The 72,089-nt window shown below is 35.8% G+C and overlaps 5 protein-coding genes across 9 annotated transcripts in view; 1 reads left to right on the top strand and 4 right to left on the bottom strand.

The window, feature by feature from the left end:
- LOC111891928 (uncharacterized) overlaps positions 1 to 1,121 on the bottom strand; it is a 2,175-nt gene extending 1,054 nt beyond the window's left edge. Inside the window, exons 1-3 of the mRNA XM_023887992.2 lie at positions 965 to 1,121; positions 626 to 802; positions 1 to 74 (exon numbers count right to left, since the gene is read on the bottom strand). The exon at positions 1 to 74 is cut by the window's left edge and continues 682 nt beyond it. Of these exons, the coding sequence (XP_023743760.1) occupies positions 1 to 74; positions 626 to 802; positions 965 to 982 (269 nt within the window). The 5' untranslated portion in view covers positions 983 to 1,121. The remainder of the gene's footprint in view (positions 75 to 625; positions 803 to 964) is intronic.
- Positions 1,122 to 30,744: 29,623 nt separating this feature from the next.
- Positions 30,745 to 33,237, bottom strand: LOC111891925 (probable prolyl 4-hydroxylase 6). The gene is made up of 7 exons (XM_023887990.3): positions 32,875 to 33,237; positions 32,696 to 32,785; positions 32,541 to 32,598; positions 32,340 to 32,444; positions 31,878 to 32,111; positions 31,730 to 31,793; positions 30,745 to 31,612 (listed from the first exon to the last, which is right to left on the bottom strand). Exons 1-7 carry the CDS (start codon positions 32,964 to 32,966, stop codon positions 31,308 to 31,310), a joined length of 948 nt encoding a protein of 315 aa, XP_023743758.1. The 5' UTR covers positions 32,967 to 33,237; the 3' UTR covers positions 30,745 to 31,307.
- Positions 33,238 to 35,270: 2,033 nt separating this feature from the next.
- LOC111891918 (uncharacterized) lies at positions 35,271 to 40,357 on the bottom strand. 5 transcript variants are annotated; one of them, XM_042899320.2, is made up of 16 exons: positions 40,186 to 40,357; positions 39,832 to 40,037; positions 39,056 to 39,113; positions 38,784 to 38,914; positions 38,615 to 38,684; positions 38,348 to 38,423; positions 38,045 to 38,234; positions 37,888 to 37,962; positions 37,595 to 37,701; positions 37,395 to 37,455; positions 36,835 to 36,894; positions 36,651 to 36,725; positions 36,372 to 36,500; positions 36,021 to 36,075; positions 35,779 to 35,907; positions 35,271 to 35,680 (listed from the first exon to the last, which is right to left on the bottom strand). In XM_042899320.2, the coding sequence occupies exons 6-16, from the start codon at positions 38,377 to 38,379 to the stop codon at positions 35,406 to 35,408; spliced, it is 1,188 nt and encodes a 395-aa protein (XP_042755254.1). In that variant the 5' UTR covers positions 38,380 to 38,423; positions 38,615 to 38,684; positions 38,784 to 38,914; positions 39,056 to 39,113; positions 39,832 to 40,037; positions 40,186 to 40,357; the 3' UTR covers positions 35,271 to 35,405. The 5 variants fall into 5 exon arrangements, with proteins under 5 accessions (XP_042755254.1, XP_023743747.1, XP_023743745.1 ...); XM_023887979.3 differs by having other exon boundaries at positions 38,632 to 38,705; positions 40,186 to 40,356; XM_023887977.3 differs by having other exon boundaries at positions 38,632 to 38,684; positions 40,186 to 40,356.
- Positions 40,358 to 46,890: 6,533 nt separating this feature from the next.
- On the top strand, positions 46,891 to 48,048 carry LOC111891923 (thioredoxin H2). The gene is made up of 2 exons (XM_023887988.3): positions 46,891 to 47,257; positions 47,698 to 48,048. The coding sequence occupies exons 1-2, from the start codon at positions 46,985 to 46,987 to the stop codon at positions 47,845 to 47,847; spliced, it is 423 nt and encodes a 140-aa protein (XP_023743756.1). The 5' UTR covers positions 46,891 to 46,984; the 3' UTR covers positions 47,848 to 48,048.
- A 4,374-nt stretch (positions 48,049 to 52,422) lies between these two features.
- On the bottom strand, positions 52,423 to 54,730 carry LOC111891922 (pentatricopeptide repeat-containing protein At5g39980, chloroplastic). The gene has a single exon (XM_023887987.3). The coding sequence runs from the start codon at positions 54,656 to 54,658 to the stop codon at positions 52,655 to 52,657; it is 2,004 nt and encodes a 667-aa protein (XP_023743755.1). The 5' UTR covers positions 54,659 to 54,730; the 3' UTR covers positions 52,423 to 52,654.
- Between the last annotated feature and the right edge of the window lie 17,359 nt (positions 54,731 to 72,089).

The following is a 72,089-nucleotide window of genomic DNA, read 5'->3' as shown; positions in this document are numbered from 1 at the left end:
GTTTCATTAAGTTGGGCATCCAACTCATCAATTCTTTTTTTCTGATTCACAGATGACTTTTCTGCTTCAGTTGTCTGTATCAAGTAAAGTTTGGACGTATAAATTCCAGTTTTATTGAAGATGTAAGAACTAATGAGGAAATAACATGTGTGATATTCCTTAATAGTATTCTTGTATGCTATTAAGTGTTTGCAAGTTCTAGGCATGTTGTTTCAACATTTTGAAACAAGCACAAGAGATCCACTATGATGATAACAATTTAACAATTGAACAATTCTTGATATTTCTTGAAGGCTGAACAAAAGAGAAACTAGAAAAAAATATAATGATATTAACCTACATCATGTTTGTACTCCACTTCAGAATGGACGACTAGCCATACTATGTGAAGCAACTTCTGCACCCTAATATTTAGAAGATACAATCACAGAGAGTTTTCTACTTTCTGTTATCTACTTGAAAACACAGAAAATCATTAAATTTTTAGATTTAATAAGGTTATCGTTTAGTGAAAACCATACAATCATAGTCATGATTAAAAGTCTAAGGATAAATCATAATTCATAAACAAAGAAATTTGACTTCGAAGCTCTGAAATTTAATCCAGGGTATAGAAAGCGATTACCTTGGAGTCGATCATGTGTTTGAATCGAAGAAGCATCTGAAGCGCCTCGTCTTTAGTGTGACGCAGATCGTGATGAAAGCGAAGTGCTTTACACTCCGACGCCATTGTTCGAGCAGCTGCCTCTTTCGCTGTATTCAGTATGATCTCCGCGTAAGCCTTCTTCAAAGCCTCCATTTTCTAGGAAAAAATCAAATAAAATGAAACCAGAAATCAAGTTCTATTGATAACAATTAAATTACAGAGAGATGGAGATACATATATATACAGCATATGTAAAACTGTGCGTAATGTGTGTGCATTCGAAAAGTGGAGATTAACATTGTGAGATTAAGAGATTACTTTGGCTTGATCTTCCATTGAAACACTGCGCGGAATCAGGAGAAAGAGATGGGGACAAGTAAAAGGGGGCAAAGGGGAGGGAAAATTGGGGTTCCTCGATGAGAAGACTATAGTCGTCTAACTGAAAAGTTGTCGTTTATGTTCTCAACTGTATACGAAATTGCGTTCAAACCCCTCGTACGATTATTACCCAAACACCCCTCCAAAAATGGGATATTCACCCTGATAACCACTTTTCAATCACAAAATGTCCCCCCTACGAAACTGCCCATGGAATTTGAATATTTTACAATTTCGAAAAGTATGTCCTAAAATTCATTTTTCTGATAAGATCCAGGATTTTCGAACTCCATTATTAGTTTCAATTTTCAAACTTATTTTTCATATACGTGAATTGAGTTTCCAACTTGTTGTTTTATGTATGTAGGTTAAGCCTCAAACTTGTTCATGAGTTTCGAACTTTTTATTTTTTATTTTTTTTATGTTAGATATCTATTGAAACAATGATATAATAGATAGGGATGGACATTTGGATCGGAGAACCGGCCGGAACCGGTACCGGAACCGAATAGACCCGATCAAGCCGGGACCGAGACGAGATTCTTATGGATTTTTGGAACCGGTAGAATCGTCAAAAACCGGAACCGTATGTTGCTATTTCTCGAGGACCGGTTCCAACATTGAAGACACGGTAAGAACCGGAACCGGTAGAACTAGCGGTTCGTTTCGGTTCCTATTTTCCACCAAGTTCAGTTCCCGGGTCAGTTCCAATTCGGGCAAGTTCCGATGCTCATCCCTAATAATAGATAGTAGAGACAAGAAAAAAAAAACATATTTTATTCGATACAAAATGAAGATTTGGAAAAAAAAAGGTAAAAAGATGAGAAAAAACAGGAGAAAAAAACATATGCACAAAAAAAGTTCAAAAGTTCATAATTTGCAACATTTTAACTCCATGGTCATTTTGGTTATAAAAAGTGGTGATTGTGGTTAAGATCTAAAAAAATCTGAACACAAAATTAAATTTTAAGGAGTTGTAGAAATTTTAATAAGTTTAGGAATATTAGAAAATGTTACTGTAGCTCATTAAAGTTTCGTCAATTATCTTATTTGATCACTAAACATTTTTTGTGCAATAGACCATTAAACTTGTTTTTTTACCGGTTAATTAAACCACTTTACCTGAATTTAATAAGTTATCAGGTTACAATGTTGATGTGTCATTTGTAATTATTTTATCTTTATTTTTTTGTGAGTCACATCATATAATCCACGTAGATAAATAAAATTATACTTTTAACTTTTTAAAATTTAGAGAAACAACCACTATGAGTGTTATTGTTTTTACCCACATAACAAAAACCACCTTCGTGAAACATAAATCAATTTCGGTGGCTCCTCAATTAAAACTGTAACATCCGATTTTCAGATATTTTTATCTTAGTCCTTGGCCTAATTAAAGTTTGCATTATTGGTCCTTCATTGTTAAAAGACTTGCATTTCAGCCCGTACGTTGGGCGTACGAGAGGTACACGCAACATACTTGTGAGAGACCTAGATCGCAGAAGTCATGCTAGTACGTTGGGCGTACATGTGGTACATGGGGCGTACTAGCTCAGCCTCCAAACCCTAATTTTAAGGGTTTGCTCCCTATTTAATCCACATTATGCCTCCTTGGGCATTCCTCGTCAACCTCCACACCTTTCAAAACCCTAATCTCGAGCCTAAGCCTTGTGTGTAAGGATTTTGAAGCTTGTTAGTGATTTTGGTGCTCTTTTATTCAAGAAGAAGGTTATTGAAGAAGGTGGTGTTGGTTGTAAGCTTGTAGATCCAGAATCTACCTCACTTTTGTGCATCTTTTGTAGGTATAAAGTTTATACCTTGATGTGTTTCTTTCTATATCTCCATAGATGAGTTTTTATGAACTTTTGTCCTAAAGCTTAGACCTTTGTGAGTATGGAGTACTCCAGAGCATATTGGATATCCTTTTAGATGTGTTAAGGTACTTAGAGTCATAAAAATGGTTGCTTGATGATTTCCCTTGGCCCATGTACGAGTTAAGTGTCTTAGAGTGTGATGGCAGTTAGAATTTTGGTCATTGAGCCATTTCTAGCCATGCAAAGGCTTAAATTCGATGAATTTAAGGGTTAAGTCATTCTATAATGGTTAGATCTGAAGTTGGGATAGGTGTCTTAAAGGATTATGACATAAAAGTTTTTAAGTATGGACCAAGTAGAGTACGTCGTGTTTACTCCTGGCTACGCCCCACATAGCCAAGCCCGTTCCCGTTGGTCGTTGATTTGAGTTGTACACCCAGCGTAAGAAGGAGTATGTCTAACATACGTGCTAGGTAGTTGACTTTTGCTGACTTTTGACTTTTGGTCAAGATTTAGGGTTTTGGACCATGGAAGGGTAAAATGGTCTTTTTGCCCTTAAAGAGCCTTATTGAGGGTTTTGGGCTATTAATTAAGATTTTATCTGGTTCTGGTGTTTGTGGAGTCGCGGGTGCAAGCAGTGCAGAAAAAGGATCGTATTGTAGTGTTTTAGAGTTCTTCGATTCAAGTGAGTCTTCACCCTGTGCTTGTGAGTCGAACGCACCAATGTCGACTCACTAAATTGTGTATGTAGGATGCTAGCTGTCTTTGCGACTCTTGCATGCTTGTATGAGCCTGTGTGGTAATATATATATATATATATATATATATATATATATATATATATATATATATATATATATATGTGTGTGTGTGTGTGTGTGTGTGTGTATGTATGTGTGCGCTAACCAACTGGGTCTTGCTTGTTGTTACTATTATATGTGATATTGTATACTGAGACTACTGATAGTCTCTAGGGTTGTTGATAACCCATCGGGCATGCTGTTTGCCCACTAAGACTATTGATAGTCTCCAGGGTTGCTGATAACCCACCGGGCTTGCTGTTTGCCCATGGGGGCTGGTGATAGTCCCCAAGGTTGTTGATAACTTATAGTTGTTTATTTGTGTTGTGTTGTATGTGGTATTTTGGGGAACTCACTAAGCTTTGTTCTTACAATTTATGGTTTACATGTTGCAGGTTTTCTTATATTAACGGATGGGCACAGCTTGATTGCGTCGCATCAATGGGGGACTTGTGAACATGATAACTTTTATTGATACTCTGATAAATGTTTTAAGATCTTGTAGTTGTGATTTAAATAAACACTTAAGGTTTTAATTGAAAATTTTGGGTTGAGGTTTAGGGTGTTACAAGTTGGTATTAGAGCCTTGGTTTGAGGGATTCAGGCATCCTCTCGGGTGTGGTTGAACTCAAACTAAGGATTTGGTAAATTTTTCTAAAAGAAAATGATTTTCTAAGAAAGTTATTTTTTAAAAATAAAATGGGGGTGCGATGCATGCAATCAGCCAAGCTCAAGTAAGTATTTCCCAGAATACCCATGCATGATATATGATTGATGTTTGATGTGAGTATATGAGAATTGCATGCTAGATTAGGGCTAAGGATCTGCTCTGTGATGCATGGTAAGATACCTGATTAGGAGAAATGGCTTTATGTATGTTGTGTGAGCTGGTAGTGATGCATGTTAGTAATTAGAGGTCTTCAGGAGCTTCTGAGGTAGGTCTGCATGTTTATGCGATGCTTTAGTACTAGATGCTCGAATGTTGCTTGCTTTGTGCTTTGTAGGACACATATTGATGTAAGTTAGCTATCGCATGAATATGTTAAGTTACATGTAGTAAGGGTTAAATATTCCTAGAGTGGTTGACTTGGCCTTATTGTGCAGCTCTTGTTTGAGTCTAACCGTTGTAGGGTTGAGTCTTTTAGTCTAAGGATTATCTAATCTTTGTTGCATGTAATTGTATTCGTAAAGTAGTTAACTGACATTAGTAGATATCCTTCAGCAGCTGATGGCAGGGTGAGGTGGTAATCCTAGGAGAGCCTAGGAAGCGCTTTAGTGCGAGTGATACGCTGTTTAGCAGATTTTGGAGGGTATCATTATGAAGAATGCACTTAGAGGATTCAGGATGATTCTGAGGAAAGTATGGATATGTGTGGAGGGTAGTATTGGGCCCATACCACTGGAAGCACAAGATCCATACTCGAATCAAGGAAAGTCCCGAAAATTCTAAGGAGCTGGTTGAGGGTAGGAACATGTTTTGGCACCATGAATCTGTTGCAACATTTTGGGTATTATCAGCTTTTCAGTTATGGTTGTCCGGGAAGAAGACGGGTCGGGTGATTGTTTGGGCCTTAGTGGGCATGCCAATTGGGGTTGAATAGTGAAAAACTGGATGAGTAGGTAATTTCAAGGTCTTGGGGGCGGTGCTTGATGAAGTTCCAGTCTGAGTCGCGGGAATCAAGGAGAGAGCTATTGGGATGAGCGGCTTGAGGATTGTAGCCTTGAGGTTGAGTGATCAGCCGATGGCTTATGATGTCATTCTCTATGACAAGGATTCTATTCTTCTAGTTTTCTGTGTTGGGGAAAAAAGAGACCGAGTATATAATTTCAGAGAGTGGAGGACGACCCAGTGGGGAAAACGGATGGTTACGGTATCTACAAAAAAGGTGGAAATACACGATAGGATTCTTGTGGTTTGATCGCCTCGAGAAAATTTCATACGTTAGAAGAGAGTCATTTTCATGGAGACTGTACAAGATGGGGACAAGGGTATGCCTCCTTTGAGTTCAGTTAGAGTGTGTTTTAGCAGGTGGTTTCAGGCGATCAAAAGAAGTGAATTGGGAATGACAACTTTCGTTGTCTATGTTCTACCTCGACTGTAAGGATGATGCCTATTGTTTTATGATGTATTCTCACTATGATGTGATGGTTAGGGATTCAGAGGCGAAGTGTGTGGTAACATATTTGTTCCCAGATAGTGAGTCGGTGCTATGAATGGGCAATCAGAGTTATTGCTTGTGCATTTGCATGGGATTCTTGATGATAGAGGCGGTTATGACTGGGAAGTTTATGAGGTCTCCATCTGATATTCAGAATGTATTTAAGTTGTTGGGCCTTTACATGGGATATTATCTTGTGTTGTGTTATACACTCCAAGATTCAAGGATGGTATGTATCTGGCTGAGTCGTTTTGAAGTGTGGTTTGTCTGCAACGTCAATTGGTGATAGTTCAAACCTAAATGGGGGAGAACTGAGCATGCTACTTGAAAGATCATCGATCTATTCGAGTTCATGGTTCTAGAGGAATGGGTTGCAGTGACCGCCAGTTCGGGTATGCTTTGGTTCGAGTCGAGGATGCAGAGCAAGTTGCCATCAAATATATGTGCTCAGAAATTCATGAGTTGTTTTCACAACAGAAAGTTGTTGGTCAAGGAGCTCGTTGTAGCCAGTGGTCCCTTTCAGGAAGGTCGATTAACTATTCAAGAGGTGGTTAGGTCGCTCGGGTTGAGCATCAGTTTTTGAAGGATTTGTCAGCTCGATGTATAAATTTCCACCTATAGTCTAATATAAGCAATGGTTGATCTGTCAAGCTACTTCAGGGTTGGTTATATGTAGTTCTACATGTGTTTAGTTCGGTGGAAAACTTTGGATTATCAGGTTAAGTTGTTGCCAATGCATTCTCGATCGCTGGTTGTTCTCGTTTATCGTCAATGGGCGTGGATGCTTCGAAGGTTTTGAGTTTTATAATTAGAGGTCAATAATCGTGAGAACCTATTGTCATGTTCTATTTATGGTATATCATAACTTTTAGGTACATTGCCTTGAATTGCTGGATTGTGAAAATATGGTCCATAACAGACTCGGGCTTGTTTCGATGGTAGGTAGAACATTGAATTGATTATCTATATGTTCCAATTATGGGTCTTTTGGGTTCCTTGTCGTCAGTCGAGATTGTAGAAGGATGTGGAATTGTATCAACGAATCGTACCTTGGATACGACAATCTTTGTTGATAATAGTAAAGTGCCTCATCCGGTTTGGGGTGTGAGCACCCGATATCGATTGATCATGGGATCTTAGTTTAACAAGCTCAATATGGTAGTGGTTAGATAGAGAGAGTGTGGGAAGGCTTGGTAATCCAATAATCAAGAGTTTATCAAGAATGTAGACAAATGCAAGTGAAGGATGGTCGCTTGGGACCATCGAGGATAGTTCCAAGTGCGAGTTATTTTAGAATTTGTATCCATATAAGGGATTTGGATCATGAGTGCGGAGCAGACTACCGTTTGGCCGGTGGGACCTTTAACGGCTAATCGGGTGGTGTGGATAAGATATTGTTTGATTAAGGATTAATTGGGAAGGCCGGTCAGCATGGTATCATCCTAAGGCAACTAAGGAGCCAGTTCTGGTTGGGAGAGGGTTCAGGATTAAGCAAGGAATTGTGTTCTTTGGTCAGCGATAAGCATCGAAGCAAATGATATGGATTCATGGCTAGGTTCAGGTCGATGGTTGTGTTAGGACCTCTCTGCCTGTTCTTGTCCGATAAAGGCTTTGGGGTCTGAAGGACGACCCGAAAACCTGATAAAGTCTGATAGGCGGGGTTTTGACTCACAATGTTTTTGGTTGGTGTGCGGCTGTGGAAGTGAGGCAAGACTGTGGAGTATCCATAGCATTCACTAGGTTAGTATACGGTTGTAGGAGTGATGTAAGACTGTGGAGCAGCTGTAGCATTCACCAAGTTAGTGTGTGGTTGTGGAAGTGATGTAAGACTACGGAGCAGCCGAAGCACTCACTAGGTTAGTGTGTGGTTGTGGAAGTGATGTAAGACTGTGACATAGCTATATCATTCACTAGGTTAATGTGTGGTTGTAGGAGTGATGTAGGATTGTGAGCAACCGTAGCATTCACCAGGACAGGATGCAGTTGTGGAAGTGTTATAAGACCGCGGAGCAGCCGTAGCATTCACTAGCTTGGTAGGCAGTTGTGTCAGTAATCGAAGTCTATGAATTGGCTCATGGCATTCTCTAGGATGATTTAGATCATCGCAGGTTTGGTTGAAGGTTTGTGAATGGGCCTCAACATCTGTAATGCTTGGGAAATCGTAGGTTGGGTTAAGGCCAATTGTGATGTTATGTGACTACCTGTATCTGTTCAGTTTTTTAATATGGAGCTGATTGTTTTCGATGAGGATTTTTCGGTACTGGTAAGTGGTCGGGGCGTATAGGTTTCGAGTATCTATGAATTGATCAGGATGTATAGATTTGTGCAGTTTGGCTTGTGAAGTCAAGTCTTTGTATGAACGGTTTGGAATGGTTCTATTTGTCTGGGAGTCGGACATTGATCAGGGTTTTTCAGTTTCAGGCATTACGGTTGGACACTCGTTGGAATTACCACCCTAATTCTTAGGAAGCGAGGCAAGCTAGGCCCCATGTTTATTGGCCCGTATGGGCAAGGTGGCTTACCGGTTGGAGCTACCAGAGGATTTGAGACAGATTCACGATACCTTCCATGTTTTCCAGTTAAGGAAGTGTATAACTGACAAGACAATTTTGATTCCTTTAGAGGACATTCAGGTCGATGATCGTCTGAATTATGTAAAGACGCCTTTGGAAATTCTCGATCAGAAAGTGAAGACTTTGAGGAACAAAGTAGCGAACTTGGTCAAAGGTCATTAGCAACACCGGAAAGGCTCAAAGTGGACTTGGGAGCCCGATTCTAGGTTATGCGAGCACTACCCTGATTTGTTTTCTGAGGTTGACTTAGAGGGCGAAGTTTGATTCTAGTGGAGGAGAATTGTAACATTTGATTTTCAGGTATTTTCATTTTAGTCCTTGGCCTAATTAAATTTTGCATTATTGGTCCATCGTTGTTGAAAGAGTTGCATTTCAGCCCGTATGTTAGGTGTACGAGAGGTACGTGCAGTGTACTTGTGAGAGACCTGAATTGCAGAAGCCATGCTAGTACGTTGGGCATACATGTGGTACGCGGGGCGTACTAGCTCATCTTTCAAACCCTAATTTTAAGGGTTTGCTCCCTATTTAATCCACCTTAAGCCTCCCTTGGACATTCCTCATCAGCCTTTACTCCTTTCAAAACCCTAATCTCGAGCCTAAGCCTTGTTTGTAAGGATTTTGAAGCTTGTTAGTGATTTTGGTGCTCTTTTGTTGAAGAAGAAGGATATTGAAGAAGGTGGTGTTGCTTTCAAGCTTGTAGATCCATAAACAACCTCACTTTGTGTATCTTTTACAAGTATAAAGTTTATACCTTGATGTGTTTCTTTCTAGATCTCCATAGATGACTTTTTATGAACTATTGTCCCAAAGCTTGGACCTTTGTGAGTATGGAGTACTCTAGAGCATATTGGTTGTCCTTGTAGATGTGTTAAGGTACTTAGAGTCATAAAAATGGTTGCTTTATCATTTCCCTTGGCCCGTACATGAGTTAATTGACTTAGAGTGTGATGTAAGTTAGAGTTTTGGGTGTTGAGCCCTTTCTAGCCATGCAAAGGCTTAAAGTCGATGACTCTATGGGTTAAGACATTCTATAATGGTCACATCTGAATTTGGGATAAGTGTCTCAAAGGATTATGACATAAAAGTTGTTAAGTATGGACCAAGCAGAGTACGTCGTGCGTACTCCTGGCTACGCCCCGTGTAGCCAGGCCCATTCCTGTTGGTCGCTGATTTGAGTTGTACGCCCTGCGTAAGAAGGAGTATGCCCAACGTAAGCGTTGGGCAGTTGAATTTTGCTAACTAAGACTTTTGGTCAAGATTTAGGGTTTTGACCATGGAAGGGGCAAAATGGTCTTTTTGCCATTAAAGAGCCTAGTTGAGGGTTTTGGGTTATTAATTAAGATTTTATCTGGTTCTGGTGTTAAAGAATTCGCAGGTGCAAGCAGTGCAGAAAAGGGATCGTATTGTAGTGTTTCAGAGTTCTTCGATTCAGGTGAGTCTTCACCCTGTTCTTGTGAGTCGAAGGCACCAATGTCGGGTCACTAAATTGTGTATGTAGGATGCTAGTTGTCTTTGCGACTCTTTCACGTTTATATGAGCATGTGTGGTAATATATATACATATATATATATGTGTGTGTGTGCGTGTGTGTGTGTGTGCTGACAAGCTAGGTCTTGCTTGTTGTTACTATGATATGTGATACTATGTATTGAGATCGCTGATAGTCTCTAGGATTGCTGATAACCCACCAGGCATGTTGTTTTCCCATTGAGATTGTTGATAGTCTCCAGGGTTGTTGACAAGCCATCGGGCATGCTGTCTGCCCACTGGACTGCTGATAGTCCCTAGGGTTGTTGATAACTCATAATTGTTTATTTGTATTGTGTTGCTTGTGGTATTTTGGGGAACCCGCTAAGCTTTGTGCTTACGATATGTGTTTACATGTTGCAGGTTTTCTTATATTAACGGTGGGGCATGCGACGCGGAGTGATAAATTGAAATCAGAGAAGGGGAATTCGGCTCGATTATACCGCATTAATGGGGGACTTGTACACTTGATAACTTTTATTGATACTCTGATAAATGTTTTAAGATCTTGTAGTTGTTATTTGAATTAACACTTAAGGTTTTAATTGAGAATTTTAGGTTGCGGTTTGGGGTGCTACAAAAACAATAGTTGGTTTGTAATATATTGATTACACATATCGATTAAAACAAGAAAACGAAGAACGCATATCGATTTGGTGGCTAGCAAGATATGCTCCTCCTTCATCGATCTCTACAACCTCAAGCAAGATCTGCTCCTCCGATACCGTCTCGCCAACGAGATCCAAGCCGTAGAACTGGAATTCAAGGATTAGTAATGAAGGAGGTTAAGTCAATGGAAAGGGTTAGTGGTAGAGGTGGTGGAAGTTACAGGGAGATTGTGGAGTTGGGGTTGAGGGTTGGTTTGAGGCGAAGATTGTAGCTTCCCCGGATGATATTTCGGCCAACAACCAGGATGACCAAATCCCAAATCGGAAAACAATCATTCAAATGTGTTGATTTTGTGCTCTTGAAACCCATTCATTTGCAAATTTTTGGTGCAATTCTGATTTTTGGTTGCATGTGAAACCCATTAATGTCAAAGAATCTGTGTTCTTGAAAAAAAGCACAAATCCAAGCCCTAAATTCCAATTTCGTCAATCTCCCACCACTACTTTCATCAACCTTCTAACATCACAATCGTGAACCTTACACCATAGCCATCGTCCCACTAATCCAAGCCCTTAATCAATAGATCGTCGGTGAGAGAAGCTCTTCATGTCTTTCACTGATGAGCACGATGAACATCATCGCCATTATCAACCTCTAAATTTTTGATACCGATAAGAAGAAAATGGGAATTTGATTCCTTGTTGTTGAGGATTCTCAAACATACACTAAAAAGTTGTGAAGAAGACGTAATGAAGGAGGGTACGTGTGATCGATTGGGAATGAAGAAAAGGGGGCGTCGTTCTTTGACAGAGACATGTGATCGATTGATAGATGGAGACAAAATAGCAGTGTCGATCTTTTTTTTTTTTTTGCTTAATGGATTCGAGTGCAGAAGAAGCACAATCGGGAAGCAGAAGCAAGCACAATCGCCAATTGATTTTTGTGGTGTTGGGAACTAGGAAGAAGACCGTACTGTTGGTCTTGGGTAAAGGTTGAGTCTTTTTTAATTTAGGGTTTTAATGAGGGGAAAAAGCCACATATTAAAAAAATAATAATAAAGCCACATAGGCTCAGTGTAACCGATGTAACCGGGTAGAATCTGGATAATTCCCCTATTTGATAGGTAAAAAAACGAGTTTAATGGTCTATTACACAAAAAAAAAAAAATTTAGTGACCAAATCGGATAATTGACGAAACGTTGATATGGTACAATGACATTTTCCCTAAGAATATTATTAACATGTTAGGTTGCTACAAACAACATTAAGATTAGATCTAACACTAAACCAATTTTTAAAGACTTTGGATGTATGAACTTTGTATTAAAAACTAAATCAATATTTAAAATAGTTGGTATTATGAACAATATTAATTCTCTATATGTGCAAATCTACATATAATACAACTCATATATTTTATAATTTTAAAATAAAAGGCAAAACTCAAAAATCATTAAAAAAGTTGTTCATTGATTAAACAAAAAAGAACAAGACTACTATTATATGTCATTTCAAGATTGGTTTAAATAGATTGTGTACTCTTCTATCCTAAAAAAACATAATGCTCAATTAGTATGTAATTTAACATAGATTTGTGACTTGATTTGTATAGAAAGATAATTAGAAGGAAGTGATTCATATAAAATAATTTTTTTCCCATACACAACAATTTATGTTTTATGAACTTGTACAATATAATATATTAATGCACAAATTGTTATGTATAGAAAAAAAAAATTATTTTGTATAAATTAGTTCTTATAATTAGAATATATAAGATGCCACAAAAGTTTGGTAACAACTTTAAGTAGGTTATGAAAACTTAAAATTAATATCATTTCCTACATATGCTAGAAAAAATGATCTCACATCTTTTGCCTAGATTTTTAAATTAAAACTCAATCTTAAATTGAAATTTATATTTAAAAAAACATAATGTGTACCATACAAGTTAAAAAACAAAGGGCAATATAAAAAGAATCCGTTACTTTTGTATTTTTTACGTCTTAACCGTTTTACTCTATTTTGATTAACAAAAGTTATCTATTTTTAAAGAAATTCCATTAAAATTATTGCCTTATTTCTGGTTTAGCATGTGTTAAAGATTAATATGGTTTATCATTTACCTGTATGCATCATATCATATGTATTCTATGTCTCTACGAAATAACATTTTGTTTCGTAAAATAGCTTCTTATTTGTTGGTATAGCACATTGTAAACATACCATTTAGATAAATGAGAAAGAGTCAAAAAGAATAATGTTTTAAAAATGTAACATTGTTTAAATTGTGTATATATTTAGTCATTTATGTTTATTTTTATACATATTTAGTCTATGTTTTTTTGTATACGTTTAATCATTTATATTTTTATACTTTGTACATATATAACCATTAAACATAATGGACGTATGTATACAAAATAAAAAACACAAGTAACTAAATATGTTAAAAAAAAAGTATAAATGATTAAATTTGTACAAAACTAAACATAAATTACAAAATACATACACAATTTAAACTATGTTACTCGTCCTTTTAAAAAATACATATAACTAAATACTCCAATTTAATAAGAAGTCATGTCAATTTCAATATATATTAAACTAAAAATAAGAGATCACAAAATAATCATAGTAAAAATTTCTTTTAAAATTAATTGACTTGTATAATAAAAAGTATAATAATTAAACAATAAAAATTAAAGTTATTATAATTAACTGAGTCTACACTAATAAATAAATATTCATTCTATCACATGTTATTATCTTATTGGTCACATGTCATTTTGTCATAATTTTAAGATATTTATTTTCACTTGTCATTTACTTTATTGTTTATTTTCCAATATATCATTAATTCGTTTTCATAAATTAAATATACCATAATGATTATATTAATTTCAATTTCAATTACTAATCAATTACATGTTTAACCTTCATATTTAACATTTTGTTATAATTAACAAGTTACACAAGTCTGACAACTAAACATCTAATTTTAATTTATTTATTTTTCGCATGTTAATTTTTAATTTTTTAATATTTTTCTCATAATTTTCATTTATTTCAAATTTCAAATCCAAACAACATTTTATTTTAATTAACTCGTATAGTATATGGGTCTAACAAATAGTTTTATATAATTAGAAAAAAAAAAAAAAAAAAAAAAAAAAAAAAAAAAAAAAACCCTACAACATTCATATATGTACCTTGCCCTCTCACCACCACACTTCCGTGTGTAACAGCTTATTTTTCGATTTTTGCCACAACCTAAAATTATAGACGTGACAACTAACCAACTAATCTAATGTTAAAACTTAAAATCATATATATCATATCCATCATGAGAATTTAAACTGCAAAAGTCGTAACTTAACAATAAATCAAAATTTTAACAACACAAGTCTTAACTTGTAGAAATTCAAGCCAACTAACAATACATTAACAATTTATGAATAATCTGTTGTTCAACAATACCTTTCAAGCCAACTAACACTAACAATACATTAAAATTTTGAGGTGTTTACGGGTTTCAGTTTATAGAAAAATTAAGACTATATCCAAAGTCATAACACGTGTATTTTGTAAAACATAATAACTTGCATACAAAAATACTTTAAACAACTATCATATCACAACATATACTAAACAACGTGCCTTTCTTGATTAAAAATGTTGTAAGCAAACAACATATTAAAAACATTTACTAGATCAAAATTGGATTTTGTGTGGGTGATCATGGTTTAACACATAAACACATATTGGGTTCATGGCTTTCGTAACATTATCTGCTTGCTTGTTGGTCGTAAACATGTCAGTATATATATTGACCAAGGATTGGTTAATTTTTGGTCGTAAACTTGTTGGTTCATTGACTGATGGTAACAAAATCCCGACTTCATGAATCATGATTCACGGATATAAAATTGTAACACATGCAATTCAAGCCAAATTAAAACCATAATCTCATTTTCATAAAGTAAAGCACGCATATAGCATCATGACATGAACATAAAATATTTAAAATAATCTACACAGCAGAATGATATGAATGATATTAGAAGGATAATAAACCTACTCAATAAAGGACTAAAAAAGAATTTTTATGCCAATTGAAGGATGTTGAAAAAGAAATAGTCTCCAATTCTCAAAGGAGAATAGAAGAAATCATATTTTCATCGTACTTTCATACAATATCTTAATTGAATTGTATGTAATGATCAATAACTTTAGTTAAATTCTGGATATACACATATCAAAATCCTAATACGAATCTATAATATATTCTATAAAGAAGAATAAAGAAGACAGATTTTTTTATAGATAGTTGGGTTGTAATTGACGAACACTTAATACCAATATTATTATATATTAGTATTAGCGTCCAATAAAAATATAAATGGGGCGTAGCCAAGTCAATAAATGATTCAAAAAGAATTCTTATGCCAATTGAACGATGGTGAAAAAGAAATGGAGTAGGTTTGGTTTCTGAAGAAGTTGTGATGTATCGGAGAAATATGTGGAAGAAATTGCAGGATATTCAACAAAAAGAGACTCTTGACATAGCTTATGAAGGTGATGAGAACTCCAAATATTATCATATATTATCATGGAATTTTCAACAAAAAGAGATGGCAATTTGCTATTTAAGGGGCTAAAGTGGAGGGTGATTGGGTAATAGATCTTAGCTAATTGTGTGAAAAAATTGTTTTTTCGACTTTTTTAAAGGAGAAATATAAGAAGTTTTACGGGATCAAAATTCAAAACCATAGTAATGTTTTTAGAGAGTTGTCCTCATCCCAACTGCTAGCATGAAAGTGGGGCTTGCGGTCCAAGAAGTCAAGGAAGCTAATATTGTTGTGAGGTAACGATAAGTCCTCGGGTCCAGATGGGTATACATTTCCCTTCATCAAAAGGTATGGGGAGCTTTTGCAGGAATGATATTATAGGGTTCATGAATGAATTTTATGTTGATTCCATTATCACATTGAGGTGTAATGCTTCATTTTTTACGTTGATCTCCATCCTATGGTTGTTCCTAATTTTTGACCCATTAGCTTGATTACAGTTCGTTACAAGATCATTGCCAAGGTTTTGGAAATTAGATTGGATTTGGTGATTGATAGTGTGATCAGTCATGAACATTTTGCTTTTGTTAAAGGTAGATAGATTATGGATGACCCCTTATGGTGAATGAGTTGGTCGAATGGGTTCAGAGAATGAAGAAAAGATTTAATTATGAAGATAAACTTCGAGAAGATGTATGGTTCTTTGAGTTGAGATTACTTGGTGTAAGTTATGAATTCAAAGGTGTTGAAATATATGGGTTATAACTCTTCAATCTTAACATCTCTTGCTATTTGGATTGGTTTTGTATATTGTCTTATTTTGTAAGGTTAATTTTGTAATATTTTGTGAGACTGGTTTGTGAAGGAAAGTTATTGTGAGGGTGTCACTGTTCATGTTGTATAACATGTATAATATGTGGATTACAGATCATATTTGTCAAACTTTAAAAAAAGGACGCGCGAATCTTTTGCTCCATAGGTCAATTTATGACCCGACTATATATGTAAAGGGTGTGTGTAATCAACTCATTCAGATGATTCATTCACACACACGGTCTACGATACTCTTTCATTCTCTCTCGTTTTAGCTAAGGTTTCTGTGTTCAAGGGTTTCATATAACTTGTTATGTATTTCATTTATATCTGAGTAATATGTATAGAGAGTAGAGTTAGGAATGTGTACTGAGGTTTGAGTTGTAATGTGTCATGTATGATCGAACTGGTTTCAAGTGTATAAAAGAAATTGTTCAAGTTGGGAATCTTGTATGTTTATGATTTTTTTAGAATCGGGTTTGGAAATAGGTGGATTTCTTGGATTCATGCATGTATGACTTCAATTAGGGCTTCAATTTTACTAAATGGAAGTCCTACTAATCAGTTTAACTGGAGAGGGGCTTGTGTCGAGGAGACCTCCTATCCCCTTTTCTTTTTATTATCTGTATAGTAGGCCACATAGTTATAGAAGATGCGAGTAATGCACACCTTATTCATGGTACGAAGATCGGTGATAGTGTGTAACATCCCAAAAATACTAAGTAATTTTTTTTATTTTAAATCGACCAAAAACACCAATCATTCATTCCAAAACCTATCAACATATGATAATGTATAAAATTGTTATCATAGTACAAATCATATCATCAAATTTGAAACACTGGTGGATGCGACGCAATCACATTGAACTCTTCCCCTTGGAACCGGAAGTACTTACAAACATTTTAAACATAAATCGTAAGCACAAAGCTTAGTGAGTTCCCCAAAATACTGCATACCATACATGCATATCAACACAAGGCTATAACAGGTATATTTCACCCCATGTCTATTTCACTTGTGAGTCCCTTCCGACTCAATCAGTATTTTTCAACCGAACGAGTCTATTTCACCCTTGATTCCCTTCCGACTCAATCGGTGTTTTCAACCAAACAAGTTTATTTTACCCTACATACATATAGCATTCAGGCATACATGCAAACAACAAGAGTCACATAGACAACAAGCACATACGATACATAATGTCCTACAGTATAGTGAGAAGATTAAACTCAATCGATAACAGATAATTATCACACCCTAGTTGCTTGTCCAAAAATCTCCTCACACTATATATATATATAAACCAACCTTAATTAAGAATTAGGGTAATAATCATAATCAAAGGTCCAATACAACTTTCTCTCTCTCTAGGGTAAAAGACTATTTTACCCTTCCAAGACTAGGCCCCACCCAACTTGACCTAATGCTCAAAAATGAACAAATACACCTTATGGTTGTACACCATGCGTACTCTAGCTCTACGACATGTGTAGAGCCTTCCCACAAAAAACAGGGCAGGGCCACGCTATGCACTGTGTACTCCGAGGTTATGCCATGCGTAACTCCACCGTCGCTAAAATCCATGATTAAGTCCTTATTACCTAAAGACTAAACATCCAACTCACAGATCTTAATCTAAGGGATGTATTAACTGATAAAGTAGTCGACTTTAAGCTTTATCATGGATTAATAGATCATAAAATGAAGCCCTAGATCCAAAATACACTCTAAAGTCTAAGATATCATGCTTGGAAGAATGGGAGTGTCCAAGTTCCCATTTTTATGACTGCACGCGTCCATAAATGGCTAGAAATGGTGCTCAAGAGTTCTGGAGTAGCTCATACTCACAAGAATCAAACCACGGGACGAAAAACATGCAAATCTATAAGCTAACCAAGATCTAAATCTAGGAATCATTATGGTTCAAGCTTTATACCTTCTGAGGCTTGCAATGGGATGAAAGTTCTGGATCTTCAAGCGTCAAGCTCACTAATCCAAAATGATGGACTTCTCCTTCTTCGATATGCACTAAAACACACAAAAGAGGCTTGCACAAGCTAACCAAATATTAGGGTTTCAAAATACTATTTGGGGAGAGTGGAGGCTGAGCACGAAGAGGCCTCAAGGGACTTAAGGTGTTTAAATAGGGGTTAATGAAACAACCCAAAAATACGACCCAAAAATTTTCATTTTTCAATATAATCAAAACCATAATATGAGTATCATAACATAAAAACATACGCGATGTATCCCAATCATAATAAAATACTGTGCGGAAAACTGTATCATACTACATCAAATCCAAAACAACTAAAACCGTCCCCAGGATAAAAGCTAAGCTGTGGTGTGTGCGATGCTGTCACCCCGAGCTCTTCCCTTTGCTTGCGGAAGTACCTGAAACCAAAACTGAAACTGTAAGCACGAAGCTTAGTGAGCTCCCCCAAAATACCACATACCATACAATAACATATAACACATATTGGGCCTTGCCCACTGCATCGGGCCGAAGCCCGGAAACTGCATCGGACCGAAGTCCGGAACTGACTGGGACCTTGTCCCCTGCATCGGACCAAAGTCCGGAACTAACTGCATCGGACCGAAGTCCGGAACTAACTGGGACCTTGTCCCCTGCATCGGACCGAAGTCCGGAACTAACTGCTTCGGACCGAAGTCTGGAACTAACTGCATCGGACCGAAGTCCGGAACTAACTGGGACCTTGTCCCCTGCATCGGACCGGAGTCCGAAACTAACTGACTGAACATATCATAGCATATCAACTAGCATGAACACATATACTGCATACTACATCGAGCCGTAGCCCGGAACACATAACACGTAACACATAAAACATAGCACATAAATCCTGTCTGGGCCACGAAGGCATCAAACATACTAGCTGCTACATCGGACCGAAGTCCGGAAACTACTGCTAACTGGACGGGCCGACATTGTGGCCTTAGACCCGTCCCAACTTGAAGGAAACTCACCTCGTAAGCTGGCTACTGAGTGTGTGGCTCGGGAAGCTAACGGCTGCTGCTCCTGAATCTCCTCGGCTACAAGTCCATAAGCACACTCAATCAAATACTAAACACTGCACTTGGGGTAAAATGACTCTTTTACCCTTGGTCAAAGTCAACTCTCTTTGGGCTGACTCGCCGAGTTGGGCCACCCAACTCGCCGAGTCCTACTCTCACTTCTCAGTTCTACACGCTGCTACTCGTCGAGTGTGGCATCGACTCGACGAGTACCCTCTTGATCCAAGAACTCAGACAATCTTCATCCGACTCGCCGAGCCGTATGAACAAACTCGACGAGTTGTTCATGATCCTAAGAAGATTGCCTTGGACTCGCCGAGTTGTATGAACAACTCGCCGAGTCCCTCCATCACTGAGTCTACCCTCAACTCGCTGAGTCCACTCTCTAACTCACTGGATTCACTCGACACTGATCAAAATGAAGGACTCGGGAACTCGCGACCCAACTCGCCGAGTCGTTCTTCCCGACTCGCCGAGTTGCCGCCATGCAACTGATTTTTACTCGATTTTGTTTGAATCCAACACATACAATTGATAGATCTGAGTCCAATAAGCTGATTTACCACGTAAAGTTTCCAACTTTACGTGCACAACCTCATGAATAAGGGAAATAAGGCTAAAAGATGCATAAAATGGGTAGATCTATGATTAATATGCAAAGTAACTCCAAAAAGACAGTAGATCTGGGCTCTACAACACCCCAACATTCAGATCCAAAGGTATTTCGACTTATTAAGACATTCATGCAAACATAAGGCTTGGAACAAACATCAAATAGCTCTTAGAAGAGCTCTAATGGAAGTTTAAAGCATATAACAAGAAGGGAACTCCGAAAATACCTCAATAAACTCAGATTTGCCCTTGGATCTTTGCACTACAACTCGTTTCCTTGCTTCTTTCTTCTTCTCCTTCTTCACACCTTCACAAAATGGCACCAAATCACTTATAAGCTCTCAAGGGAGGATTAGGGTTTTCTCACTGTGTTCTCAGGGTGAGGGAGGCGAGAATGGGGCTATAAGGTGGTTTAAATAGTGGGCAACCCGGGGATTTAGGGTTTCACCCAGACGGATGGACTCGCCGAGTCCCCGGCTCACGCGTGCTCGCAGCCGCGACCCTACTCGGCGAGTCAGGCTATGAACTCGCCGAGTTCCTCTTGCAAAACTTACAACAATTACCAAGGAATTAACATACCGGAAACGGGTCGTTACAGTTAAACCCTGAAAATTAGGGTTTTGGGTTCAGTGTGATTACGCCCTGTGTAGGGTTTGTACGCCCTACATAGGGAATGAATTCACTGTGTCCTTATTTAATGATCTACGCCTTGTCGCGTAAGGGCCATTTTGCAAAGAATTTAATACTTTAAGTTGAAAATGAAAATACCTGGAAAACGGGTGTTACAAATCTCCCCCACTTGAATCATACTTCTTCCTCGAAGTCCAACGCTACAAATAACTTTGGGTAATGCTCCCTCATCTCCTCCTCAGGCTCTCACGTCCACTAGGAGCCTTCCCGGTGCTGCTGTTGCACCTTCACCAAAGTCACTTCCTTTTTCATAGAGTCTTGCTCTTCCTATCCAGGATCGCAACTATTCTTTCTATGTAGTTCATGCGCTCGTCCACCTGAATATCCTCCAAAGATACCACCGCGGAGTCATCAACTAAACACTTCTGCAGTTGAGAGACAAGAAAAGTGTTGTGAATCTTTTGAGCTCCTTGGGTAGATCCGAACGATATGACATCCTCCCCAACCAAGCAATAACCCTAAACAAACTAATATATCTGGGGCCCAGATTTCCCCGCTTCTTGAACTAGATGACACCTTTCCAAGGTGACACCTTCAGGAGTACCATGTCACCAGCTTGAAACTCGCGATCGGATCACCACAGATCCGCATACCTCTTCTGCCGACTCTGTGCAGTTTGCAATCTCCCACACACCTACTGAATCAATTTAGTATCCTGGAGCACTACCTCCATGCTACCCATGAATCGCTGACCGACATCGCCGCAACAAATCAAGGTCTGACACTTCCTCCCGTAGATCATCTCAAAAGGAGGTCGATCAATATTGGCATGGTAGTTGTTGTTGTAAGAAAACTCAGCCAATGGGTGATACGTATCCCAACTACCAAAATCCAAAATGCATGTCCAAAGCATATCCTCCAGAGTCTGGATATTCCGTTCACCCTGTCCATCCATGTGCGGATGAAAATCTGTGTCGAATTGCAGTTGAGTACCTAAGCCCTCGTGGAATCTTTTCTAGAATTTGGAAGTAAAGCGTACATCCCTATCTGAGATCACTGAAATCGGAACCCATATCATGCCACGACCTAAAGGATATAAAAATCAACTAATTTCTCCGCAGATATGCTCTCCTGAATGGGAATAAAATGTGAACTCTTGGTCAATCGATCCACGGTGACCCAAATCAAATCCACCACTTGCGCTGTCTACGGTAACTTCGTGATGAAGTCCATCAAGATCTCTTCCTATTTCCAAATGGGAACACCTAACGACTCCAACTTGACGTGTGGTCATTGATGTTTGGCCTTGACTTTCTTGTAAGTCAAGCACCTCTCAACATACCAAACCACATCCCGCTTCATGCAGGGCTACCAATAGTCGAGGCGGAGGTCTTTGTACATTTTTGTTTCACCCAGATGAATAGACAACTTCGAATTTTGTGCCTCCTCCATCAGAATCTGGAGAGTGTCTCCCAAGTACGAAACTCAAACTTCCCATGTAGAGTCAACAATCCCCGACTATCATAATCAAAAGAGGACACCTGACCCACTATGCACTCACTCTTTCGGTGCTCCTCCATTAATGTGTAACATCCCATTTTTCAAGTAGATTCAAATTCATCCCTTGGATTTTAATTATGTCATTTTTGGCCCTTGGATGGAAGGAAGTGGCAAGAAAGGACCATGCATTGCAAAGGTGGTAGTTGGGTGAGTACACCCAGTGTAGAAGGTTAAATGGTCGCGGGTGTTGGAGGTGTACACCTAGCGTACGCTCAGTGACACTAAACCCTAATTTTAGGGTCAAGCACTATATAAAGAACATGAGGACTTGAACCCTAGCCCCTTATCAGCCTCCCCAACCTCAGAAAAACCCTAGAACGTCTCATCCCTTCATTCTTGTGTGATTTTAATCTTGAGAAGCCCATCCTGGTATTTTTAAGCTTGGAAGAGGAAAGAAGAAATTGGCAAGGAAGGACTTGGGAAGTTTGAGCTCATAGATCTGGAATAGCATCATCATTTGAGACTCTTTGGAGGTATAAAGTTCATAACTTTCCTCAAGAATGCTTAGATCTAGTGTAATGTGGTTTTGAAGTCATTTTGGTCCCAAGTATATAACTTTATGGTTCAAACCCGATTTTTGGACTTAGAGTTGCCACTCTCAGTTCAAAATGAGTCCCTAAGGCAGAAAGTTTCCATCTTAAATGTCCTACTGGATTCATGCATTAGTTAAGATCATTTCTATGAGAATGGAATGCTATTTTTGATTTTGGGCTTATTAGGGTCATGCGAAGTCACCAAGTTAGTGACTTTATGGAGGTACACCCAGCGTACTCACCATTTAGCCAGTACGCCCAACGTTCCTAGGAGTACGCCATGTGTACTCATCAGATATAGGCCTTGCGAGTTTTGGGCCTCGGTTTGGGCCATGCAGGGGATTTTGGTTCTTTGTGCCTTAGTGGGCCATCAGAAGTCAGATAATGTGGGCTAAGAAGATGTTTGGGCTTATGGTAAGGCCCATTAAGGGGGATTAGGCCCAAGTTAGTAATTTGGGCCATTAGTGGGCTTGGAAAGCCTACCTAGTGTTAGGTTTTGTTTTGGTATTGGGCATTGGCCCAAATTAGAGAAAAGACAAAATGGAATATATGGACCCTTAGTCAAGATTGATAGCCCATATTTTAATTGAGCATTCGTTATTTTGGATAGTTCGGGATTTTCGGTAAGACAACACTTCGGGAGTCGATACTTCAGTTCAGACTGGCCTTGCGAGGTGAGTTATCCTCACTATATCAACAAGGTCTAAGGCACCAAGGTCGGCCCTTTGTCGGATTTGTATCTAGGTATTTGCTTGATATGTTTATTGATCTGCTAGATTTGCATCCTGGTAGTTAGGACGGTGTTATGTTAGTAACTTGGTTTAGGTCGGTATCCTGGTATATAGGATGATGTTATGTTAGTGACCGGTTAGGTTGGTATCATGGTTATAAGATGGTTGATGTGTTAGTGATATGTTAGATCGGTATGATTATCTGTTATATACATGCTAGCATATGATATTTATGTGCACATGATTGTTTGATTGGTATGGGGGTTGGGTTGAGGCGGGTCCTGCTTCGTGCTGTAGGCCAACATACCTAGGGCAAACCGGATAAACTACAGGCCCAGGAGGGCACCTAGTCAGGCCGAAGGCCCAGCGAGCGGTCCGGATAGGCTGAAGGCCCCGAGAGGGGGGTCCAGACGTGTCGAGGCTCAGAGAGTGGGCCAGATAGACTGAAGGCCTGGTGCGGGCGGTCCAGTCATACTTTATACTTAGAGAGTGGACCAAGTGGACTGAAGGCCCGGTGCAGGCGGACCAGTCACACTGTAGACTCGAGATGCATGGTTGTTCTGTTTGTTTATATGATATAATTATGATTTTATGGCGTTGGTATTTTGGAGGAACTCACTAAGCTTCGGGTTACAGTTGTTGATTTTGTTTCAGGTACTTCTGATGATCGCGCGAAGGCGAAGGCGTGACCGTACACTTCCTTATATTTTGATTTGGATTTCTGGGATACTCTGATATGAAACTATTTTGAAAACAAATCTGTACTAACTCTTGGTATTTGAGATGTTTTTGAAAGTTTAAATTTGGCATGAATTTTATGGGTGTTACACAATGCTTCGACCTAAGCCTCGCAAATATGCTTCAACAATGGAGTGACTACGTTCATCCTCAAACATAAATCCTGAATAGGTGCGCTAGTCACCTTGCGACATTTAATACTTTAAGTTAAAAATGAAAATACCTGGAAAACGGGTGTTAAAACTCTCCCCCACTTGAATCAGATTTCATCCTCGAAGTCCGTCGCTGCAAATAACTATGGGTAATGTTCCCTCATCTCCTCATCGAGCTCCCACGCCCACTATGAGCCTTTTTGGTGTTGTGATTGCACCTTCACCAAACTCACATTAACCGTTCTCTTTATGTAGTTCAGGCGAGCGTCCACCTGAATATCTTTTAAAGGTACCACTGCGGAGTCATCAACCAAACACTCCCGCGGTTGAGAGGCGTGACAACTGTTGTGAATCTGACTAATCTTCTTGGGTAGATCCAAACGATATGCCACCCTGTCCACCCGGACAATAACCTTGAAATGACCAATATATATGGGGCCCAACATGTCCCGCTTCCTGAACCGGATGACACTTTTTCCAAGGTGACACCTTCAGGAGTATTATGTCACCAACCAGAAACTCAAGATTGGATCATCGCGAATCCACATAGCTCTTTTGCTGACTTTTGTAGTATGTAATTTCCCGCATACCTGTTGAATCAACTCAGTAGTCCGGAACTTCCTCCCGTAGAGCATCTCAAAAGGAGGTCGATCAATATTGGCATGGTAGTTGTTGTTGTAAAAAAAACTCAGCCAATGGGAGATATGTATCCCGACTACCCCCAAAATCTAGCACGCGTGCCCGAAACATACAAAGAATCGTTCAAATTGAATTCTAATATGCTCTCGATTGGTTGTTTCCTGGTGCTTATTTTCTCGATTTAGGTCTTTAGCGACCTATTTCATGTCCATTTTTTGGATGTTGGTTCAAGTTTAAAATTTTACTTGAATCTCTACAAGAAAATCTATTGTGTAAATCTTTATGTTGTAACCAAGAAAACTCAACACTTACATCTAAAGACAATGATGGTCTAGGTATTGGGAGTTTTGGAGGACTTTAAATATGCATTACAACAAAAGTGGATGTGGAGATTTGTAAACGGCAATGATGCTTTTATGGGTTTGATTGATTAAGTCTTTGCATGGAAATCATGGTTGGGTTCACGGTTGTGACTCTAGAATTAAATGAGGTGATATTTGGGCTCATAGCATCGCTTCTTGTCATAGGTTGAATAATAAAGACACTCCTTTTTTCTAATCTTTGAAAACGGGATGGTTGTGGTGATGGGACTAGTTTTTGGAATGATATCTGAATGTGAAGTTTCTTGTTAAAGAATAGATTTCAAAGACTTTTTATTTTGATTCGGATAAAGAATGTCTTATCAGTGACAAATGGATTAATAATTCTTGACATTGGAGTTCACAGAAAGGAATTTGTAGATGTGTTGAGTGGTCTCAATTAGAGGCGTTCGAATACCTTCTTCGTGATATGAAGCTTAGCGATAAAAGGGATACATGGTTTTGAGATTTGGAGCATATAAGGATTTTTTTTCCAGTTAAAAGCAACAAATTACAAGATGGGATTGATTTGTATCAAGGATTGTAAACATTATTGGGTGGAGGATTATTCTAAATAGCCTCCCAATGATATAAAATTTGGTTAATTATGGTATTGATCTCCCACCTACTTTTGTTTCCATGGAGTGAAATGATGAAGAGAGTCTAGATCATTTATTTATTGAATGTGAAATTCCAGCAAAAACTTGGAATGCCATTTTTAAGTGCGTGGACAATGGATATCACTAGACCGAATTAGAACACACTTAGTGATATTTGTGATTGGATCGATTGTAAGATCTTAAAAATGGGCCTAAAGGTTTTTGCCTTTTTGGTGAAATATAAAATTTTTTGGAAAATAAAATAAAAACATTATTAAAATAAATAAATGTGAATAAATAAAGTATACGATAAATATTAATGTTATAAAAATCGTTTGACGGTACCTAGTTGATCGATTGGGGTCAAGAAATTTATTGGTCTAAACGGAGATTAATCGGTGACCTTAAATTATATATATATATATATATATATATATATATATATATATATATATATATATATATATATATATATATATATATATATATATATATATATATATATATATATATATATAAACAAATTCATTTTATGCTTAGATAAATAAAAGTTAGAAATTATCTTAATATGGGAGGTCAAACACTATATTCGTATTTTATGCAAATTCTTTTTATTTTAGTGTTTAATAATGTTATTGTAGATTAAGGAATCAGAGATAGAAATACATGTGTGAGAAATCAAAGATAGAAATACAGGCGCAAAGTTTGATTCGTATATTAGTATATACATAATTCATATATATATATATATATATATATATATATATATATATATATATATATATATATATATATATATATATATATATATATATATATATATATATATATATATATATATATATATATATATATATATATATATAGGGAGTGGTTCAAATGAGAATCACAAAAGATTAAGAACCCTAAGAACCTCATTTAATAACTAAATATATATTGTGAATATTATCAAGTTTGTTAAAATCCTGATTTTTGGCTTTTTGGTAAGAAAATGACAAAATCGTAATTTTGTTTAGTCTAATACAAAACTTTTATAAAATACAACTTTATACAGTCTATTTACAGTTTAATACATAAAATTCACAACTTAACAGAACTTGTTTTACACTAATTCTCAAATTCATAGAAATCAAACCCAAACTTTACCACCACCAAATGCCGCCACCAACCACTTGTGCCAACATTGCAACAGCTCTTTCTTCCAAATGAGATATGCATATAAAGTCAGACAATGACATGTTAAATACTACATTTATAGTTTAATAAACTGGTTTATTCATCCATTTTGAATTTAATGCAAAATAATTATAAAAACGAAGGCATTCTTACATACTTATATAATATTAAAAATAAATATATTTACAAGAAATTAATACAATTTTTTTTTACATAAATCATTCATATTTTATTACAAAAATTATTACAAAAAAATCACAGCAACATGTAGTCAATTCATCATTTAATATACTCAATTATCGTTTAATATATAAAATTTAAATCTTAATATAAAAAATTAAAACATTAATACATAAAAATATCATATTCTTAACTTAAAACATACATTTATACATTTAGATCTAATGGTTGGTGTTTTTCAAAATTTAATGTACATAATATTCACAATTTAAATTTTATATTATTTTGTTAAAATTAGAGAAAAGCATATATATGTATAATGATTCTTTCTTCTCATATTTCAGAAGCAAATACAAAATTCATAAAAATTTCAAATCTTAATACAGTCAATTCACAGCTTAATACAATCATTTCACAGTTTAGTACATAAAATTCACAGCTTAATACAGTAATTCATAGTTTAATACACAAAAAATATATATGCACGACTATATTTTTTTAACTTAATACTAACAGTTATATGTTCATATCTAGAGACATTTTTATCTATTAAATTGTGAATTTATTATACTAAGCTGTGAACAAATTTACAGCTTAACACAACAAATTCATAGTTTAATACAATATATTCACAACTTATTTACAAGTATAATCTCATATTTCAATGTATGAAAAACTCATTTATATTTTGATACATACATAAGTTATCTCATACTTCATAAGCAAACATCAAAAGAAAAATATATACGTGAATCATAAAAAAGGATAACTTATCTGAAATCAACGAAGATGATGAGTGAGAAATAGAAAATATCATTACTCTTCCACTATCGCCACCATTAATACTGCCAAGTACCAGTCTACCATATGTTGCCATCAACCATCGTTACCACAAAGCATCAATGTCAACACCAACAACATCATTCCCTAAAAACTCAGAAAAGGATTAAAAAAACAAAATTTGCAGTTTAATTCATTATTTCAGACACTAATTCACAACTTAATTTAATATTTCAAACACTAATTCAAAACTTAATTCAATATTTCAGACACTAATTCACAAGTTAGTGCATAAAAAAACATACATTCATAACTTAACTTACATATTCACAATTTAATGCATAAAAACACATATTCACAGTTTATACACTATGTTCACAACTATTTTATAGGTATAAAATTCAAATCTTGATAAAAATATATATATATATAATTCACAGTTTAATAAAGCATTTCAGGACTCTTATTCATAATTTAATCAAATACCTTGTATGCTCTATAAAATGATATTCAAATGATCGATTTAAAATTAAAAAAAAAAAAAAAAAAAAACACTTAAAACTTATAAAAAATAATATATTCTCATATTAAAATTAATTAAAAAAAATCATGTATTCACAACATAAAACTTATACTTTTTTATTAATAATACTTAAAACTAACATTAACATAACTAAATAATTTATGAAACCTTAAAACATCACAATTTAATCACAAGAACAATAATACAAAAAACAATCATACACAAATCATTCATATTTTAACTCAAAGTTAATTAAAAGTTCAAATTTTAATATAATTAATTCACAGTTTAAACGACAAATTCACAACTTAAGCTTAGTGCGGTTATTCATATTTCTAAACACACAAGTTACAGTTTAATACTCAAAATCCATAGCTTAATAAAATCAATTCACAGTTTAAACAGAAATTATACAGCTTAATGCAGTCAATTTACAGTTTAAAACCCAAATATCACAACTTAATACACAAAATTTATAGCTTAATACAATAAATTCACAGTTTAATACACACATTATCCATTCACAACCATATTATCAACTTAAAACTCTTAGTACAGTCAATTCACAGTTTAATACACAAAATTCACGGGTTAATGTAACAAATTCATAGTTTAATACACATAATATATATTCATAGTCATATTCTCAAATTAAAACTTACATATACATAAAATTCACAACTTAATACAATAAAATCATAGTTTAATACACAAAAATATGCATTCACAACCATATTATCAACTTATAACTTTTAATACAGTCAATTTACAGTTTAATACATAAAATTCACAGCTTAATACAACAAATTATAGTTTAATATAAAAAAAATTCACAGCTTCATATAATCAATTTATTGTTTAAACAAGAAATTCACAACTTAATGCAGTCAATTCATAGTTTAAAACACAAAAATCATAGCTTAATAGATATCATCATATTTTAACACAAAATCCATACAAGTTTCACAACTTAATTTAGTCGATTCACAACTTAATATTGTTTATGCACAACTTAATACTGTCCATTCAAAGTCTAATCACAAAATTCATTATAGTTGAAGTTTAAGATCCAACAGATATCCACATAAGAGATGTGAAAAAAATAATGTATTCACAGCTTAAAACTTCAAGACCTCCACATTAAAACTTGACAAATTAGGAGTAAACTAACATATTTGATATAGATTTAAAACACACCAATGAAGATATGAAGTAAACCAACACATCAGAGAAAAACCGAGGAAGAATTTACTCAAAATAACAACAAAAACCTTATTTTCACAAGCTATGGAAGAACAAAAATGAGTGAAAATACTAAAAATATGTGAACAAAAGTAATAAAATGAGTGTATATGTGATATCCTTCAGATCTGGAACAAAAAAGCACATGAAGCTTGTCAATCTCGCAAGGAAACACCAACGACAGATAGAAACCACAAAACTAACACTTGAGAAAAGAGATTGTAGTTTTTAAAACTCAGATTCAATTAGATCTAACCAGATCTGAACAGATCTAGATTAGGAACACTATCAGAAACAAGAGAAAACCATCAGACTCTCATATCTATCATATCTAACCAGATATGAGCAAAAAGCGCCAAGGAAAGTCAACAAATTCACGAATCTGTCAACATACCACCGGACACGAAAAACGGTGGTGGTTGTTTGCCGGAGATCGCATAGATCTAGATCTAAAGATGAAAATAACAAACAAATTTCGCAGATCTAAGACATGAAGAAGACAAACCAGATCTGAAGAAGTCAGATCTAAAATCATGAGCATGATGCACAAAAAAATGAACTGATCTGAGATGTTCAGGTGGTGGTCTGACATCGGAGGTGCTAACGGTGGTTTAACGACAACGATAGTTGTTGCTCTCCAGATCTGATACATTTTTTCCATTTAGAGAGAGAAGTGGAACCGAAGGAGGTCGGTGTTGTTGGTGGTTGTTTGGCTTCTTCAGCGGTAACAGTTCATCGGAGTAGTGGTGGAGGAGAAGAAGTGACAGTAGATCTAGATCTAAGCGTGGTGGTTCCAGATCTGAAGTTCCGGCGACATATGTAGGTGTTTTCGTAGGTAATCGAAGGCTGTGACAAATGAAGAGAAGTAACGGTTGTGGAGTCGCCGTCGGCAATGGTGGCGGCAGTGGGGCCACTTCCGGCGGTGGTGTTGTCGCACAGCGATGGTGGCGGTGGTGTTATTCAGAGGTTATTGAAGAAGATGAGAGAATTACTTTTTCTCTTAAACAACTATAAAAGTAATTCATGTGATACGATTTTAAGAATAAGTTTTTTAAAAGACCATTATAACCTTGTTGTGTTTTGTTATTTATCAAACTTTAAAAAATAAACAAAATATCTAAAAATAGGAGGTTCTTAGGTTCTTAACCTTTAGTGGTTCTCATTTGAACCTTTACTTCTCTCTCTCTCTCTCTCTCTCTCTATATATATATATATATATATATATATATATATATATATATATATATATATATATATATATGAGAGAGAGAGTGTACAAGATTGCAAGAGGGAGAGTTGGAGAGATAGAACGACACGAGAGAGAAGAGAGAAACATTAATATGTATCTTCTTTTTTTTTCTTTTCTTTTTTTGAAATGGCAAATGAATTAAGTGGAAGCGTACATGCAATCTTTCAACGAGCATCCCGGAACCTAGCCCCTAGGGATTTCTAGGAAAAAATTTCTCACAAAAGCTAGTTTAAGGGAATCGCACTCCCGATATGAATATAGAACCCGGTGCATCAACCCAGGTAGGCTATACATCACTTGCATTAATATGTGTCGTACCTGGTTCATGTCAAATTGAAACGTTGAAAGAGCTTGAACAAGTTGAAATATCTTACTCAAACCTGTTCAATTTGTCTATTTTGTATCAGGTTAGCACGTCGTGTTAGTGTTTATCAGCTTTTCATGGAACCCAAATTCAGCATTCTAAGTATCAACAGCCATGGAGTGTTAATTTCATGTTGCAGAAAAAGATCAACATGTATATCTTCAACCATATCCCCAAACTCGTTACAGAAAATGTATTTGACCAAAAAATTTATGTTAGTTCTACAAAGGGACAAAATTAAAAACTCAGTATTATATGTACAAGAAAAAAAAAAGAACGAAAAACGCATTGACACGTTATTGAGGATTCTAACATACGTTACAACTCTTTCGACAGTGTCCACGAGTATCAACAGAACCCACCATATAGATAGGATTCTTGTCACATTCGCCTCGGGCAGCCCAGAAAGTGCAATTGACGTTTTCGTCCCTGCAGCCTTGCGTTTGACTTGAAATAACCGGCTTAACATCAAAACTTCTTACATGTATCCATTTGGTTGCCGACCATTTCTCCCCCTCTATCACAGGGCAGCTACCATGCAAGCTCAAAGGGTCGGTTGTAGCATTAGGATGAAGATTAAAAAATAATAAAGCATCTCCCTTCTTGGGTTTCACTGCAAAATCAACGTATATATATGTTGTCAAATATTTAAACTTAAATGGAATTTCTCTATTAACTTGTCCTTCGTGCATGGAGTAAAAAAAAAAAAAGGTTTTCCACATTAACATACCAGCATAACCTGTTTTCGCACACGTAGACCAGTCCATGTCAGCTTTCGGTTGAGATTCTTTTAACTAGGAAAATCAAAAAGCCAATCAAAACAGGAAAACAAAAGCAAGATGATGTGATTTAGTATTTATCAAATAAAACATACATACCTCTGAGTGAGGAAATATTGTCTCCCCACCTTTCTTAACATTAGATAAATACATTAGTACAGTAGCTATCCTGTGACCACCTCTTTCCTGATTGATCTTATCCTGGAAGTAATCCCAATGTGGCGAGTATTTTTGACCATTTTCATAATGCAATATTTGCATTGCCTCCCCGTTTTCTACAGGAAGGAATGTCCAAACTGAAATCCTTGATTCAATTCCAGCAATTACTTCATCCTTCAAACAAATTATTATCAACATAATAATGTTAATTTGGATTTTTAAACTCGTATATTTCGATTTTTGAAAACTTAAAAATCGAGTCTTTGCCATTCATTACTAGAAAATCATAATTAAAATCTTTAAATGTGTTACCAAGCATGCTCCAATGGAAGAATCGACTAAATTATAACCTAATGATAATGGATGTTATTCAAAAAAAGTCACATACAAGTAGATGCAAACCTGAGCTTTCTTCAGAAACATGCCTGAGCTCGTTCGAATCATACTTTCTATGCTCTTACCAGTTTGAACGTCCGCGACCATAGATTTCTCGAGCTTATCCTTCGCCTAATCAACAGAAATCATTAGCAAATTGGCGAAAAATGATCAAGTTCTCAGAGAATAAATTATTTGCATCAAGCTTGATTAAGAAATTCGACCAACCAGTAGAATGAGATGATCGCACTCTTCATCTGTTAAAAAGTTCCTGTATAAGAACGCCCTGTATTCCCCAAACAGAAATTAAGAGATAGCATGCTTTGAAATCATGTTTATGTTGAGACTAATTATGCAATTGTTAAGAAAGTGGGGTAGAAAACCTTGGATGCCACGAAATTTGGGTGACCCGAGATGGATCAAAAGGATGACCGTCAGAATCATCACTGGGCAATCTAATCATCGAATCTCGCCTGAAAACCATGAACATTAGTAATTCAAATGATCCATCATAATTCTAGAAACAGAAATAGGATTTGATCAGATGTATATGAATGCATACATTTCGCGTAAGCCTGATGATTGGAGGTGGAAATTGGGGGAGAAAATAGAGAAACAGAGGACGAGTGGGATAAACAAATTCCGAAAATCCATTGTGAGAAACCTCAAAACCCCTGTAGTGGATTATCACATGATGTAAAGGGGGGAAGGGTTGGGTTTATAGAAGAATTTGATCAAACGATTTGTTTCCAAATATCAAATAACGGAAATTCAAGAAGTCCAGGAAGAAACCATCCGTTGTTGGAATTCGGTTGCAAACGAATATTTATAATTTCTGTTGAGAGCGCTTATGAATTTCTGAGCTTTCATGAAGCTTTTAACATTTTGAACGCAATTCGAATGGAGGAAGCGCATGGATGGTTCATTTATGGCAACAATCTTTGAAGAAAGTGATACGTTCATAACATGTTATGATTCTAACTTTGATATATATATATATATATATATATATATATATATATATATATATATATATATATATATATATATATATATATATATATATATATATATATATATATATATATATATATATATATGAAAAAGAAATCTAATCAAACCATTTTCAAAAAATAATAAAAGACTAGCTCAATCATCAAAACAACCATCCATTATAAGGATCTCTAATTTAAAATTACATGTTTTTAGTGAAAGAGAAATTAAATATTCTCCTATATTTTCTTTTTACTTATTCTTTTATCATATCAAATGTTGATATGTGTCACATTTAATTAGACATTTAATGAAATTAATAATCATTTAATTCACTTGTCAACATTTGATATGGTAAGAGAAAAAATAGGAACAAATTGTAGAAGGATATTTAATTTCTCTTAGTGAAATGATTATGCCATCTGAAAAATGATGATAGGGCAACCAAAAACGATTATTAAAAGACAGGGGTGGCTCAACTAATTTGGGGGCTCTAAGCAAGCAAAAAAATCGGGACCGTTTAATTAAGTAAACCGTTTCAAACTTGAGACCCTTAGTTTTATAAACCAACGCTTTTACCACAAAGTCAAGCTCCAATTTGTCTTTGTAACCTAAGGAATACGTATATATACATATATAACAGAAAAAGCTTTAAAATTGGGTGTCCTAATCACTTAGTTTTGTAAAGGATAGAGTTGGCCCTTATGAAAGAAAACAATTATATAAAAAATGTGCAGGCGACATCTATAAAATCTCAGGTTATATATGGGAAAATCCTAAAAAAATACCTACTATTTGAAGCTTTTTTTGGTTATAAATCTTCAAATACCATTTTCAAAACAAAAGAAAGGTTAAAAAAAAAACTGTTTTTTTTCGTATTTTCACAAACACTACCTATTATGATTTCGTAGATGTCATCTGGAAAAAAAAATTGTCATCTATAAAATCATAAGTTTTAACTGTGAAAAAAAAATACATTCTGACAAAAAAAATTATTATTATTATTATTTTTGTAGTCACATATAAAACTTAAGATTCCGTAGATGTCATCTACGAAATTAATGGTTATTTTGGCGATTGGGCTAATATTTTACTATTTTTTGGAAAGGAATTGACAAGATTAGAAATTTGTGTTTTTCTTTTTTACTGTGGCGATGTTTTATTAGAAGAAAACAAACAGAAGCAGGATGTTATAAAAATTAAAAAAATAAAAATAAAAAATAAATAAATAAAAAAGGAGGAAAGACAAAATAGAGAACAATCACCAAACATATTTGAACCATGCCTAATGAAAACCTCCTTTTGGATTTCGAAAACAAAAAACATGTTGAAAAGAGATGGTCTACATCTCCAAGGACATTGTTACAAAGCAGTCTAACGTCTCATTCCCGAGTTTAACAAAAGAAAAGAAGAGAAAAGAAAGTCACGAGAGAAAATAAGAGAAAGGAAAGGAAAACAAAATTTTCTTTTATGTTCCCGAGTTAGAGAGAAGTGGAAGGAAAATGAATCATTTTGTTCTTTCTTTCCAAATCCTCCCAAATCGGAAGGAGAGTTAAGAGGGAAAGTGATCCTCCCATTTCCCTCCACTTCCTTCCGATTCCCTCCTTTAATGAAACTCGGAAACACCAATTTCTTTTATTTTCTTCTCATTTCCACCCATTTCCTTTCATTTCTCTCCTTAAGTTGAACTCGGGAACGGGGTGTAAGGAAAAGATTTGTTATCATGTATATCATGCATGCATACACACATACAAAGAGTAGAAAAAAACACAAATACCCAAAAGTTGCAATGTTGGTTTGCATGTATTGGCATGTGATTTGTGTGTTTTGGAATTAGAACCATATTACGTGTTGGGAGTTGAAATTTGTGTTTTCATTCCACTTATTGTAGGTCAATATGTCATAATGGTATATGTATGGTTTGGTTTCGTCTCCAAAGTTGTACAAGAGTTGCCACAAATGAGGTAAGACATAAGAGTCAAATTTATTGGTCTTTATACGATTAGTCGAGTGTTTTGAATGTTACAATAACATGGTTACATGCAGGAAGATGTTTTGGTAAAAAAAAAAAAAAAAAAACTTAAGAAGATGATAAACAAGTCACTGAAAAACATCAGCCTTGAGCTTGAAAAGAAGATCATGAGCAATATGTTCCCAAGGAAGTGAAATCGACATGAGGCAGCATTTGAGTGGGACCATGTCCATTCCGCCATCTGAATTATTCCTTGTGGCGGCTGCTGCTGCATATGCGTTTTTTGCAGCCACCTGTGCAACAGATGCAGCTTTTCGCACCATTGCACCAATCTTAAATCCTCCTTCTGATATATGTAAAGGCGAGTGAGGAGACCCAAAACCAACCTCATCTAGGCTATGATCTGAAAATAAAAATATGAGTAATTTCTTTTTGAGTTGACTTGACTTGACTAAGTTTTAATTTGTTGAATAAAATAAAATACATTGTATTTGTATTTACCTGCAACGCCAGAAACTGCAACCTCAACCTCCCCACGGCCTCCAGGACCTTTCATGTATATCCTGTCTGTTTTTGTTTTGCCAGAAGAGTGACCAAATGCCAATAGGCTTCCAAATCCGGACTTACCAGCTGTAAATAACATAAAAAAAAACATTGCAAATCAAGATATAGTTAATATTTGTGTTAATTCGTATTTCAAAAAAAAAATTAAAGCTGTTAAATGCAAATTCAGAGATATTTACCATCATAGGCTTCGCGAACCATTTGGTAGCTCACAAATCCTGAGAAGAGAGTAAGCTGTAATCACAGTAATACAAACCTTGTTAACACTCCAACTGCACATGCTCACTAGGAAAACATAACGAGTATACAAAATCCAACTACTATGTTCTTAATCAGTAAGAGCTATATATGATATGAGTGTTTTTTCTCTTCTTTTTTTATCTTAATGCAGCAAGAAAGGACCGAATAGTTATGATCAAGTCCTAACTTGTTACAGATTTTCCTCATTTAGTTTTTTTCCTTTCATATTCCCATATCATATGCATAATGCATGCCATCATTTTTTTAAATATTTTCGCCTAAAACCAAACCTTAGTTTTATTAATTTGTCCAGTTTCACTTGAACTAGTATCATCTTGTGGTGGGATTTGAGTGGGGAATGCTGCCCCTCCAACTGCATTTAGAAGTACACAGTAGCAATGGTCTGTATCTGTCAAAACCTGAAAAGGAATCACTTTTCTTATTAGGACATTATATTTTGAAGAATCAAATCTACCGAATTATAGCACAAAAAATGGCATTGCTATAACTAGTAGATTATTTTTCCAAGTCCAATGTTGTAAAATGAAAGTACATTGCTATAAATTTACCACAGCATCGAAGGTTGAATCAAAGTCATCAACTGCAAAACAGATATCTGGATATGCAGGTTTTGTCTCCACTTCCTGACAAATAACACAACTCATTCAGAATTGATTTGAGAGAATGGATATAAATATAATTAAGTTGCAAAAACAGCATGGAAGGTAAAAAAAAAAAAAAAAAAATGATTGCCTTTCTCGAGTCCAAGTGGAAATTCACACGGCTTGGAGATGCATACACTGTTTTCAATATCTGGAAACCACAAAATAAATGTTAAGTATTGATATTATCATGATATAGATAAACAACTTAATTTGAAAACTTATCCTTCAATATTATTAATTTACCATCCCGAATAATATAAACAATATTTCACATGTATGCATGAGTATGACAAATTACTTCAATGTTAAAAGGTAAAATGTGAAATGTACAAACACATGATGTTTCATGTGAGAGTGACTTCAGGTAAATGTCTAATTTTAAGGTCAGCTATTTTATTTTATGAATGTACACATGAATTTGGAAAATTCTTTTGAAGAATGGTACTTGGCAATTGGCATCATATCTTTCAAGGATTGGTTTTAAACATAAGAATACAACTTAACAAAAATATTAAAAAAATTTAAGAATTAAACGGAGAGCAAGTCACTCAAACAATGTGTTCATGTTCATAGAAAAGAAAAATTATAGATAAAAAAGGAATGATAGTCGATAGAAATGGAGAAATATAATAATGTCAAAAAAGCTACCTTGTATATGGGAGAGAGTGGTGTTCCTTGGTTACTCTGATAATTCTGAAGAGACTGACGACTGAAAATAATCGTAAACTTCAGGAAGGGGAAATAAAAAAAAAATAGATAATACGATGATAAGAATTTATATGTTTTATGAAAAATAATAATGTTTGTTTTTGGGTTGCATAAAGAACAACTTAATAGAGAAAATTTACCTGCAAATTGCAACTGTTACACTATATGAAGTGTGGGCAATTAAGTTCAAGTACAATGAACGCCTCCAATCTATAATTAATGAGCTCTCTCCAACTAAATCATCCAACTGTCAAAGAAGAGCATGAAATAAACATCATTAGTAACTTAACTTAAATCCACACCACAATCAAGAATAACCAGTGATGCATATCTAAAGAAAAAGAAAAACCAAATACAAGCAATGAAGCTGAAAATAAAGGGAAGCAAAGTTATTAATTCAAAATCATGCCACAAATATCATTGCTTTATTTACCTTGGCAGCCCACCTGCGAACAAAGTAAGGGGAGTTGCCTTCAAGATTATCATTGAATCCATATCCATGCAATCCCTGAAACCAAAGGGCAAAATGGTCATCAAAAAAAGTAAAAAACATTTTTGCACTTGAGTGTATGAGATGAAGGCAATAATACCATTTTCCTAACGAAGAATAAGAGATCATCATCCTGCTGTTCTTTTGAGTCCCTTCCACCAATGAAATATAAATCTAAAACATCATGCCAAAACTTTTGATCCATTTCAACATCTGAAGCATCTTGCTCATCTACTACAGTTTTTCCTATTAAGTTTGAATGTTTCTTCACCATACTCAACAACTCATACCTATAAGATAAACATGAATTTTAGTAATCAGAATTTTGGATATCAAATTTGCATAAAGAAATGAAATCAGTTTTACAAAAGGATACGGAATAAAAAATGAATTGTATGCTTACCTAGAAGGGGATTCCCCTCCATCACCAAGCATTTTCTTTTCTCCCTAAAGTTCAGAGCTTCAATGATGGATTCAATCTGGGATCATTGAGGTAAAAGACAATGTTGAAGGAAATCATGGGAATCCAAAGAAGAAAAGGATGATGACAGAAAAAGATGTTGAAAGTACATTTTCTATAGATTAAAGTAGGATATTGTGATAATAAAAGAAACCGCATAGTTATTTCTTGCATTTATCCCTAAAATCTAAAAGAAAAAGAGAACTGAACTGAGAGTATGCAAGAACCTGTTTTGTTTGGATTTTGAAGCTCTGCTATCACCTCTCCCAAGCTAGCATCTCTATGGATGTAGATCATAAAACTAAAATGGATCACTACACTTAAAATGTAACATGAATTTTTTTTCTTGATCTTTATTGTTTCAAATGTGTTAATCCACCTGAATTGGGATGCAGAAAACCCTTGATAGGATTTTGTCCATATTTCTTTGAAGAATAACCTGCATATCTTATCTTATGTGCGAATAAAAGGCAGAGGCTAGACTCCTTCCTTCTTACTGGATTTCCATTCCTGAAAGAAAAAAATTAAAAAAAAAAAAAAAAGACCAATAAAACTATGATACCATAAGTTGGGTGCACATAAGCATCAAGGTGAAATGGTGAATAGATAATGAAAATAACACACCATACACAATACAGCTTAAGAGGATACCTATTGAAATCTGAAGTTATGGTAAATAAGTGAACGCATAGAAACTAATGTAATGAACCTGAAACAAACATTCAAAGGGTAAGAAGATAGACAGGGGAATTTATTTTGAAGCTGCAGAAAAGAAACTGAAGCGATAGAGAACAATATATGGAGGTTGAAACAAACAATTAACTGGTTCTGGTAAACGCAAGAAATAAGCAAATTCAGCAGCTTTTTGTTCTCGATAATAAAGTTGGAAGCATCTTGTTTCAGCAACATACTTTCAGTGATTTGCTTATTACAGCATCATACCTCCATTTGTTGTTACTAAAAATAGAAATTCTAAAAGGCACAGAATCAGGGCACTGTCATTTATAGAGCCAAACGGGTTCAAAGCAGTTGAGTTGTTATGGGTAAAATAGATTTATTTCTTGCATATATGGTCTACAGGCCTTTTTGCAGTATCCTTAAACAAAATAAACTTTGCTTAATACGTTAAAAAAATTCCAGAGTATACATTAGAAGAATCAAAGACCTTTAGTTACAGAAAAAACGGGTGATCACAGTCGAAAAACCAAAGAAATGTGTTTAATATGGTATTTCATGGAAGCATATGTGAGAAAGAAGAAATTGTAGTATTTAACATGACAGAAGTTTAGCGGGGTAGGAATCAAACGGGCATAATTGTTAATTTTAATGATAACTCTAATCAACAATCACATGAGGATGAACCTAATAAAAATCAAAACCTAAAACTATAGCAGGTAGTTTATCGGGGTGGGAATCAAAGAGCTTACCGGAGTTCAGGATACGCCGGATTCAGAGGTGGACGAAGAAGGGAGAGCAGCGGTGCGACGATGTTGAACGGAGAAGGGCGCGATGGTGGTTGTCTGCAGTATACAGAGTTACGGCGGAGGCGACCGACAACGTATATAGAATGGTGGTGATGTGAGAAGGGAGAAAACCCAAAACGATTATGCTAGAAGCCGAGGGTGGTGACCTTCTGAGGAAGTAAGGAAGGGTGAAAAAATAATGGAGATAAGGATAAATATAAAACCAAAAGAACGTCAATTGTTATAAAACTAGAAAGAAATGTCCAAATACTGCAGCAAGAAGAAGGGTATGGCAAATTAAAATGAAAGAATACTCACCAGAAAACACATTCTCGTCGATCTCAGGAGAGAATAACAAATTAGATACAAATCATGTCAAGGGAGATAGATAACAAAGAGTTTTGAGATCTCTTCACTTCGAATTTTGCGATTTTGGAACTGGAACAAAACCTTGATTGTGTAGTTTTGGGTGATAATTTCCAAGAAGAAGAGGCCAATTTGCTCTCTTTGAGCTAATTACAAAAACAGTCCCTTGAGTGTATATGAGACCATACGAATGCATCACCAAATCCACAATGTTGTTTTAACAAGTTCCATAACATTTCTATAATTAAACAAAAGATTAAAAAACATATTTTAAATAAAATTAAAATATGTGAAATCGATGAAACTTCAGGGGTTACGCTTATAACTTACTAAAACACCAAAACCTTAAATAAACAAAGCTTGTGATTTGTGATTTGTTCTTTGTGATTTGTTATATGATCCAAAAAGTTTTTGAATTACATGGAATATTCAAAATCAAAAAAAATTTCATGGTTTTTGTCCTAACATTAAAAATTCTTATGGTTTTGATCCTTGAAAAACGTAAAAAGATGGTTTTGCCCTTTTAATTTTTATTTTTGTATTTTTTTTATATTTTCTTTAGTAATTTATTAATCAAAAATAAAAATAAAAATAAAAAATAGGGTCTCTCTCTCTCTCTAACAAACAAGTTACAAAACCCTATAAAAAACAAAGGTTTTTTGGGATATGTTATCAAGTGACACCAAAGACTCATGCATCTTTTTTTCACTTTCTCTAGATTTATTGGATGGATAACCACCTGTAAATCATCTTTATAAACAGAACTCACACACATTAATAAAAAAAAAACCCAACTAAACCCTACATATCCATCTCCGAGTGATCTGTATACAGATTCAAGGAGTCAACTTCTCAGAAAAGTCACTTCGATTGAGCACTTCCCTAAAATTTTGTATGGGTTCTTCATTTGAGCACATCTTATAAAATCAAATTCTCCATCTATGATCGATGAATCTCTCTCTCTCTCTCTCTCTCTCTCTCTCTCTCTCTCCATATTTCTTGCTCGGAGGGGAGAACATCGACGGGTAAGGATATGACATAAACGCATTCAATTTCGAGTATTACATAGTGAATCCGAGTTGATTGAAATACCTATTTGTTGGCAACCACAATTTGAGGACCATATGTGGCAGACGAAACAACATATAGAAACCAATATGTCTCGTTTTTGTTCCGGTTATCCATTTTGCCATTGTACTTGGATTTGATTCTAAATCTACAGTATTACAACATTCCTTTTGAAAAAAAAAAAGATGTCACTTGGAGTGGTAATAGAAGAAGGGTTTTAGAGAGAGAAAGAGAGATAGGAGGAAAGATTTTGGGATAGATGTGTGACATCTCCTGTTTTTTAGAACCAATTAAAACTTTTGTTTATGCTTTAAAATAATGAGTTTTTTTTGTTGCGGAAAATTTTAGTTCAATAAAACATTTTTATTGAGATGACAAATGTTGACATAGGTTACATCATAAATATTTAAAGGTTTTGAATACTATAACAGACTCATCTCTTATTCACTCGGCGTCCTAACTTAGATTCCAGCAGCTTTAGTATTGCGACTTGTCATGCATACAAATTAAGTGGGTCAGGTTTGGAAAACCAGGTGAGGTACATATGGTTTTCAAGTCCATAATAATTTAATGATATTAAATTATATTAATAATCCTACAAAACAAACATTTCCAAACAATATATATATATATATATATATATATATATATATATATATATATATATATATATATATATATATATATATATCCAACATTAATGTGACAATTGCGACAATTGCCACCTGTCACTAATTGTAAAAGGACTTGGAAAATGATAAGTATCTAAACACAAGGCTTATAACATTGGATATAAGAGAAAAATAGTCCAAAATATATGCAAATCGCATTACTAAGTGCGCAAAAAGTTGTGTTAACTAGTATAAATTGGTAACATATTAAGAAAGTATGTTGCAAGGCGATTTCAAAGATATAAACTTCGTAATAATCTGACTTCGATTGGAGGAGTTATGATTTTTGTAAAAGTAATATTAGTCGCATAAATAAATGTTACAACGTCAAAATGGTACTAGGAGATTGGTTGAGTTTTTGCTAAAGTCGGTAAAAGGAAAGTCGTAGTACTCCTTGAAATAAGAACTTAGAGGCAAGGAAGGCCGACAACGGAGTACGTACGAACAAGATATGATTTTCAAAAAAACATAAAATACAGTTAAAAATGGAAGTTGAAATTAGCAAAAACAACCTAAAGGAAAGTTGTAGTACTCATTAATAGCTACACAAATATATAAAGGATGTTAGAAACAAGATTCATATAAGAAACATATGAATTTTTACAAAATACTAATCGTGCGCATGTAATGCACACCACGCACGACGTGCATGTATGACACCCAAATCATCGAGATACGACAGACGTGAGCCACCAGGAAAGTGACACGTGGAAAGTTTTGAATGGAGCCATGAATCCCATGCACGACACGCATAGATATTTGTGTCGCGTGCATGCCAAAACCGACCCTATAATTAGAGGCTTTCACTTCTCCAAATCTTCACACCTCAAACTTTTTCCCTTTTCTCTCTGAATCGATCCAGAATCCTCTCCTCCTCCCTAGATGGTTGGAAGTTCCTGATGCGATTACCAGAGTCTTTTTCCTTTTTATGAGGAGAATACTTGCTATAAAACTATTTCAATGATTTTATGAAAAGATTATTTCTCGTAATATATCAATAATTTTTAAATTACATGCATTTTTAGGATAATATTATGTCCAATAGTTACCCTGCCTAAACTTTAATAATGATATTATGCCTAGTCCTAATAATGTTTAAGATTATAGTAAAGGATTATATCTAGTTTTACGCTGGAAAATCTAGTTTAAACACCTTACTGTTCTTACCTTGTCATCAATTTCGTAAGTATATCGATCAGTATAACGACCGGTATTACTGAGAAATCTTATTTAAAAGTTCATAATAATGATTATAAACATAAATATAAGTTATACTTTAAGCACGGTAAGCATAACTCAACTTACAGGTTGTTTAACGGAAAATCAGACTCTGTGCGGGCAGAACTTCGAAACCAAAAGCTCTATTTCACTCTAAAGTTTTGCTACTGACGCTTAAGAAATACTAGAACCAAGCCTCGAGGATTCGGGAGAGGTTGGAAGAAATTATAAGTGAATTGGCAACCAAATGAGTGAGAAATCGAGGCTATTTATAGGAATTTCCAGGGGATGCATTGCACCCTGCCACGTGTCACAATATTAGGGCTTATCGTGGGGTGGAAGGGTTTACTTGATGACAACACATGTCGCACTCTTGGTGGTGTCATGTGTCGCTCCTGCGTTGGTCGGAATTTAATTATTTTCTAAAATTCATAGCATACAGGCTCTTCTGTGATGGTTTCTATATCCATGCATAGCTATCGACGACTACTACAACTTTCATGTAGACTTCATCGGTTAATTTTCACTTTATTTTTCGTGATTCGGTTCGAGAGGGCTTATATTATAAATAGCGTTGTGAAATTCATAACTTCTTCATACAAGCTCTATTTTCAACGTTCGTTATATCGTTGGTCTCCTATTGAAGATTACTACAACTTTCGTTTAGATTATTTCGGCTAACAATCAAATGATTTTTATTTTGATTTATGTATCGCACTCGAAACTTTAAAAAGTCATAACTTCCTAATACGAAATCAGATTTAGGCGTTATTTATATCGTCGCATAGCTATTGACATGTACTACAAATTTTGTTTAGATTATTTATCCTATTTACACTTTTATTTTAAATTGATATTTTTAGCCTTTGGTTTTGTTTTTAACCATATTTTAATACAAATATTATTTCGTTATAATATTTATTTGTATAACATAAATACAATACATACTATACTTCATAGACTCTCCTTCTAGGATTCCCTCCACTTCACCCTGCTATAAGCCAATGAAGAACTTCTATCAATATTAACCGGTTATCTGATGAATACAATTACATGTCGCTAAAATCAAACAGTCAGTCAATTGAAAGATCCGACACTACAACGGTTGGATTCAAACAAGAGATGCGCAATAACACAAAATCAAGCAATCTAAAACTATTTAACTATGGGAGCATGCAACCTAACAGATTTGTCAAATAACTACTTAATATCAATATAGGTTCCAAGCACCAAATAACAACCAAATCTCTAAGCTATAAAACATCTTAAATATCAAGAAATTCTTAACCTGTAATTCCTGAAAATATCCTTGTCTTACGTACTTGCATGCATTTCTAACAATTCATATATTAGCATACATAACAATATGGGTATTTTGTGAATCATTTTCCTTTATGAGCTCTAGCTAACTATACGCATCACATTCTTTTCTTTTGAATAAAGTTTTGTTTCTTTAAAATATTTGTTAAGATATTTAAATCCCTAGTTTGAGTTTGGAATCACACGAGTGTTCATCCAATTCTCTTAAACCATGAATATGATACCAACTTGTTACATCCCCATTTTTACCATACAATTTTTCATTTTTACTTGTTCAATCAAATCAGAGTATAATTACATTATGTGGAAAACATGATGCCAACACGTGTGTAAGCCTTGCCTTTCTCACGATTCGAAGAAGTACCTGAAAACATTTTTTAATCAATTGGTTAAGCATGAAGCTTAATGATTTCCCCAAAATATTATATACCACAATACATATACATGCATACAATTAATGGCTCACAACCATTCGACGATCCACCAATTGGCTCACGACCTTTCGCCTATCTACCAAATAGCTCACGATCTTTTTTGCCGTTCCACCAATTGGCTCACGGCCTTTCGCCAATCCACCAATAACATGTATATTTAGACTTACAAATTACTTGTCGTTTCATCGTCAACACTCGGGTCTATAGGCTCCTGACATGTCGTTGTTCCGCCGTCAACCCATATTCTAATCGTAATAATTAATTCAAGTACAATAACTTTTAAACACATAAAGGCTTATACTTTTGGCTATACTATTACAAACATATATGAACTATAATTTCTACCCTACTAGCCTCAAGTACACTAACATTAAGCACCTAAAGACTATACTACTAGCTCTTATGTCCTAACATATATATATATATATATATATATATATATATATATATATATATATATATATATATATATATATATATATATATTGTAATATAGCGAGATAACTCACTTGATAAGGGTGGAAGATACCCGGGAAGCTAGATTATGGGCTAACGCGTCATCTTATCCCTTTGTAAACACATAACACAAAAGACAACTTCTCATTTACTTATTTATTTTTTTTCCAATTTACATTTAAACGACAATGTAAATGAGGGTTTATCTACAGAATGTCTAACGAAAAGTGTGGGCATTACAGAATGGGTTTTGATTTCTTCTCTGGTTCTTGTCGTTGGTGTGTATAGTCCATACGCAATTTCATCCACTAGTTTGAACTCTGCAATCTTGTTCCTCAGGCGACTTCGAATGGATGATCGTAGTTGCTTCTTGGCGACGACAACAGATTCTGTAACACCCCAAATTTCCAAAATAAATTTTTTATTTTTCAAATAGAATAAACAACCATTTTTTGTAAATACATCTAAGTTAAAAACTATTTATTCAAAGTCTATATTTCCAATTCAGAGTTATAGCGGAATCTCGAATTATAAATCACCGATGTGCTTGTACACAGTCTCATCTTCACCATCCGATAAGTACCTAAAAACATTTAATCCACAACTGTAAGCCAAAGCTTAGTGAGTTCCCCCCTAAAATACCTCACACAACAATACACATACAATGCATGCTCACATGAGCCTTCAGTCTGCCTGGACCACCTCACAAGGCCTATAAGATGTCTTGACCGCTCTACCGAGCATATAGTCGACTTGACCGCCTCACAAGGCCTACAGTAGTTGCACTGCTACCTTAGGTCTATAGTCTGATTGGACCGCCTCGCAAGGCCTACAATATACCTAGACCGCTAAGGTATTTTGGCTTACAACATAAAGTAGGACCGTCTCAACCCAACCAACCACAATATGTCAACATATGTAAACAGATAAATAATAACCAACAAAGAACAAGTAATCATAACAGATGTACCAATCTAACATATTACTACAACATACCAACATCTTACACACAATGATACATACTCCGGTATAAAATATAGTGAGAAAACTCACATGAGCTAACCAACATAGGTTCAACAACAATACTATGCAACATAACAACTAACACAAGCTACCTAAACCAAACTGAAACTAGACCTTAGTTAAACATTCAGTTTTATCATAGTTTGACCAAAAATCCAACTAGTCAAAAAGTCAACAACCAAAAGTCAACATAGCTGATCACCACGTCGTGACCATGCACCTTCCACGACGTGACAATTCCTCGACAAAACAGTCGTAAAGAATCTACTCGCCACGACGTGGAAAGCATGTTGTCACGTCGTGGGAACTATCCAGAAATCACTTATGGATGAGTGACTAACCATGATAGAAATTGGTTTTCATAAAACTTGAAAAAAAAAATAAAAACTAAACTTATATTCAAGGGACCATTTTTTGAAGATTTGCGGGATTATAATTTACTCAAAGCTTTATATTAAGCTTAGCTGGAGCCTGGATGAGTTAAAGTCCGCGGAGTCCATACTTCCTCTCGACTTCGACGGTGTGTGTATCGTGTATTGTGTGTAAAAACTAAAAAAGATCATGGGATCGGTGGCGTCAGCGTTGATGGGAGGAGGAGAACAGACCCCCAACGACGGCGATACATCATCGGAGGAATCACGAGTTATTGAATTTCATTCTTCTAACCGCTGGCAGCTCCATTACAATCAGTCAAAACAATCCCCCAAACTGATGGTCGTAGATTTCTCGGCGTCATGGTGTGGACCCTGCAAGATGTTGGAGCCCTTTATCCGCTCTCTCGCTTCCAAATATCAGGAAATCGACTTCATCAAGATCGATGTCGATGAATTACAGGTATTTTTAATTAATATCATATCATCATAGTCATCTGGAACTGTTTGGTGAACCGATTAGGTCAATCCAACATTTCGATTCATAATTCCATTCCAATGAACTAATCTAACAAATAAGGTTTAGGTTTAAACCTTAATTTCAACGAGTCAGCGAAAAACCCTAATTGATCCGTGTGAATTTAAGTCGTGGAGTTAGAATCTGAAGTCGATCAACCGATTTTGCTTCAATTCCAATTATATGAGTCCCGAACTTGAGTTCCCAAGGTGATATTAGGGTAAACTTTTTACGTGTTTTCAATTTGCTACCAGTTTCTGTAATTGGTTACATAAATCGATGATGAATTTGTATCAAATTGAGACAAGGGTACATAAATCGTTATCGTAATTATGAAGATAGATTGGGCGATTTTAAAAAAAAAAAAAACGGATGGATGATTGTAGGATGTGGCACAGCAATTTGGGGTGCAGGCAATGCCAACAATTGTATTGCTAAAACAAGGAAAAGAGGTGGGAAGGGTTATTGGTGCCAAGAAGGATGAACTGGAGAAGAAGATTCTTCAGAACAGGGAAGCTCCTAAATTTGCAGCTTGATTCATCTCTCTCTATTCTCGAATGTTTGATTAAAAGTTATTTTGTGCAATTGGTATCAGAATTCAGAATTGTACCAAATAAGTTAATCGTTTATGTTTTAGTATGAATACTCCAACGTTTTTTAACTACTTGAATTAATTATTGGTGATGTTGGTTGATATAAAGGTCTTTATCAATATATAATATGATGATATTGGCTTCGATCCTTGTTTCTTGTTGCTTCGATGCAACCTAAAACAAAACAAATGCAAGAGTCATTTGGATGCTTATCAAATAAGTTGATCGATTATGGCTTTGTTCGGATGAATTTTTGGCTTTGTTCGGATGAATTTTATTGAATGCTTTACTCTTCTAGAACAATCCATGCAAGAACCATGGGAAAAACTTTACTAATGTACTCCTCAACCTCTATACTCTGATATTTAATGCATTGAAAATGAAATTGATCACACCGCTTTTATAGAGACTGCATACCTTAATGATGTTAAAATACTCATTTATGCTAACTACAATGGTGATGCTTTAGAGGAATGGTTTGAAGAGGACAAAGATTAAGTGGTAAGTAATCATGTATTGGCCGTTGATCTTGAATGTAAGGATGAAATCAATTGTATGAACAAGACAAGTATAGACAAATTCTTGAGTAAGTTATGTCCTATTCAAAACCAAAGTCGGTGAAGGATGAATAAAACCATTAATGTGATGAGATTGATCATGTGGTTTAAGTTCATGTCATCTTCAAAGATAATTTACTTTGGAAGAAGCATAAACCAATATTAGGTTTGATATTTGAGGACCATAAACAGCTTAAACACATGTTATGTAACTATGTTGTAGCCAATGGGTACCAACTTTGTTATAGAAAAATGATAATATAAAACCGTTAGTGATGTGTTACGAAAACCAATGTAGTTTTAGGCTTTGGGGTTTATGGACGGGGGATGAACCCTCTTTCACTTTAAATCGTTGAAAAATGAACAAAACGGTGTTTTGAAGTTCTATAACCATAATTTAGTTTAGTGCTATACAAGTACCTCTATAAGTGTCAAAGCATGTCTTCTCGCTCTCCTACACTACCAAAGACCACATTTCTGCCAAATGTTTTTATGACCTCCGATCTAAGTTGCATGATGCACATTTATTTCATTATGCGTGATTTTCTTTATATAATGACTACCAATTCATGTATATGTTACAGATATGGCCCAATTGTGAAACTGGATATACTCTTGTATAACACTAAACTAGGGGTGACAAATCGTGTTATCGTTTCGTGTTTCTATTTGACACGACACGACACAACAAAGTTTTATATAACACGAACATAACACGACGTGACACGGTGTCGTGCTTTTTTTAACTAACACGAAAATGAACGAATTAAAAACGACAAATACGACACGAAAATATAACATATACTAAAAACTAGTTTATTTAATGAATACTTTATCAAATATAACACAAAAAACACGATAAAGAACTGCTAAATCGTGTCAATTTCATGTTAAATTTTGAACACGAACACGACACGACATCATGTTTTTTACAATTAACACGAACACGAATTCAAATTTCAGTTTCGTCCCAATTTTGTTTCGTGTCGTGTATTTTTGTTGTGTCGTGTCATAAATTGACACCCTTACACTAAACTAAATTATGGTCTTATGATGAAGTTAAACACGGTGGCATGTTGAAGGGTGTTATGAATAATTGGGTTTGATGGTTGTTTCTTAAAAGTTATGAGTAAATTACACGAATGGTCCCTATGGTTTGGGGTAATTTGCATGTTTGGTCCCTAACTTATTTTTTTTTTAACTCGGAAGGTTCTTATAGTTTGTTTTTGTTGTGCGCTTGGTCCCTGTCTTACCTAAAAAGACCATTTTGCCATTGATTTTTTAATTTATTTAAATAAGGTGAGGTATGTAAGGTAAGGTAAAGTGAGGTGGAAGTGAGGTTGGGTGTGCGTTTATTTAAATAAATTAAAAAATCAAGGGTAAAATAGTCTTTTTAGGTAAGACAGGGACCAAACGCGCAACAAAAACAAACAGTAAGGACCTTCCGAGTTAAAAAAATAAGTTAGGGATCAAATGTGCAAACTACCACAAACAATAGGGACCATTCGTGTAATTTACTCAAAAGTTGTTTGTACTAGAGAGTTGCTTTGTAATGTGGGCATAGATGCAAATAATCAAATCCTCCATGCTTATTATCTACAAAACTATATAACACACAAAAGCAAAAAAATGGATGTAAATGAGAAAAAAGTAAAAGAAATTGGTATTTTCGTAGAAGTGAAAGAAATAGAGGGAAAATTTCCCACCTAACTTTCCTTCCAATTCGGAAGGATTTGGAGAAAAAAGAACAAAGTGTTTAATTTCTCCTTCATTTCTCTCCAACTCAAAACACAAAATTCAATTTTCTTGCACTTTCCTTTCCCTTCTCTTCTTACGTTTTTTTTTTTCTAGAACACAAAATACAATTTTCTTCTACTTTCCTTTCCCTTCTCTCTTTTCTCTCTTTATTTTCTTTTATTTTCTTTGCTAAACTTGGGAACTAGGCTTAAAGAACACTAATCCCAAGATCCTTTAAAAGCCTTCACCACTACACAAAAGAACAACACATCAAGGGAGATGATCATCCTTTTTAATACTTTCAACTTGGACTTTGTTACTCGTAACTCAATTGTCAACCTGAATCTCCATGTTCAAGTTCTTTTGTTATTATTATTATTATTATTATTATTATTATTATTATTATTATTATTATTATTATTTTTGCAACAACTGCTTCTGCTTCTGTAGTTCTTCCATTTATGTACCTTCTTTTGGAGCTTCTCAGCGTAAGTATTATTTTCCATTTATTTCAGGTCACTTTCTCATCCCCAAGATAGTTAAGCGATAGTGATCTTGTCCAATGGGAGAGTCACACTACTTGAAGAAGTTATAGTTATGTGTCTGCTTCTAATAACATTAAACAAACTACAGTTAGGGTTTAATGAAAAAATGTGTTCAATGTGCCCTAAGATACTATATATAACATGTTTAAGCTAAGAAAAATTAAATATTCTCCTATTTTTTGTTCCTATTATCTTCCTACTTATTTTAGATGGTGACAAGTGTCATTAAATTTAATTCAAATTTGATTGGGGTGTTAAATTTGTACACTTGTCATCATTTTAAATAGGTAGGAAGAAAAAACATGAACAAAATGTAGGAGGATATTTAATTTCTCTTAAGCTAAATTGGACACCTTACAAATCAAAGATATACTTACAAGTGAACTAATGCAATTTTAGAACCTTGGCACTGGATTCAAGGTTATCGATAGCAATAGCGAGGAAATAGCGACAACCCACTTATACGCTACGTAGCGATAGCGATGAAACAACGACAACTATTTCATGTTTTGTGATTTCTTATAAAATTAAACACTATATTTACTTGCACCTATGCAACAATCAAAAATAACATAGAACTAACAAGTACCAATTCTATTAAGCTAACATTAAGTTCCAAAAGATGTTTACCACAAAAGATTGGTTAGTTTTAGACTCTAAAGTCTAAAATTAAGTTCTAATACCACAAATGAATAATTATTTCTAGACTCTAAAGTCTAAAACTATGTTTCAATACCACAAATCGATTTTGGGGAGGTGTGCTATTGTCGCTACTGTTGTAGAAGTGAGAAATAACCCGCCAAAAATCGATTTTGATGATTTTGGCGTCGTTCGTACAATCTTAGTCGATTAGAGGGGAAGACATGAAATTGATTGTACAATTGCCCGCCTAAACCTATTCCGAGCCTAATTGCTACGTTTCTTACTGATTTAAACCAAAAAAAAATGTCAGACATCGCTACACATGCTATTGCCTCGCTACAGGCATCGTAGCGATCTATCACAGCTACGCTACGCTATAACGCTATTCGCTATAGCGAGTGTAGCGATCGCTATTAACAACCTTGGCTGGATTCTCGATGAACCATGACTTACGTTCCATCGAAGGTAACAGGAAGTCACACAGTGGTCTTTCATCTGCATCGGAGTTGTTGATGCTCATTATCTTGTAGTTGGTGCTCGAAGAAGATGCCATTGATGGAGGTCCGATTTAGGGGTTTTGAACGTTTTGTCTGATCTTGAGATGGGGGGAAGCCTATTAATTAAGTTAAAAATTAAGTACCACATTGGAAATAATGTGGTCAATATGGTGCCCCGTGGACATTTTCTTCCCCCTAAAACCGATGAAACCAAATACAAATGCATAGGTAGATTAAGAGTTTGGGGATCCATAATACAAGAATAAACTTTAGTGACCAGATTAAGCGAAAAGTGATAGTTATTGGGCAACAACGACAATAACCATTGTTATATCACTAATTTGAAGTTTTCAAACTTAAACTAAAATACTAAAAATTTCAAGTCTATGATTATTTTAATTCACTATCTTTCAAATTAAAATCCGCTAACCATTAATTAGCTAGTAATCTTATGGACTAATTCAAGAAATAGCAACATACTTTACTTTCACTGCCAATATACGCAACATACTTTTTGTTTTAATTATAACAATGTGTAAGTCTGTGGGAAGTCAAAATAATTTACCATATGTGTTGATGAAATTACATGATTAATCAAACTTCTTAAAGCATGCTAACATCATTTGTACATTGATCAACATAAACTTTTTGAAAAATACATGTCCAATTAAGAAAATTTTGAATCTTCAAACAGGAAGATGCAATTTCCTTTGTGTTTGGTACCTTTCATCTACTATCATCCTTCCAAGTATGTTGAGCAAACACAGTTTATCTATGATCTCAAAAGTCCCATGTCCTTCATTCTATTGACAATTCTTGAAGCATCATTTAACCTATTCGCCCTTTCATAAACACTAGCAACAACAAGATACAATTCCTTCTTATTAACATTGGAATCACATTCCAATCTCTCAAACAACAACTCCACCTTCTCAAAATCCCTTTTCGCACCATAAAGACTCAACATCTGAAAATGCACTTCATCTTGAAAAACACACCCTTCATCCTGCATCTCAACATACACAACATTCGCTTTCTCAAACTCCCTCAACTTCCCATACGCATTTAACACAAGCCCAATCACATTCCCATCAGGAAAAAATCCCGCTTTTCTCATCTTATCAAACACCTCAATCACACTAGAATACTTACGGTTTCTTGAAAATAAATCAATCATACACGCATACACCGATATATCCTTAATCTCTCCAAAATTATACGCCTGGCGAAAAACCCATGTAGCCTCTTCGACCCGACCCGCTCCAGCAAGAATTGTAATGGCTGTAGCTCGAGGAATATTATCCGGGTGTTTAAGTTCATGAAGCAATCTTTTTGCATGCCCAATTAAACCAGCTCTTTCATAAGCCACAATCATGGTTTGATAAAGAACTTGATCAATTTCAACACCAGAGCATCTTAATTTCTGGAACAAAATTGCAGCTTTATCCAACTTCCCTGATTTATCCCATATAGAAATGATGGTTGAATATGTTATGGCATTTGGTTCTATCCCTTTACTTTGCATTTCTAGAATAAGATTATTAGCTTTCTCATGTTCGAGTGTTTTTCCATAAATCTTGATCATAGTGTTGTAAGTAACAACGTTTTGGCTGATATCTTTTCTCTGCATTAATCTGAATAAATGTATGGCTTCCCCAAAAAGTTCGGCTTCACCATAAACTCTTAAAAGGGTGTTGTAACTTACCACATTTGGTTCGATTCCCATCTTTCTCATGCCCCAAAATAATCTATCTGCTTCTTTAGCCATATCAAGTTGACCATATACATCTATCATGATGTTGCAGGTTGTAAGGTCAGGGAAACAGTTCATTTCTTTCATTTCTGAGAATATTGATAAAGCTTCTAGGTATTTTTGATTCTCGGTGTATATGCTTAAGAGTGTAGAGTAGCTTACAGTATCAGGTGTAACTCCAACTGATCTCATTTCTTGAAGTAGCAATCGAGCTTCACGAAATAGTTTTGCTTTTCCAAATACGTTGATCATGGAATTGTAAGCTACGAGGTCAGGGGAGATACCTGATTGTTTTAATCTAGAGAAGATTGATATGGCTTTAGAATAATCACATAGTTTACGAGACAACTCAATCAGGTTGCTGTATAGTACAAGATCGCCAGATACATGATCATGTTCCATCTTCTGTAGCCAAGATAACGCGTCGTCGAACTTACCTTCTTTCCCGAAATGCGTGATTAAAGTGGAGTAAGTATACCTATCAGGCGAAAGTGCTCTTTGACGCATTTCATCGAACAGTCCGTAGGCAATCTGCCACTGCTTTGCTCGAAGCACATTACGTAAGACCACGTTATACGCGTAGACTGAAGGGGTGTATAAAGCTTGTTCGTTTATCCAGTCAAGCAGTGCTAATGATCGTTGCCAATCGGTTTCACGGGAAAGGAGGGTCACCATGAACCGTATTGAAAGTTGTCGGGTTTTATAAGGAGACAATAAAGCGAACAGTTCGTGCTCGTTTGATGTTTGATTGATAGATGATACGAGTTCGTCCATGTCTACGCTGTGATCTAAGTGACCCGTTTCTGGTCTTCGACGATAAGGTTGGAGAAAAGATGACGGTTTTAGAGTTGTGGACTTTGAGGGCTTCCGCCATATATCTTTGGTTGAGGAACTGGAGATTACGACGAATACTGAACGGTGGTGTAGTTTTTTCCGGTGACTCGTCGACGGCGAGTTGTGTAAGTTGATTGTGATGTAAGGTATGGAAGCAGTAGTCAGTGACGACGCATCCATGTGCATCATCTCACGGTTTCTACGGAGCGGCGCCGTTCTCTCTAATTGCGGTGGTTGTTTGGTTTTGACCCGCTAGAATTTTTCATTAGTTTAAGTGCACCCTCTGATTTTTAAGTATGCCAACTTTTACCCCTTTCATGTTTTTAAATAACATTTAAAGAGATCATCTATGTAAAAGACTAAGGTGTTGTTTGTTTTTTGAAGTAAAAAGTTTATTAAATCTGCAGATAACCTTTGTAACTTTTTGCAACAGAAGACGTGGACCAACCGGCTACAGACTGTAATAAAAAGTGTGTTTGTTTTTTTAACATTTGTAGATTCCTACAGACATTAAAAAATTAAAATAATCTGATTTTATAAATCAAAAATAGTTTTTCAATAACGAAAACCTAATAATTCTAGTTTTAAAACATTGAAATAAATCTATACAACCAAATTAGTCTTGCAATAACAATTTGAAATAAAATCTATACAACCAAAGTTTAATAATTTACATTCTATATTTTGCATCAACTGCTCGGCAATTTCATCTTGTAACTAGATCATATATTCACGGTCTGCTGCAGTACCATGTGTTGAAATCTCATCGTCATCATCATCAACGACCATATTGTTATTCCGAACCAAGACATTTGGTTCATCATATCGTGCAAAATACTCATCATGTAGTCTTTCTCTTATAAAATTATGAAGTGTGAAACATGAAAGGGTAATGTTTCATTGTGTAACCAACAAGAATGGTGTCATTCTCTTCAATATAGGGAATCGTGCTTTCAAGACACCAAAAGCATGTTCAATGACGTTCTAAAGTTTTGCATGTATATAGTTAATTTTTTTCTTTATTGGTTAATACACATCTTTGACGGAAAGCTCCAAGCCAATACCTCACATTACGATACGATACCATAAAACCTCGAATGTTTATATAGGCGGAATCACAAAGATTATATTTATTTATAAAAATTCAAAAAAAATCATTCAATTTTTAAACTAAGATAAAGCTATTTAAATAACCATAAACTTACCTGATGGTGGAAACGGGAATTGAGCATGTGGATATGGTAATGCTTCTGATAATATTCTAGAATCATGTGTTATTTATTCCCAACCGGCCACAACAAACGTAAACATCATGTTGAAGTCAAAAATTGCCAATAATTGCTTTTTCCCCTACTTCTATATAAATCTTGTATGTTTGCAGGGACAACAACATGTATCAAAGTGTCATCAGGTGCACCAAGTGCTCATTTGAAAACCTATCATAGCCTCATATTATATCCCATAATATTTGGATTCGGATTAAAAGAAATTGGTACTATATAACTATAATGTTATGTACGAAAAGCAGCATTTTGTCCAACACTTCATGAAAAAAAAAAATTATGAATTGTTTGTTTTAAGTGTTGAAATCTTCGTTTGATAATCATGTAATGTTGGTTATGACCGATCATCATAAAAAACATAGTCATCTTTTCCTCAACTGATACATGTTTGCTATCCTTTAACACATAATTTACTCTAAAATGAGCGCATAGTCGAACACATTCATTAGAGTAAATCGAACATTGTAGAGGATTATGGTGAAGCAAATCTAACATGAATTCATGCCCCATCATTTCCGAATCGTTGTCTTGCACTCGTTTCATACCCCTCTTCCAAAAGTAGCAGACGTACAAGTACATTAGAATTATGAGAAGTATCTTTTTGTCGTGATACATTAGGAACCTATTAATCAACACAAGCACATTCAAGTACCAAATAACATAACATAAAATTCATGTACCAAATAACATAGCATAAAATTCAAGTACCAAATAACTTAACATAAAATTCAAGTACCAAATAACATAGCATAAAATTCAAGTACCAAATAACATAAAATTCAAGTACCAAATACCATAAATAACATTCAAGTGCCAAATAACCAAATTACAACAGCAAAAAACATAACCATGTAGTTCCAACACATGCAATTAAAACCTAAACAACACAAATATGTAAACCTAATGGATAATATTTCCATCCTTTAAAACTCCTAAACGTGTAGCAGTCATCTCGATCCATCCTCTTAATATATGTGGATCATTGGGAAAATTTACCCACATCTCTCTTAGATTCAGGGTCCCTCTAAAAACGTGATAAGCATCAAATCGTAGAGGGTCTACTAGGCCTAACTCGAGCAACTCTATTATAACGTCACATTTTCACGACCAAAAATTTTCATTTTATTTAAAGTAAAACATCCCAATTATAAAAACCATTTTAAGAAAACCATCTATTCCTAATTACAATTATTGAAAATTTGAGTATTATAATGAACACGAAATCCTGAATGATGCTGATAAGTGTGTACAGTCCCGCCTTCGCCTTCTCATAGCCACCGATGATACCTAAAACAATAAACAACTGGGTAAGCATAAAGCTTAGTGAGTTTCTCCCAAAATACCCGATATGATAAACATACAAGCATGCATAACAGCCCACAACCTCCTGGTTGGAATGCCTAGGCCCAATTAGTCCTTAGACTGGAATGCCAACATGTAACAAGTCCAATCAACCATCAGACTGGAATACCCAGGGTCTGTTGGCCTACCACCTCAATCTAACCGCTCTTCCCGAGCCTCCGTGCCTATGGCTTATAGCCGGCCCACAACGGGTATATTGGCTTACATCACAAAGCAAGACCGCCTTAACCCAACCACTACCATATGTCGACATATAAATAATCAGGATCAAGTAGGCACATAATACAGGCAATCAACAATCATACAAATCACTACCGTATACTATTCCTCACACCGTATACTGTCCTGCTACCAACTAACCTCCATTAAATGCATAACCAGAGGTGAGATAGCCACCCGAACAGATGATCCTACTCTAGAGCCATAACCAAACAAGGAACAAGAAAGAAAGCCTAGATCAAGAGTTCTCAAGGTATTCTACATGACTACATATAGTTCCTATGGTACCCCACTAGATGATAACCAACAAGTACAAGCAGACATACAGATCTAACAGATCACTACAACATAGCAATATTCTATATACCAAAATATAGATCTATCTGATCACTACAACATGGAAACATACTAAGTACCAAAATGGGGGTTAAGATGCTTAAATATGGACGAAACCCTAAAAATATGTGGGTTTGGGCCTGAGCAAGCGCCACGTCGTGGCTATCCATTGCCACACTATGGTGGCTCTTGAAAACATGCGTTCGATGAGTATCATGCCACATCTTGGACATCCAAGCCCCATATTGTGGCCGAGGGTCTACTCCAAAAATCCTTATTTGATTCCTTAAGTCTTGGCCCACTTTCTTTAGAAAATGGGATGTTACAATTCTTCCCCACTTAAATTAGATTGTGTCCTCGAAGTCAGTTCTTGGAGTCTCCTCTCAAACACCTTCTAAACCCCTTGTGGGTTCTTCAAACCCAACTCCCTTGCCACGAGCTGATATCATTCGCATACTAGTAACTGCAAACATCGACAAGACAGGTTCCATGCCTAGGATAATGGGTCGATTCGATCAGAGACCCTAACGGTCTAAATCACAACTCCCACGACATTCCTTGATCTTCTGACACCTCTGCAGATCTAACGAGAAACAAACGACCTGACAGAAAACCGTTCCACAAATGAAATTCCCTCCCTAACCCATGACCTATAGATCCAAAAATCATGTACAACCCCCAAGCAAATGAGATATCCAAAAATCCATAGATTTAATCGGTCCAAGAGCTTCTCGGCTAACGTCGTCATGCTAATCCAGAAAAAATGTGCACCACCGCAATGAAAACTAACTGGTCATATACTGAACTAGACCACATTCCCACACGGCTCCAACAACCCTGCTTTGTTATCTGCTGACAACACCCAGGCTCACTCCTAATCTGCTAACCAACAACAGCACTCGGGTCTACCCCCGATCCACTAATCAAGAACAACACTCAGGCCCAACAAGACTTAACTGATCCTACCAGGTCTTCGGGCCGTGACTCAAACCTTCAAGCCCCAATCAAACTAGAATAGACAAGGAATCTTTCATCACATTCCTCAACCTGGGCCCCTAACATCCTAGATTCTAACACAATCATGTCGTACATATTATATTACAACTAAAACTAATACGACCTGAAGGGAAATCCAACAGCCGACGATGATCTGGAAGATCCAACAGTTGCGGGGAAGTCTTGAACTTGGAGAAATTTGACTGAGAACCAAACCTTGGCACAAGGTCTTCCTTCTATGATATTCCACTCTCCCCCACTTGAGATATGCTAGAGTCTAACAACTTCACAATCCTATAATACTCAGACTAACTTGAACTCCACCATTTGATCCCAACCACAGATATCATGATACATAGGAGAATCTGAACCCTCACAACATTCATAAATGTCCAACACGCATGCATTTCCAAGATAATGATAATAAATCCATCCATAACAAGAATTCAGATTAAATAGGGTTAAATCAAGATAATCCCATTCAACTGATCATCTAAGATTACAATTGAACTTAAAACACAAATATTAATTAAAGATGAATACCAATACTACAACAATTTCTCAAATAGAAGAACATCTAACTCAAATCTCAGTCTCTAGGACTCCAGTCGTCCTGACTGCAATCGAAACAAATTTGTGCACTCTGCCTGCAATCTCTACCAAAATGGCCCTCCTCGCCACACTTGTGACATAGAAAGGGTCTGCACAGCCCCTCAACTGATCCCAAACTCTGTCCAGTGGATTTGAACTGCTTCGCTGCAGGGTGGGATTGAACAGGAGTTTGGCACTACTCCCTCACCTGGGTCTCTATCTTAATCTTTCGCCTCCTTGCGGCATACTGAAGTTCAGCGAGGGTACTGTAATGTTGGGTAGACACAAACTGCCAAATATCCGTATTGGGCATGCTCAAGTACCGATTCATCTGAGCCTACTCTGAAGCAGCGAGCTTAAGAAAGAGACAGAAAAAGCCCTCTCGATGAACACCTTGGTGATCTCCGTCACCGACTCAGTTATCTGTCTCAGATTCAGGTACTCCTAATCCATTCGATCCCGCTCCACAAGAGGAATATACTACGCTAGGAACATGTATAGAAACTACCCCAAGTCACTGTGGCTCACTCGGCTTGCGAAAAGCACTAGGTCACAAACTCCCACCAATCCTTCGCGCCCCAATGAAGAGGATTCAACGCGGACTTCACCTTCTAGCCCTCGGTACATGAACACGTGAAGAAACAGCCCTCCACATCAGAAATCCATCTCGAAGCAATGATCAGGTCCCAGTCGCCTCTGAACTCTAGAGGCTTCGTGTAACTGAACTCTCAGTATTGCATTGCACTGCTTCCCTCAGATCCTGCAATGGTGACAGTTGTTGTGGCTGCGACATCAGCTACCAACAGAACGACGACATAATGCTGGTCAAACTCCTCGATCAATGTGGTCTTGACCGACCCAAACAACTCCGGAATCCTCTCCCTGATCACCTCTACCACCTTGACAACAATGATCATGTGGATCTCCTCCTTACTTAGACCTGCTCTCCTAGTGCCACCAACACCTGATCCTGAACCTCCAAAAGTCGCTATACTAGAAATATACCAAGGAAATATCAGACATAAAAACATAGAGCTCAACACACTAGGACACACTCCTATTAGTTCCTTAGTAACCTTGAGGTTCCTCCTGAATCTCATACAAATCCTATGCTTTCAGTAGTACGGGCCCATACTACCTTCCATATCTATCCATAGTCGATTCAAAATTCATTCCAAGGTCCTAAGTCACTGCACTAGACCATTCCTAGGTGTGCTAACACCCACTTCTCCTACATGCTACAACTAACTTCCTAGGCACTTTTCCTAGGATTATCCTCGCTCCCGCACCATTGGATACTTTTGTGCATGCTTGTTGTAAACAATACGATACCAGATAGACTGTCGAATAACCGACTCTGCCCTAAGTCCACAAACAAACAAGGAACAAGAAGTAAGTCTAAGTCGATCATTCTAAGGCTATTCAATCCCGACCGTATACAACTAATCAACATACACGCAACAATCACAAATCAAGTAATATATATCTGGCAACCAACTCCCTATATCGTAAGGCATCACAGAAATCAGACAATTCTATGCAACAGTTCCCAAAAGAACCTTAGCTTATCCACTAGCATGCTTTCCTAACAGTTCACATATCAACAACATCAAAAGTCAGTACATATAACAAGTATGGTTATTTTGGGAACCACTCTCCTTTTAGGGCTCTGGCTAACTGTACACACTGTATCTTCCTGAAAAACCAAAGTTAAGTCAAGGTCCATGTTCCCGATCCGGAGCCAACAATTAAATAAGAACATGACAAGAGATCGAGTCCATGTCCCTAACCCAACTTTTTTATTATAATTTTTTTTTTCAAAACTTTTTGTGAAAATTCTCAGATCCTAGTTTGAGACTGGATTCACACAAGTGTTCCTCCAATTCGCTCAAACTAGGGCTCTGATATCAACTTGTAACGTCCCATTTTTGCGACCAAAAAATTTCATTCTATTTAAAATAAAACTTACCAATTATAAAAACCATCTATTCCCATTTAAAATTATTGAAAATTTGAGTATTATAATGAATGCGAAATCCTCAATGATGTTGATGAGTGTGTACAGTCCCGCCTTTGCCTTCTCAAAGCCATCGACGATACCTGAAACAATAAACAACTAGGTAAACATAAAGCTTAGTTAGTTTCTCCCAAAATACGTGATACGATAAACATACGAGCATGCATAACAGCCCACAACCTCCTGGTTGGAATGCCCAGGCTCAATCAGTCCTTGGACTGGAATGCCAACATGCAATGGGTCCAATCAGCCATCGGGCTTGAATACCCAAGGTTTTTTGGTCTACCGCCTCAACCCAACCGCTCTTCCCAAGCCTCCGTGCCTACGACTTATAGTTAGCCCACACTGGGTATCTTGGCCTATATCACAAAGCAAGACCGCCTCAACCCAACCACTACCATATGTCGACATATAAACAATCAGGATCGAGTAGGCACATAATACACGCAGACAAAAATCATACAACTCACTACCGCCTACTAGTCTTCACACTGCGTGTTGTCTCGCTACTAGTTAACCTCCATAAAATGCGTAAGAATAAGTAACCGAATGTGAGATAGCCACCCGAACATATGATCCTACTCTAGAGCCAGAACCACACAAGGAACAAGAAAGAAAGCCTAGATCAAGAGTTCTCAGGATATCCTACATGACTATATACAGTCCCTAGGTCACTCCACTAGATGATAACCAGCAAGTACATGTAGACTTACAAATCTAACAGATCACTACTACATAGAAACATCCTATATACCAATATACATATATAATAGATCACTACAACATGTCAACATTCTAAGTACCAACAATCCTAGGAATACATGGCAATATATACTTAGAGGTGAGATAGACACCCAGACAGGTGATCCTACTCTAGAGCCACAACCAAACAAGGAACAGGCAAGAAAACCTAGATTACGAGTACGTTGTCTATCCTACATGACTATATACAATCTTTATGGTATCCTTCTACAAAAAGATAACCAAAACTAGCAGGCCGACATTGGTGCCTTCAACCCACAGACACAATGAGGCAAAACTCACCTGAATCGAAGAACTCTGAAATAATGTGATACGATCCCTCTTCAGCACTGCTTGCACCCACAAACCCGCTAATCACCAAAACCAACTAAAATCTTAATCAAAAGCCTAAAACCCTCAAGTTTGACCTAAAGTAAAACTTGGTCAAAAGTCAACAATCAACGCCACATCGTGGTCTTCCTTAGCCATGCCTTGGCAATGCCAAAACAAGGCAGTCGCGATTTTTGACTTCGCCACACCCTGGATACCCTCTCCATGTCGTGGCCTATGGGAAATCACTTATTTTTCAGAAAGATCTTAATCCTTTCAGATCTAAGCTCATACTTCCATATCTACTTCTCAACACTAACTTAATGGATAAAGTTTCCAACTTTGTCCATTAGGACCTCACCATAGGACAAGGTCATAAACCCTAAGTCCATTAAGTCCTAAATACAACCAAAATTCAAACATGAGGCTAAGAACACTCAAATTAAGTCCTTTTCTGACTAGATCAGAAGTTCATGACCAAATGAGCACCACATAAAACTCTGGAGTTCCTCAAACTTAAAGAGAACTCAAGAATGGGACCAAATCATCCAAAATGGGCTCAAACATAAACAAGAAACACAAAGATCAAGTATTAACGTTATACCTTCAATAACTCAGAAATGTGAAGAAGATCTTGGATCCAAGCTAGTTCATTGCTTCTTTGCACCAAAATGAACAACATTATTCTTCAAGTTTCACCAAATGAAGCAAACAACCTCAATATATAGCTACCAATCTCATTTCCATGGAAGAGAGGCTAGGGTCAAAATGAAGGGATGGAGGCTGAAGAAGATGACCTAAAATGGGGGTTAAGATGCTTAAATATGGATGAAATCCTAAAAATACGTGGGATTGGGCCTAAACAGGCGTCACATCATGGTGGCTCTCGAAGACACACATTCGATAAGTATCACGCCATGTCGTGGGATTCCAAGCCCCACGTCGTGGCTGAGGGTTTGCTCCAAAAATCCTTATTTGTTTCCTTAAGTCTTGACCCACCTTATTTGGAAAACAGGATGTTACATCTAACATCTCTAAAAATTAAGGAATTGTAGGACATTGAGTCAAATGTCTTAGAGCTTTTTGCATCTCTAGTGCTAAATCGTCAGCAATACTAGAAGCTTTAGGTGAGGCACTAAAAGGTGGATCACGTGAGGCACTAGGAGCTCGAGTTCTAGGAGTTGAGAGTTTAGACCTTTTGTTAGGATTACCAGAAGGTGAAGTAGTAGAGATTACCCGAGGGACTGTTTCCATCAAAGAGTTCTCCATAAAGCTCTAGAAACAACAATGGGATGATTTTCAAAGAAGCGACTTTTGGATGTCCATAAGCCCAATCAATGTAACAAAAGTAGTATTTGAATATTTGCCAACTATATTAACAAAATACATATAAATGTGTGTGTGTGTGTGTGTGTGTGTGTGTATATATATATATATATATATATATATATATATATATATATATATATACCTTTTTAAAGTCCTCCCGCTCCTCATTTGTTAAGTTAAAAGTGTTTGTTTGAGGATTGTAAAGGTTGCCAATTTTGTTCTTCAAGTATAACCACCATCTATATTTGGCTTTAAGATTGTCATACACGTTTTTTTAGTTGTCTTTGAGTCAATTCAACATCACACTTTTCCTTAATGTCTGTTCCCAACTTGTTCCATTAATGTTTGTGCAAACTCAAACCTTTTCTACCCATAATGTGTACTTCTTCAATACAAATGTGCAATAAGAATTTTATTGCTCATTGGTCCATGTATGTTCATCTCCCATTTCAAATAACAAAAAAACATATGGAATACATACTTTAGAAACATAACCTTATAACAACAACTTTCAGGATAACAACTTCTATTAATTAAACTAGCAAATTTCAGCAAAGATTATTCACACTTCAGCAACAATTATGACATTTCAACAACATTTTATGACATTTCAGCAACATTTCATGACCATTCAGCAACAATTCATGACATTTTCAGCAACAATTCATGACATTTCAGCAACATTTTATGACATTCAGCATCCATTAATGACATTTCAACAACAATTTATGACATTTCAACAAAATATGACATTTACGCATAAAGCATTTCAGCAGATGAAAGAACAATATCATCAAATATTTGATAACATTAGCATCAAGATTAATCAAGAACAAAGATATTAACAATGATTCAACAAGAAAAAAAAAATAAGATGTAGTAGGAACTTGAAGTTGCTCCAGCAAGAAAAAAACGAAAAATTCAAGATTAACCATGGCATAATTGTTGCTTCAACAACAATAAATGAAAAAAACTTATCGAGATGAAAGATCAGCGTTGATGACCGGAAGGAGAGGGCAACCAAGAGGAGTCTACGTCGGAGAGGAGGGAACGTCGGTGGGAAGGAAGCTACACCGGCGAAGGGCTGATTGCAAATGCGGCCGATCGGGGATGATGACGTATATGGAGAAAAAAAGAATTTGGCGTTTTTTTAGGGGGGAGAACTCGATTTTTTTAGCTTTAGGTTTGAAGAGGCTAGTATTGGGTGACAACAAAACAATTTAAGCACTTCAGACAAATATCAAAACAAAAACTTTGGCGAACTTGCGAAAATAAAACTTCTAAAAATGTAAATCAAGTGAACACAATATGTAACGTGGTTCGGTTAAGGTGACCTACATCCACCGGGCAAACAAGAGAGAGGATTTTATTAAATTCCAAGAACTATTACAATCACACACAAAGGTTACACCTCACTTGAGCTCTTAAAACAAGAGAATATGTCTTGCTTACTAACTGCTCCAAAGGAGTGCTCTTAACCTCACAATGATTACTCTCTTAAATTTCTATACATTCATAATGATAGAGATATGAGTCTATTTATACTTGAGGGATCATACCTAAAACCCTAATGGGTCAAGCCCATTGGTCCATAGGCCCAAAAAAGGTGACAACCATTCATATCCCGCCATGCAACATCTTTTGGAACATTTTTCCATGTCATACAACTTATGAGCATCAACAACACACATGATGGAGCACCTTGTGCCATAGTGGAGCATCATGATGTACATGTGGTGCATCATAAACACTAATGACCTAACATCCATCTTAGTGGCACAACATGGTGTAATCCTGGAGCAATACCAACTTCTGAGCATCCTTTAATGCTCTTGATCATCATAGAAGACTTCATAGCATACTTGGCTTATCAGGGATACCATGGCTCATCAAGGAACCAAAATGGCCCATCTTGCACCATGATGGCGCAACATGTGCAAGGACAGTGCATCAAGAATCAAGTATGGTGCAAGAACTTCTAGGTTGGAACAACATCACCATCTTGGCACAACAACAACATGCATGGCGCAACAACATACTCTATGGCGCAACAAGAGTACCTTATGGCGCAAGAGAGGTACCCTATGGCGCAAAGGTAGTAGTTTGTTGCAAGCATGGGTGCCCTTGGCACAACAACATCCTTCTCTGCCCAAACCTTCCACAGATGGTGCAACAAGGTTCCATTTTTTCTCCATATCACTCCCAAGTGCTCCAAACCTCCTCCAGATGCTCCAAACCCTCTTTTATATGATTCGCTCCTTTGACACTTGATTCGTTCCTTTGTTAGACGATCCATTCCCTTCTTAAATGATATGTTCCTTTGTCACATGCTCCCTGAGCCTCAAGTGCTCCATTGAGTTCCAAGTGCTCCAAATGCTCCATGAACATGATCCAAATGCTCCATGTTGGACAAAAAATCATACCTCAAAAGCTATAAGAGTGAAATCAAGTGTTATCCCAAACAGAACACACGTAGAAGTTTTTTACTCTGAAGACTATGAAAAAACAAACTGCTGCAGGATAAAAACTGTTGCACATGTGCTGCGCCACGCACCATAAAGTGGTTTGAAGAGTTTTTTTTACAGAAAACAAAAAACACCTAAAAGTTGTCGAATAAGCCAACTAGTTATTAAATATAAAAAATAACACAAGTATTACATTATCATAACATCATTGTATAACCCTTACATTTTTCAATATTTCATAAACAATGTTTTTATAATTTTTTTTAATAAGTTCAATTAAGAAAATAAAAAGGGTTGAGAATGAGAGAATCATTATTAACCAATAATTTCATTCTGCCACAAAACGCTCTGGTGTATCGACGCGATGGAGAATGAGTAATATTCATATTTGAATATAAATGTAAGTGTATTCATATATGAATCCACCACATCCCCTCTGCCTCTAACCAACACCACTACCGCCACCAACCACCATCGCCACCTCCGCCACCACTACTACCTCCGCCACCAACCACTGCCACCTCCGCCACCAACCATCGCCGCTAGATTCATATATGTATAATCACTTCCTGTATACTTATTCATATATGAATACACTTTTTAATATATATATATATATATATATATATATATATATATATATATATATGAATATATGAATATACATATCCATATACTTACTCATATATGAATATGATCTATTTCGTCGGCCCCCTACACTAGAGCGCTTAAGCGGCAGATTCGAAATGAGTAGCCTAGATTCATTCTCTCATTCTTAACCTTTAATTTTTATCTATCGAACCTTCCTATATATAAGTGTGTGTGTGTGTATATATATGTGTTTGTGTGTGTGTTGATATTAAATTTCATTCGGGCTTATGAATAGTAATGTTCATAAGTCGGCTCCCTTCTTTGGCTTGCGCCTAAATTTTTGGAGTTGAGATTACTCCTTCCACCACTTTTCGTTACACATATGCAAATGATTGTGTGTGTGTTTGAGCAACTAGAAACTTCCTTTAAATATACTCCATACCTCTTCCTTCACCATAAACTTCATTCGTAGTGTTGTGGTTTCGTTTTATAAATCGATTGATGCTCCATGTTCGATTGGAGGTCATCTCCCTATGTCTTCCTTATATCTTCTTCATCGACAACAAGTTTTCTTCTCCATTGTTCATTGTCTTTCTCTTCCAATTACAGTACCGCCTCATTCGTTTAACCAATACACCAATCAGAAATTCTCTATCTTTTTTTGCATTGATTCAACTCTACTCCAACACCTCTGACTTATTCCCCAAATATATGTGCCGTCCCTGGGTGAATACGATTCAATTGACCTTTTCTGAGTTTGTGTGCATCGAATTTTGATTTCTCGACTATGACATCCCCATTTTCACGGTCAGAAAAGACCGATTTTGTTTATGCTTTATAAAAATCAGAGTACCTCTTTAATGAAAAATGTTGCGGAATTTGTTCCCAGTAAAACATGATAAATACGTTATCAAAGCATTTCCGAAGAAAAGTATTTTTATTCATTTTAAAACATTTGGGATGTCATTGTCAATAAACATAAGCATAAACAGAACTTACATTCATTATCACTAATGATTTATATCTCCTTAATCTCTCAGTGTAATGTGACTTCATGTCAACACCTGTGATATAAATAAACTGAGTGGGTCAGGTTGGGAAACCTGGTGAGTACATAGGGTTTTAACCCATAATAATATAATTATTATGTTTAAACAATCAAGCAATCAACCCAATTACTAATCCCCATTAAACTGTATAATAGTCCGTGGTTGTCATCTATACTCTGCTGGATGACAGGGGCCAACATTTGGGTATAAGGCTTCTCACATCGTCCACCTCTCACCCTCACCTCATGGTATATTTCTCCTCTCACCTCATCATTCAACTCATATTTCACTTATTACATCTACCCATGTTTTACCCCAACATTTTTGTAGATATAAAATACATATACAGTTTAAATCATTTAAAACGTGTATAAAATTGTTCATCTAGCATATACAACAAGTAACAGACAATATGCACACATAGCACGTAATTTATATTAAATACTTTATATCTATGTGTAAGATGAAAGGGACTATGCACTCACTTGAAAAGGTGGTGATTCCGAACTCAGACATCGCTTCGTTTCTTAAAAATAATTTCCTTCGACGAAACCTAGTATTATTACCACTAGAGTTTAGTCTATTATTTGTCGAGACTAATTAATAGTCTAGCTATTAATACTATTATATAAGAGTTAAACAACACTCTATATAACCCATAATAATAGCCCAAATAATTATTTTAAGGACCTAATAAGATTACTAAAACTATTTAAATGCTATATTAAAAATAACGTAGGCGTAGCTCACTTACAGCGGATTTTTCTCAAAACCAGACGCTGCTGGAGCAGCGTTCCCGAGCTGAAAGTTTCTTCTTCTCGGAGCCTTCGGGCACTCCGGGGCTTCCGCCTTGTGCTAGGGAGGTTCCCTAGGCTTATCGGGGGATTTCGGGGCTAGAGAGAAGTTCTAGAGAGAGGGGGAAGCGAGGGGAGGTGTGAGGAATGAAGAGGGATTCACCTCTTATTTATAGGAGGCTGGCGGTTCACTCACATCGTGAGTTTTAAGGTGCTCAAGTCGTGAGCCAGGCTGGCTACATCCAGGCACAGCCTGGTGCTGACACGTGGCATCACACACAAGGTGGAAATCAGTCGATTTTAAAAAAAATCATAACTTCCGCATACGAACTCCATTTTTGACGTTCTTTATATCCACGCGTAGGTAAAAACAAGATATACAACTTTCGTTTAGACTCCATTGGCTAATTCTCGACCGATCTTAAATTTAACAGTAGGAGGAGTTTAGACTGTTAAACGACCGTGAAGAATTCGTAACTCCTTCATACGGACTCCGTTTTCGTCTGTTTTTTTATCGTCAAGTTCCTATTAATGAGATCTTCAACTCTCATTTAGGTCGTGTAAGCCAAAAACCGCTCGAACTAAAATTCGAGTTTCAGGTCGTGCACTGCTAAGTCGAATCTTAGAAAAAAATCATAACTTCCTCATACGAAGTCAGATTTGGGCGTTCTTTTTATGGATGTTCGTGGTTTAACGTATACTACAACTTTGTTTTAGATAACTAAGGCTAAAAAGTCCTCCATCGTAAATTCAGTATTTACGTCTCCCGGTGTCGTGCCGGTTTTGCCGTAAAACTTCGACGGGCCATAACTTCTTCGTTATAACTCGGATTTCGGCGCTCTTTATATGTACGGAACCCTTGAGATATATTATAAAACTTGGCTAAGATTATTTATTCTAAATAATATTTTGTTGAAAAGTCGTTTTCGACCCCTATTATCTCTAAATTGACTAGCCTGGATCTACGAGCATTACATCGATCTTTTTCGATGTGAAAAAAAATGATTTTCCCCGATTTCTAAGGTAACTAGCTCTAAAATATTGGTTCCTTTTTCAATTGGGTTGATTTTTTTTTTCCAGTCACTCATTTGTTCGATTTTGGTAAGCTTGGTCACATACGTTTGCAGTATCGTTTCGTATTTGCATCCTAAGTTAGTTCTTGCCTCCTAAATGATTAATGGGTAAAATCTTTTAAAAATTGAGTATGTGTTTTAATGATTACCTTTGGAAAGATGTAGGTTGTTTGTGTAGAATTTCGCCTGTTATGTTATTCTTCCTTCTTCATCGTCTTTTATTATTATTATCATTAGTTTTTTGTCAAAGAAAGAAATCAAAGAATGAAACATTATGTTTTAGTTTTGGAATCCCTGGTACGTTTCTTTCTTGATTTTCTCTAGTTTCCTAGTTCATCAATTTCATTTGGAACAAGCATGTTTAGTGGGTTAGTCTCTGATGGATGAAGTAATTGAATGCTCCACTTTAGGTCGCCGATCCTAAGATTGTAGATATTATTCAACTTCAAAAAAGCTCCTCAATGGAAGGTCCTCTCTCTCTCTCTCTCTCTCTCTCTCTCTCTCTCTCTTTCACACACACATAATTGTTATGTTATTAATAAAATTCTTATTAAATTGAGCTCTTGTCTCAATTTTTCTATACACTTTCAACAAATTATGTTCTAACTTTCAATAATTTTTTTGCTGTTTTTCTAACATCTCTATGGATTTTTAGCTAAAAATCATAGGAACTGATTGTGGTTTTTTAAACTTGGTATAATGTTGTTTTTCTATATATAAATAAGGTTAATTCGTAATTAGAAAATATAATCCGAATATTTGGGGGATTTTTGGTAGAAAGTTAATTGGTAACTATAAAAACTATGCTTTCATACATCATGATAGTATATGAATTCAAAGTTGATGAAATCGTTATAGGATATTTTACTCCCTAAGCTGGTAATGGTTGGGTTATGGTGGAACATGGATTTGGAGGTTGGTAAGATGAATAAGTAAGAAGTAGAGGTTGACACCACTGGACAAGATTAGGGGTTGTATTTTAATATGAAGCCATGTGTGGGGTCACTCCTACTTAAGGAGGCTTTCCAACATCTCTAACAACAATTGCTCTACCATTGAGATAATAACCCTTCATCTTAGCAATAGTGGGTTTAGCTAAATAAGTAAATAGATTTGGTATGCTTTAGTGGTTACTGTTATTGCTTAATAACACTTGAACACATAACTTTAGCTTCAGATACACTATTGATACAACTAGAGGAACAACATCAGAAGAGGCCACCAAGTTTCTTGAGATGGTAAAACTAACTATTAATGCATCAAAAATACATCTTTTCATTTATATTTAAATATTTTTAAATCAATCAATGTTCTTTACTTTATTTGTAGCTTCATGGTCCTATAATAACTTTGTATCCTAATGTATATGGAGATATTCTTGCCAGAATTGACCAAAACCATTACATGGAAGCTCTAGATAAGGACAATATCAGTAAGTTCTATATATATATATATATATATATATATATATATATATATATATATATATATATATATATATATATATATATATATATATATATATATAATATTTTGAAAAAAATGATACTCATCAATGACATTTTCTAATTTTACCCTCTACTAAATTAGAAGTGTTAGAACAATTAACTGTGTACAAAATAAAATAACATTTCAAATTAGGATAAGAATCGAGTTTCAACACATCAGGTTAGTATATTCAAATACATTTGGTAAAATTCATGAAAAATTTAAACTTTTAAAACAACCCATAAATAATCATTGTTTGCAAATAGTTTTCCAAAACATGTTCAATATCAGAGTAATCCTAAAATCATGAAACAAAACATGAGGAGGTGCATGATCACGCCTTTTCCTTACTGCGATACTGTGAGGTACCTGAAACATAATCCAAAACTATAAGCCCAAAGCTTAGTGAGTTTCCCTAAAATACCAATACACTAGCAAATAACACAAACATAATAACAACATGCAATGGGTCCACAACTAACATATTGGATTACTCCTGAGACCATAACATAAGTTTGGCTTGCCCCTGGGCCCACAACTTATGTTTGGCTTGCTCCCCGGCCTGATCAGTCCTCCGACTGAATACCACCACGCCCTCAGTATAAGTCTGGCATGCCCTTCCCGACCCTCAGCTCATATATGGAATGCTCATGAGCCCTCAGTATGAGTTTGGCATGCCCTCCCTAGCCCTTAGCTCATATCTGGTATGCTCTAGGGTTTGTTGGCTACAGAACGGAGCAATACAACCTCAACCTAACCGACACAATATGTCGACATATGACATATAATATCATATACAGATAAACAGACAGTATCACAGGTAGTCCTATAGATCTATCGACTAGCATATCAAAACTAGCATGCATATCTATCCCATACTCAGCATATTAATAATATCAGGTTATCAAACCAATGGCCCAACCTTGGTGCCTTCGACCTGAAAGTACAGTGAGGAA

Source organism: Lactuca sativa, chromosome 2 (assembly GCF_002870075.4).
Source record: "Lactuca sativa cultivar Salinas chromosome 2, Lsat_Salinas_v11, whole genome shotgun sequence".
In the NCBI taxonomy this organism is placed as follows: domain Eukaryota; kingdom Viridiplantae; phylum Streptophyta; class Magnoliopsida; order Asterales; family Asteraceae; genus Lactuca; species Lactuca sativa.
The sequence above is the reverse complement of the archived record's forward strand: the minus strand, read 5'-3'. Positions and strand labels throughout refer to the sequence as shown.

Coding starts and splice junctions, on each gene's coding strand:
- LOC111891925 (XM_023887990.3), bottom strand. CDS start 32,966: ATGGATTTTCGGAATTTGTTTATCCCACTCGTCCTCTGTTTCTCTATT. Junction 32,786..32,874: donor TCATCAGGCTTACGCGAAAT/GTATGCATTCAT, acceptor CATGGTTTTCAG/GCGAGATTCGATGATTAGAT. Junction 32,599..32,695: donor CAAATTTCGTGGCATCCAAG/GTTTTCTACCCC, acceptor TGGGGAATACAG/GGCGTTCTTATACAGGAACT.
- LOC111891918 (XM_042899320.2), bottom strand. CDS start 38,379: ATGCTTGGTGATGGAGGGGAATCCCCTTCTAG. Junction 36,501..36,650: donor ATTCAACCTTCGATGCTGTG/GTAAATTTATAG, acceptor ATTCCTTTTCAG/GTTTTGACAGATACAGACCA. Junction 36,076..36,371: donor GACAAATTAATAAAACTAAG/GTTTGGTTTTAG, acceptor CTGTGATTACAG/CTTACTCTCTTCTCAGGATT.
- LOC111891922 (XM_023887987.3), bottom strand. CDS start 54,658: ATGATGCACATGGATGCGTCGTCACTGACTACTGCTTCCATACCTTAC.
- LOC111891923 (XM_023887988.3), top strand. CDS start 46,985: ATGGGATCGGTGGCGTCAGCGTTGATGGGAGGAGGAGAACAGACCCCC. Junction 47,258..47,697: donor TCGATGTCGATGAATTACAG/GTATTTTTAATT, acceptor GGATGATTGTAG/GATGTGGCACAGCAATTTGG.